General features: G+C 58.8%; 6 protein-coding genes and 1 long non-coding RNA gene across 8 annotated transcripts in view; 3 read left to right on the plus strand and 4 right to left on the minus strand.

The window, feature by feature from the left end:
• The first annotated feature begins 612 nt into the window (after positions 1 to 612).
• Positions 613 to 7,411, plus strand: TMEM91 (transmembrane protein 91). Its single transcript, XM_067556667.1, has 4 exons — positions 613 to 781; positions 3,888 to 4,325; positions 4,764 to 4,895; positions 5,584 to 7,411. The coding sequence occupies exons 2-4, from the start codon at positions 3,945 to 3,947 to the stop codon at positions 5,740 to 5,742; spliced, it is 672 nt and encodes a 223-aa protein (XP_067412768.1). The 5' UTR covers positions 613 to 781; positions 3,888 to 3,944; the 3' UTR covers positions 5,743 to 7,411.
• Positions 7,412 to 10,530: 3,119 nt separating this feature from the next.
• EXOSC5 (exosome component 5) lies at positions 10,531 to 29,246 on the minus strand. Its single transcript, XM_067556668.1, has 6 exons — positions 29,037 to 29,246; positions 28,169 to 28,282; positions 21,862 to 21,983; positions 17,688 to 17,828; positions 16,973 to 17,062; positions 10,531 to 11,165 (listed from the first exon to the last, which is right to left on the minus strand). Exons 1-6 carry the CDS (start codon positions 29,128 to 29,130, stop codon positions 11,073 to 11,075), a joined length of 654 nt encoding a protein of 217 aa, XP_067412769.1. The 5' UTR covers positions 29,131 to 29,246; the 3' UTR covers positions 10,531 to 11,072.
• A 291-nt stretch (positions 29,247 to 29,537) lies between these two features.
• Positions 29,538 to 37,896, plus strand: BCKDHA (branched chain keto acid dehydrogenase E1 subunit alpha). Its single transcript, XM_067556669.1, has 9 exons — positions 29,538 to 29,673; positions 31,765 to 31,941; positions 32,609 to 32,695; positions 33,694 to 33,802; positions 34,309 to 34,470; positions 35,158 to 35,364; positions 36,210 to 36,351; positions 36,491 to 36,662; positions 36,937 to 37,896. Exons 1-9 carry the CDS (start codon positions 29,581 to 29,583, stop codon positions 37,105 to 37,107), a joined length of 1,320 nt encoding a protein of 439 aa, XP_067412770.1. The 5' UTR covers positions 29,538 to 29,580; the 3' UTR covers positions 37,108 to 37,896.
• A 309-nt stretch (positions 37,897 to 38,205) lies between these two features.
• On the minus strand, positions 38,206 to 43,568 carry B3GNT8 (UDP-GlcNAc:betaGal beta-1,3-N-acetylglucosaminyltransferase 8). Of its 2 annotated transcripts, none has more exons than XM_067556670.1 (3): positions 43,256 to 43,568; positions 42,295 to 42,362; positions 38,206 to 40,354 (listed from the first exon to the last, which is right to left on the minus strand). In XM_067556670.1, exon 3 carries the CDS (start codon positions 40,331 to 40,333, stop codon positions 39,122 to 39,124), a length of 1,212 nt encoding a protein of 403 aa, XP_067412771.1. In that variant the 5' UTR covers positions 40,334 to 40,354; positions 42,295 to 42,362; positions 43,256 to 43,568; the 3' UTR covers positions 38,206 to 39,121. The 2 variants fall into 2 exon arrangements, with proteins under 2 accessions (XP_067412771.1, XP_067412772.1); XM_067556671.1 differs by lacking the exon at positions 43,256 to 43,568 and adding an exon at positions 42,947 to 42,963.
• Positions 43,569 to 49,215: 5,647 nt separating this feature from the next.
• On the minus strand, positions 49,216 to 59,745 carry DMAC2 (distal membrane arm assembly component 2). The gene is made up of 6 exons (XM_067556673.1): positions 59,705 to 59,745; positions 55,741 to 55,922; positions 53,783 to 53,863; positions 53,491 to 53,630; positions 52,307 to 52,469; positions 49,216 to 49,687 (listed from the first exon to the last, which is right to left on the minus strand). The coding sequence occupies exons 1-6, from the start codon at positions 59,720 to 59,722 to the stop codon at positions 49,471 to 49,473; spliced, it is 801 nt and encodes a 266-aa protein (XP_067412774.1). The 5' UTR covers positions 59,723 to 59,745; the 3' UTR covers positions 49,216 to 49,470.
• A 372-nt stretch (positions 59,746 to 60,117) lies between these two features.
• On the plus strand, positions 60,118 to 62,622 carry LOC137158787 (uncharacterized). The gene is made up of 3 exons (XR_010921476.1): positions 60,118 to 60,824; positions 61,264 to 61,477; positions 61,889 to 62,622. It is a non-coding gene; the product is annotated as an uncharacterized lncRNA (long non-coding RNA).
• A 592-nt stretch (positions 62,623 to 63,214) lies between these two features.
• Positions 63,215 to 66,390, minus strand: part of PRSS16 (serine protease 16) — an 8,284-nt gene continuing 5,108 nt past the window's right edge. The window contains exons 8-12 of the mRNA XM_067556674.1: positions 66,345 to 66,390; positions 65,548 to 65,689; positions 64,614 to 64,793; positions 64,338 to 64,483; positions 63,215 to 63,891 (exon numbers count right to left, since the gene is read on the minus strand). The exon at positions 66,345 to 66,390 is cut by the window's right edge and continues 227 nt beyond it. Of these exons, the coding sequence (XP_067412775.1) occupies positions 63,829 to 63,891; positions 64,338 to 64,483; positions 64,614 to 64,793; positions 65,548 to 65,689; positions 66,345 to 66,390 (577 nt within the window). The 3' untranslated portion in view covers positions 63,215 to 63,828. The remainder of the gene's footprint in view (positions 63,892 to 64,337; positions 64,484 to 64,613; positions 64,794 to 65,547; positions 65,690 to 66,344) is intronic.

The raw sequence follows: 66,390 nt of genomic DNA on the forward strand, positions 1-66,390 counted from the left end.
ATGAGCCGGCTGGGTCTCAGCTGGGACTGGCGGCGTCCCCAAGGGAAGCCCCTGGCCACTAAGAAGGGATGGGTCCCTTCTGGAAAGGGACAGACCTATGGAGGGGGGAGCCCAGGCCTGGGCTAGCGGGGGGCTGCGGGTCGGGAGTGAGGGGCGGGGCAGGGCTGGGCTAGCGGGGGGCTGCGGGTCGGGAGTGAGGGGCACGGGCAGAGCTGGGGGACGGGGCAGGGCTGGGCTAGCGGGGGGGCTGCGGGTCGGGAGTGAGGGGCACGGGCAGAGCTGGGGGGCGGGGCAGGGCTGGGCTAGCGGGGGGGCTGCGGGTCGGGAGTGAGGGGCACGGTCAGAGCTGCGGGGGTGGGGCGCGGCGGGGCTCCCTGCTTGGCACAGCGGCTCCTTGGCGCGGCCCCCCAGGCGCTGACACCCCCAGGCGTCCCGGCTCCGAGCCCCGCCCCCACTCATCCCTGCACGGGGGCGGGTCTCTCCCGTGTCCCCGCCGCTCCCGTAAGGCTGCTAACAAAGCAGCTCGCCCAAAAAAACCCCCCCCCCCCCCCCGCGGAGCCGGCGGGCGGGGGGCGGAGCCCGGCTGTGCCTGTCGCTGCATCGCGGCGCGGCTCGGCTTGGCGCGAGGAGACGGGGCTGGGGGGCTTTTCCCTGCTCCGGCCGGAGGGGGGCGGGCGCAGCTGGGGCTGGACCCCCCCCCGGAACGAGGGGGCCGGATTCGCCCTGGCCGGGCGATGGAGCCGGGCTGGAGCTGGAGGGAGGCGCTGAGCCCGGCTCGCCGGTAAGTGCCCTCGGCCGGGCAGTGGGGTGCGGAGATCGGGGGTCCCGGGGCCGGGCCGGGGTGTCCCGGGAACCGGGAGGTGTCACTGGGGCCGGGCCCTGGCTGGGGTCAGTCACTTTAAATCCCTCCTTTACACCCGCTGCGGACCTGGCCCAGAACTGGGGGGGGGGGCGCTGACCCCAGCACAGACCCCCCCGCCCCACTCCGAAGGGGTCTGGGGCCCAGGCACTGAGGAACCCCCACCTGTGCCTGGGGGGAAGGTGCCTGGGGGGGAGTTTCCTTCCCAGCTGCTTGTTGTGGGGCGAGGGGTCCACTGGGCAAAGCTGGACAGGAGGGGGAGGGGGAGTCAGTGGGGCTGGGGGGACAAAGAAGCCAAATCTCCTTCTGCTCCTCTCCAGGGGGAGCTGTTGGAACCCCCCCCCCATTTTCTACTTCACCCCCTGTCATCAGAACCACTAACTGGGGGACCAGGCTCTGGGGGACGAATGGCAGCCTGGAAACTGGGCCAGCCTAGTAACTTGCTGTGGGATCTGTGCAGCCCTCCAAAAAAGTTTGGGATCCCCCCCAGGGCCGACTCGTGGCTGGGATCCCGGAGCTTTGGATGAGGAGATGGACCCAGGCATCAGAGCCCTGCGGGAGTGTATGCGAGGGAAGCCAGCTGGCACCTCACCTTCCCAAACCCCTTAGCAGGGGGCCAAACCCCAGCTAATGCCTATCGGCCGTAGCCCCATTGCAGTCAGTGGAGCCAGCCCCCCCAACCGGTGCCCATCAGCAGTAGCCCCATTGCAGTCAGTGGGGCCAGCCCCCCAGATGGTGGAGCTCGGCCCATCTCTCCCAGGGCGGGTTGCAGCCCCAGGGCCAAGCGCTGGATTGTGACATGCACTCGACGTGACCCCTTCCCCCCACGGACCAGCCCTGGCCTCTGCCAGCAGACGGAGCCCGGGTCTGGCCGGATCGTGTAGCCCAGATGCTGGGACGGGACCTGGAGCCCGTCATGTTCTGATGTGGACCGGCCAGCACCGGCGCCTGGCAGGGGAGAGGAGGGTGCGGGGTGCTGGGCGCGTTCTCTGCTGGAGGGGAGTGTGGGGCACAGAATGGGGGCTGGGAGTTGATGCCCGGTCTCAGCCCAGCTCTGCAGGGTTATGGGATCTCGGGGGGCCCTCGCCGATCTAAGGGGAGGGGATGTTCTGGAGCTGAACTGGCGCAGGGAACGGGAGAGAAACCTTCCCTCGCCACCCCCCCGGCTTCCCACGCACCCGAAAGTGGCACTGAGTCACGCAGCTCCACCGCGCCGCCCGGCTGCACCCCTGTCAGCGCGGCGTCTGCGGCCCAGCGCCGAGTCCTCACCAAAGCCCTGGAGGATGGGAGGAGCTAATGGACTCCGGCAACAGGATTTGGTAGATGTGGACTAGCAAGGAGTGGGCTCTAGTGGTTAGAGCAGGAGGGCTGGGAGCCAGGACTCCTGGGTTCTATCCCTGGCTGTGGGAAAGGAGTGGGATCTGGTGGGTTAGAGAAGAGAGGCAGGACTCCTGGGTTCTCTCCCTGGCTGTAGAAGGGAAGTGGGGTCTAGTGGGTCAGAGCTGGATGGAGGCTGGACATCAGGACTCCTGGATTCCATTCCCAGCTCTGCCACTGACTTACACGGCTGCCTTGGGCCCCTCCCTTTCCTCTCTCTGTGACTCAGTTTCCCCCTCACTCAGCAGCAGCGACAGCAGCTGGCCTCCCAGCAGGGGTAGACTTGAGGCCAAATGAACACAAGCGCCCTGTGCTGCTCCGCTGGGTGCGCAATACCTTCCTCCCCGTCCGCCATTGCCTGCATCCCCGAGGGGTTCGACGTGTCCTTTCCTTCACCTCCAACCGCCCCCAGAGCAGCCTCACCCCCCTCAACACACTCTGCCCACCTCCCATCCCCCGGTCGCTTTTAGGCTAGTCGTTCTCTTCCCGCCGCCCCCACAGCCTGGCTGATCGCTGAGGCCCTGATTTCCAGACCACTCTCCTTTCTCCCAGCAGCCGCTGATCAAAAATTCACCCTTCAGCTGAAGCAACAACATTGGCACTAAATTGACAGCCGCGTGGGGAGGAAAAGCCAGAGCAGGGAAGTGGGAACAGAGCCGTGGGCGAGGAATGGGCCTAGGAGCAGCTCATTGGGCAAAGGGGGGGGGGGGGAGAATGGGGCAACGGCGTACTTTTGGGGTGTGGAAGGCCCGGAGGATAGCAATTGCTCTCCCTAGGAACTCATCTAATTGAGACTCACTGGAGGACAGGGGGGCGCATCTCAGCAGGGTTGAATCACGCCGGGTCTGTTTGCAGGGAGCGTTAGGGGGCTGCTGTGAAATCTGTATCCTGGGACAGGGCGTCGGCTGCTGTAGATCAGCGCCGCTCCATTGACGGGACCGGTTCTGTGCTGGTTCACGCCAACTGGGGACCTGTCCCATGTATTGTAATAGTAACAACAACTTCATTTTTCCCCCGGGAGACCAGAAAGGAGCTCCAGCATTCTTCTGACAACAGCCAGCTGGGCTGCAGACTTTGCCATGCTCCTGAAAGGCACCGGGAGAGGAAGTGACATGCTGTTGCAACCAATGGTCTAATCTGCACCTGGGCTCCCAGAGTCTAGCCAGAGCTGCTCAGAGCCACCAGCTGGAGGAGCCCTCTCTGATCTGCCTGTTTGTTTGATGTCAGGCTAGGAAGCAATTAGCTAATGGAAGCCCCAGAGGCTCTTTGATATGGCCAGATGGGAGTTTCCCAGCCAGATTTTTTGTTTATCACCATCAAAGAATAGTAATGAGCCAAATGTCTCTTCCTCTCCTGGAACTTTATCCCGGCGCGCGGGGCCTGTGGGAGTGGGTCCTAGTGGTTAGTCTGGGGGTTGGGAGCTGGGACTCCTTGGTCCCATTCCCTGCTCTGCGAGGCATTCCCCTTTTGGTGCCTCAGCTTCCCCTCTGTATTGCAGGGACAATTCTCCTCCCTTCCCCAAGTGCTGGGCACGGAGGAGAACAGCCTAGCACTGCTGCCAGTGAAGGGAGCGCCTCCTTTGGCTCCAGCCTGGCGTCTCCTCATTTTGCGCCTCTAGGGATTTACCATATTTATCCCTTTCTCCCCTGAGGTGACCCGAAGACGCCACCACACCCCCACCCCCGGGGCTGGGGTCTCACCTGGCCGCATGGAGAACATCCACGAACTGCAGCACCCGCTGCTGGCCAAGCCCTGCCGGGGCGGCCCAGCTGGGGAAGCGCGACAGAGTCACCCTGGCTTCTTCGCTCGGCCTGGCTGGAGGCGTCTGCCCCCGCCATTCCCCGAGCTGGACCAGCAGCTGCTGGACGCAGGGACCCTGCAGAAGACAGCGGAGCCGCTGGGCAGCCCCGAGCCAGTCCCCCGCCCTGAGCCCCCATGGAAGGCCGGGGAAACCCCCTGCTGGAGGAAGCAGGGATACAGCGAGACGGCCTTCGGGGAGCCAGCCGCACTGCCCAAGAAGCTCTGCCTGGAGAAGGACATTCACACTGTCTGCTGCGAAGTGGGGGACAGAGAGCTGCCTGAGTTCGAGGTGAGGGGGGGCTGGGAACCCAGGCATCCGGCCAGCAGCTGGAGGCCACTAGCTGCCTGCAATTACTTCATCAGCTCCAGGGGCTGGCTCGCTAGCCAGATCTATAAATCACTGGTCCCTGATCAGCCTCAGAGGACACTAGGTACTGGGGCCACCCTGCCTTCGGGGTTCCCCGCTGTCTCCCTTCACCGGGTCTGGGGGGCCCCCGCAGCACTGGGAACCAGGCTCCAGGGGGCCCTGTCGGGGATTGAGGGGCATCAGCAGAGCTCGGCTCCACATATACAGCTCTGTGGCTGGGAGCCAGGACTCCTGGGTTCTGTCCTCGGCTCTGGCAGGGGAGTGGGGTCTAGTGGTTAGAGCGGAGGGGCTAGGAGCCAGGACTCCAGGGATCAGCACTGACTGCAAGGGGAGATCCAGATTAACCCCTCCCCCATACAGGACAACTCATCAAGCGACAGCGACAGCGACTTGGCCCCGATGCTGCCGCGGGATCACCTGGGCCTGGCTGTGTTCTCCATGCTGTGCTGCTTCTGGCCCCTGGGCATCGCTGCCTTCCACCTGTCCCAGAAGGTGAGTGGGGACATGGGAGGACCCCATCCGGGAGATGAGTTTTCTGGGCCTCAGCCTAGTGGCTGACGGACAGGTGATCCTCCCCTCTGCAGTATAATCTGGAAGATTTACATCAATCTGCATATATTAGGGGTGATATTTGCATAACTTTCCCTTCCTCCAAAAACTGGTCCATCCCTCAGGTGGCCTCACACCTGGCACTGGGGGCAGGGGGGTTGAGGTCACAGTCTCTGCCCCTGGTCCCCCAGCCCCAGAGCTCTGGGGGCTGGGACACTCTCCTTGGCCCCTCAGGGGTAGCTGCCTGCAGGGGTGGGTCCAGTATCCGGTGCGGGAGTGAGGGTGGGATGTGGGGTGCTGGCTGGGGCGTGGAGCAGAGTGGCATCTAGGGCCCATGGGGTGAGGGGAGATCTGGCCTGGAAATGGGATGGGGGGTGTCTCAGGACTCGGGCACAGGGATGGATCAGGGAATCTGGCCAGGGGTAGTGGGTGTTGGGAGGGACTAGGTAGCTGGTTGGGTAGGAGGCAGATGGGAGGGGAGTCCCTGCATCCATCTGTTGGGGGGCCGGGTGGGTCTCAGGGTATTCGGCCAGATGGGGGTTTGGGGTACCCATGAGGGCAGGGATGGAGTCTCAGGGTGGGGGAAGTATTGGGATCCCCCCCCACTAACCCAGCCTCCCTTTCCCCGCAGACCAACAAGGCCTCGGCCCAGGGCGATTTCCCTGGGGCCCGGGTAGCCTCGCGTCGAACCTTCACGCTGGCCGTGCTCTCCATCGTGCTGGGCATCTGCACCTACATCGGCGCCGTGGTGGCGCTCGTCGCCTACCTGTCCGACAAGGCCCCCCCATAGCGCCCCCAGGAACGGGGACAGACGCTGTCTCCTTGCTGCTGGGAGACTAGGTTGGGGGGGCCTCTGCCCCATGGACAGACAGGGGCCCACGGGACCGGATCCTGCTCCCCGCCACAGGGGTGACTCAAATGCCAGCCACACAGGAGGCACCACCCCATGCCCCCTCCTGCCCTGAGGTATGGGAGGGCTGCGGGGCTTAATGTGTCACCAGCACCCACCCCATGGCCCAGGGGGACCCCCTGCCCCAGTGAGATGGGCAGGGAAAACTGGATCCCCGGACACACCTGACCCCACAGCTGCAGGGATCAAGGGCCAGTGGAGAGATTGGACTGGCTGCTCCCCTTCCCCCAAGACACGTGCCTGGATGCCTGGGTTCTCCAGGAGCAGGGTTGGGGAGCCTGATTCCTGATGACCCACTGGACCTTCCCCCCACCTTCTTCCTTTTCTTCCCCCTCACCTGATCTGTCCAAGGGCAGCGCCCCTCCCAATAAAGTCCCTGTGCACTGTCTGCATCTGCTGGGGGTGAGGGGTCTACCCAGAGAGGAGGGGAAGGGTTAATATCTCAGCTGGGGGCAGCCTGATTTCAAATCCTGCTTCCACCCCCCCCCCCCCCACCTAAAGAGGTTTAAAGTAAGTGGGTTTTCATGGAGCCAGGACTCCTGGGTGCTATCCCCAGCTCTGGGAGGGGAGTTGGGTCTTGTGGTTAGATCAGGGGGCCTGGGAGCCAGGACTCCTGGGTTCTCTACCCCAACTCCCTGTCTGACCTCAGCAAGTCCCTTCCCCCCCCCACCCCCAGTGCCTCAGTTTCTCCCTACAAACTGATGACATCCACACAGCAGTGATGATTCATCCTCATCCTGGAGGCGGCTGTTTCCAGCACCCTGAGTCCATGAGTTACTGAGCGCCCCTGGTGCTGGGCCCCCGCCCAGCTACGCTAGCTTTTTTATTGAAAGCCCTCAATGTTCCCTGCCTTGATCCCAGGGCAGGTGGGAAGATTCCCCAGGAGAGCGCGTGGCTGCCTCGCCCGCTCTGCTCGCAGGTTGCAGGCAGGGAAATTGATGTAGCGAAGACAGCTAACATCTCCCCTACTGAGCGACTCACTCCCACCTGGAGAGGCAGCGAAGTCTGGGCTCACCCATGGAAAATTGGTGCAGGCGGGTGCTTGAAAGAGGCAAGGCCAGGTCGGTTTACACAGGCTCTGCACGCACGTTACACCGAGGCGGCGCTGGAGCAAATGAGGTCAGCTCCCCACTGGCTGTGAATCAGCTTCGCTCCACTTGGAGTCAATGGGGCCAGGGCCCCAGTGGCTATAATGCAGCGACTGAAATCGAATTACAGCAGCTGAGGAATTCTCGGCATTTACACTAGTGGCAGCGGAAGGAGAATTAGGCTCTAAATTGGTTCACGCTGGTGCGACTCCCTTGAAATCAGTCCTCCAAGCGGCCCTTCTGGTTCCAGGTTTTCTAAACCCTCCCCGCAACAGCAAGCACGGGGTTAAAAAAAACCTGGCTGCTGGGTTGGGAGCCAGCTCCTTCCTCCACCACCTACGACATCCCCGCTTGGGCTAGAACAGGGGGCCTAGTTTCTGGGTCACTGACCCCCCTCGGTTCCTTCACCAACTCCTTGTATGGCTTTGCTATTAAATAATCCCCGCTGCCCCCACGGTGGTTGTATCTCAGAGTGGGGTGAGGGGGTCCCTGTATAAACAGCCCCCCCCGCTCCACCCCAGAGGTGGCTGCATCTCAGCCCCCAGGGAGGAGTCCCTGTATCGACAAGGCTACAGCAACTGGAAGAGCGTTCCCATGAGCAGCACCCCTGAAAACGGCAGGGGGGGCCGCAAGAAGAGAACTGCTGCGGAGAGATTTTTTTCAAAGCCAGGCAGGAGATTCAGCCCCATTCTCCCCTCCTACCCCCCATTAGAAATTAACCACAGTCAGGCAGCTAAATCCACTGCCACATTTGAAAATGTCAAGCTGCAGCCGCTGGCTGGGCCGTTTAGACGCAGAGGCCCGCGTGGGGGTGGCTGCATGCTTTGCTTTTCTCTTCAGCAGAGCTGCCCTCTGGAACGAGCGTGCAGGATGTACAGGGAGAGGCGGGGGCTCCTGCCCCCTTCCCCTGGGTGGGCCGCTGTGGCATCGTGGGATTTACCCCTCACGGCTCTGAAAAACGTGGCGGAGTTGCAGGGGGTGAGCTGGGGACACCATTCCTGGGCTGGTGGGACAGAGGCAGGGCGGGATCAGGACCCACAAAGGTCGGGGTGGTTGCTCCTGTGCTGGCGGGAGGGGGTGGGGGGGTTGCTGTGAGGCGACAGTGTTTAAAAAAAAAAAAAATCACCTTCATCTTCACCACTGCCAAAGGTAGGTCACTGGATAGTCACTGCCAGGCGCTGGAGACTGAGGGATTGCCCATGAGGATCCAACTTCATTTTCCACTCTAGGACCTGAGGAATGTGTGTGGGGGGTGTTATCAGCAGGGCCCCCCAGCCTGCAGTGGGGGGCAGGGCTCAGGGTGAGTGATAGGAGGAGGGGGGGGGGGCGCAAGGAGCCGGCTCAAAGCAGAAAAACAACAAAGCTCAAAGCGCTGACGGGCAAATAAAAAATCATTTCATCCAAGCGACGACTCGCTAATTAAAGCATCAACTCGCTAATTAAAGCATCAGCCGGCCTCTGCGAGGGAGGCTACTGCCACTTACAGGAGCTGCAGCGGGGGAAAGGCAAATCGCCCCTCCCCTACAGAATCCAGAGCGGGAGGGCGAGGGGGTCGTGGCAGCAACTCCACCCAGGCTGTAATCACACTTTACATTTCCCCAGCTACACAGGCTGCGGCTGCCTCTGGGGCGAAGCAGGGCAAGGGTGCAACACAGGAATTGCAGCCAGCCGAGGGATGAGAGGCTCCCTGGGGTGCTTCATGTCCCTCCGCAGAGAAGGCCGGGGGAGTCAGAGCCGGGGGGTGTCACAGCCAAGGGTGGGACCCCAAAGCTCAGGCTGAGGAAGGCTCACAGCAAACCGGACACACCCTCCTTGGGCCTTTGGTCCTGCTCCAAGAGCAGGCGGACACACATGCTCATTAATAGCCTCGTCCCCATCTCCCCCTGGCTAGCATTTTCCAACGGAAAGAGTCTCAGGGGGCCAATGGGGGGGAATCAGGAGGCCTAGGTCCTGTCACCAGCTCAAGGAGGGGAGGGGGTGGACAAAGGGCAGAGAAGAGTCCCGCGAATGATTGAAGGCGCAGGAACGCCGACTCGCCGCGAGAGACGCAAGGCGCTCCCTCTTCCCAGCCTCTAGGGCCCCGTCTGGGAACGAAAGCCTGAGAACCACGGGCCCTGTTCAGCTGAAGCTGGACAGATGGTGACTGGCAAGAAGGTGGACCTGTTTAAGGGGAGGGGAACGAACCCTGGGGACAGCACGCCAAGGGCTGAAATCTCCCTCGCGGGCAATTTATAAAGCAAGCTGGGCTGGTTTTTCTCATTCAAAACAGGAAATCAACTCAGGGCCGACCCAGGGCAGAGACGATCGCCAAGGTCCCGGCTGGCCCTGCTCCGGGGGGGTAGAAATCAGAGCAGAGACGAGGGAGTCAGGATTCTGGGTTCTACTGAGGCCTCACTGCGAGACCTGTCTGGCTGTCTGTGCCTCAGTTTCCCCCACCCTTGCTGGCATTTAAGTACCTGAGTGGGGAGCGGGACGAGCGCTCGCCCACCCCATTCTCCTGGGTGCCAGAAGAGCCTGGCACAGGGTGAAGGGTGGAAGATGGTTGGCTGGCAAGGCATTGAGCCTGGGGAGGTAGCATTACAGGCTGCAGCAGTGCACGGGCTGGGTCCCCACACCCACCCTCCCCGTTCCAGCAGGCTAGGGGCAGGTGGGGAGGGCAACTGGCCCTGGAGAGGGGAAAAGCCACGAAGCAAGAAAGCAGCCAGGAACCAGGGGGGGGTGGGGGGCGGAGGGGCGGGCGGGAGGAATGAACAGGTCAGCCACATTCATCTCGGCTCACTAGTGCCGCCAGTGCTGGGGTTCACAGCGGCATGCGGCCACGGGCGGTGAGCTGCTTTCACGCAGCTCGGTTCAGGGCCCAGCTCTGGGCGAGAGGGTAAATAAAAAGGGGGAACAAGCCCATGCCAGGACAGAGCGAAACCAGCACAATGCATCACCAAGGTTTCCCGCCTGGGGAACAGTTCCCCTGCCTTTAAAATGGCACCAGGAGTGGAAGAATCCCCCTTCCCCCATTAGCTCACAGTTTAACCCTCGCCTCCCCTCGCAAAACAAGCCTCCCACCACACCCGAGAAGCTAGTCTCTTCTCCCAGGCTTCGGCTATGCTGGGAGCTAAGGCACAGCTGCTGCACCCACAGGGTTAACCCCAGGGTGACACGGCGGTGGGAATGACTCAGGCAGGGCCTGGTCAACATATGTCAGGCCATTCTGCCGGCAGCTGGGAGGGGAGACCGCTTAGGGGAGGGAAAAGAGGGTGGAATGGGTTTGGCTACCCCGGCTCAGCCCCCACCCTCTCCAGCACCCGCATAGGGCCTCAGTTTCCCCTGTTGAGTCAGACAGGAGCCAGCCAGGGCTCCATGGACCGAGAAGCGCTGGGGAAGTGCTTGGAGCACCTCGTGGCTAAATTGCACTGCCTAGCCTCTGCTCCGCTGAGGCTGCTGCAGAGCAAAATTAAAAGCAAACAGGCCCTCCCCCAGGGTTTAACACAAGCAGGCGAGGAGATCCCTGCGGAACAGCGGGGGGGGAATCGGTCCAGCCAAGGGACGCATCGGGCGCTCAGATCCCACACACGGCACAGACAGCTGGCAGGGCAGACGGGGAAACGCCCCCTTTTTAATGGGCACCGAAGCACAGAGCCTGTCGCTGCAGACAGGCGCCCCAGAGTTCAGCCGGGCGGATGCTGGGTTTGGGTGGGTCCGGCCCAGGGGCAGAAGTGGCTCTTGTAGGGGTCCTGGCTGCAGGAGCTAGGGCCCAGTCTGCCGAGGGAAAGCGGCGACAACAGAGGCGTCCCCCAGGCCATTATCCCCTGCTGCAAAGCGGCTGCGGCGTGAACGGCCACAGGAAAACCCTGAGCCCCAGAGCTGCATAGAAAGCTCTCTCACTGCTCCTCAATCCCACCCCGCAGCTCTGTGCTACCCGGAGTCTCAGGCCCGGGGTCAGAGGAGGGCCAGGCCAGCTCAGCGCCGCTGGTCTCCTTGGCCCCAGGCTGCATGGGACACGGGGGGCAAGCCGGGAACGGTTGCATCAACAGGGGGGAGCTGGGAACAGTTGCGCCGCCAGGGGGTCCCCACTCCCCCAGCTGCGGGGATCCAGGACCCAGCTGGGGGCCGTGGGTGGCCCCCACCTCACGTCTTGGAGTATTTTCTGCGGACGGAGTCGCGGTAGAACTGGAAGATGGCGCCGGCAGCTCGCTGGGCAGCGGCGATGCACCGCTGCAGCTGGGGAGGAAGAGGGAGATAGGCAGTTAGAGCCGGGGGTGGGGGGAGCCCCGAGACAGGCCCCCGCGGCAGGCACAAGGCCGGCTCTGGCCCCACCTCCCCCCCACAGGCCAGGGCTGCAGGGGAGAAGGCTCCCCACTCTGCCAGGTGCATGATGGGATTGCTGCTCCCACCAACCTGCCCCCAGGGGAGGGGTCGCACTCCCTGTGCACAGGCGGTGGGAAGGGCAGGGGGTGCAGGAGCTCAGTGAGGGGGAGGGCCCCACACAGCGGGGTGGCACGGCCTCTGCTAATGTGCCCCAGTGGAGGGGGGGGGGGGGATGCTGCTCAGCCCCTAGTGACAGGCTGAGCCCCCCACAACTCATTTCACATGGGGGGGCCAATCCCCTCCACCCTCCCTGTGATTCATGAGAGGAACCCCCTCAATCCCCCCCTCCAGCTCAGGAACTAGGCCAGGACCCCCCCACTCTCCGACCAGCCTCAGAGACCATGGTCCAGCCCAGAAGAGGGGTAAGGGGGGGGACGGGAGCGGAACTTCCATCCCAGCTCCCCACCTGCCATCACCATAGCAACCAGGCAGGGGACACCCCATCAATCACCCAGTCCTATCCCCTGCCAGGACACTAGGGGGTTAAGAGCCAGCTGGTGAACGGGGCCCCCTGCCTGCTCCCTGCCCCCCCCTTCTATAATTAGCCCATTGCTCTGGCCCCCCAGGTTACCCGGCTCCCACTCGCAGGGGGGCTGGATCTCTGCCCGCACCCCCTCAACTCAATGACCTCGCTGCAGCGGGCGCGTGGGTGCTGAGGGGGGGGGCAGGGAACCGACTGACAGGATCTGCAGGGGGGCGGGGGGTGCAGCGGAGAGAGGGGCACACGCCCCGGGGCGCAAGGCACAGCCAGAGCCACAGCCGCCTGCTGTGAAGTGGTGCAAGTCCGCTAGGCCGAGGAGCGCACGCACTAGAGCAACACACGCACAATCACAACAGCGCACAACAAAGCCGCGCACACAATCACAACCACACGCTATATGGCAATGGACACACACACACACACACACACACACACACACACGAGCAATGCATGCATGGAATCGTAACTGTGCACGATAAAGCCACACACGTGGCAATGCGTGCACAGAGGATCACTGCCACACACTGTACGGCAATGCACATGTACGTACACACACACACACACACACACACACACACACACACAGAATCACAACCAAACACACCACAAAGCAGTGCGCGCGCACGCGCACACACACACACACACACACACACACACACACACACAATAAAGCAATGCATGGCCCCATCCCTCTCACACACTATGAAGCATAACACAACTCCTCAGTCCTACAGAACCCGTGCCTCCCCCCCGCTGCTGGAAGAGCAGGGGAGCAATCGGCCCCAGGCCCTGTACGTGGCAACGACTCGCCCACCAGCGAGGAAGACGGGGCCCTCCAAACGGACCAGCGCTGGGCCCACCTAGCTCAGCGTCCTGCCTCTGGGATTCCTACGTGGGGTTTTATGGCATGACAATTGGGAGGCGTGTGGAGAAACCGGGAGAACGGACTGCGCCGGGGGGAAGGGGTGACGAGAAAGGGGAGGAGATGGTTCTGTCTGGTCCCAGTCTTACCGCTCCGGGGGTCTGCACGGATGGCCCCAGCCGCGCGGAGAAGTGAAAGCAGGAGAGCCTGACAGGGAGGGGTGCATCACAGAAATCAGCACCCCGAGGGGGCCAGGGGAGCCTGGCCCGGAGACAATCCCTACGTTCCTTGGTGGGTCCCTGCTGTGGACAGGACCCAGAGCTGACCGTCCCATGGCTGCATCCCCAGGATTCACCCTTGGCCCCGAGCCTGGGGAGGGGCGGGGGGCACAAATGCAGGCTTGGCCCCCGGGCACCAAAGACCCATGGTACGCCACTGCTGCCATGCCACGGGGAGCATAGCTTGCTTGAGGGTGGCTGTGGCTGAGGGGGCAAGGCTCAGGCTCTGCTGATAGCTGGGGGGGGGGGGGGAGAGAAGGAGGGAGGAGAGATCTCAGACAATCTCTCCCCGTCTGATCACCACCTCGCTCCCAGGAGCTGCCGGGCCCGCAAGCAACGGCCTCCCCTGTGCAGGGCATGACAGACACCAAAACACGCTGTGCATCTCCGCAGCGAGCCCCCCGCGCCCTACAGGCCAGCACGGGGGGCAGCACCGAACCACACACTCCCCGCAGTCAGTGGGGCTCAATGGCCAGCGTGGCTCATGGAGCGCTGCGCTGCTGGGCAGGGGGGCTGAGGGGAGAGTGCCCCAGCTGAGCCCCCTGCACCGCTCCCTGCAGCCCAGCGCCGCACCGGAGATCACAAATCTGACGGGATGGCCCCCCACTTCCCGCAGCATCCAGTTTCCACACACTGAGCCGGCCTGAGAGATCAGACAGCAGAGGTTATTCGGCCTGGGCGTGCTGCAGGCAGAGCTCCATCCCCAGCCTCAGCGTCCCACTCCAGAGCTACCAGAGGGACACTGACCAGTTTCACCCCCTGCCTCAGCTTCCCCACCTCCCCCCAGCAGCTGTCTGGCTCTCCAATCCGCTGGACCACTCGCAAGGCATCCCAAGTGATTGGGCTGAGCGGCCCTAAGACCCAACTCATTCCACATCATTCGCTTTTAGCTGGGTGCAGGGTGCTTCTAACACTCCTCTGCCGTCCCAACTCCTGCCGTGGCCTCCGGGCCCCGCCATCAGGGACTGCCGGATAACCGGCTGCAAACCCCCATGCTCAGCCCCGCTGTCGGAGGTTTATCTGAGCAAGCACTTCACTCGCAGAGATGTTACGTGCATTGCAGTAGCATCACGGAGCTCCAGGCATGGAGCACGGACCACGCTGCGCTGGGCGCTGTACAAACAGAACAAGACGTCCTCTCTTTTTCCAAACTAGAGTAACAGTCACATGGCTCCGCTGCACCACAGATCTCAAAGTGCTTCACAAAGGATGAGATTGTCACTCTACGCAGGGCAGTACTGCCCCATCACAGACAGGGAAACTGAGGCACAGAGAGGCCAAGACCAACCCAAGGTCACCCAGCAGTTCTGTAGCAGATCCAAGAGTCGAACCCAGGGAACCTGAGTCCCAGTCCAACCCCTCAACTGAGCTGTCAAAAAACTTTTTTTTTTTTTTTTTTAAAAAGCTCTGAATTTGCCCTTCCAAAATGGCATCCAAGGGTTTTGGGTTTTTTAAATTTAAGCAGATGTTGCATTTCCTGGAGAAGAGACACTAGGCTGGCTAAGCCTCGCCCTACAGATTTACAGCTCCAGACAAAACACACTACAGTATCCCCAGCTTGGCCACAAACTCACCAGGCCCCCCCATTCTCTATGCCTCAGTTTCTCCACTCAAAATGAGGATTCTGTTGCCCCCCCACCCCCACCCCGAGGACAGGCACGGGGTCTAGCTCTGCGTTCACACAGCTGCCCAGGAACCGATTTCAAAGGGGAGCTAACTGCATGGCAAGCCAAAACGGAAACTGACTGAGTGAAACTGACCTACTCCAAGGAGAGCCACGCGCAGAGGATCTTAAAGCAGCGGCAGGGTCAAAACCCTCGTTCTACAGCCCCAGCAGTTCTAACGGCCGGGGGTTAATTAGTAATGGAGCGTCCCCAGCACAGGGAATCCATCCATCACTGTTCAGCACACACATGGCTCCTGCCTGTCGCTTCACCCAGAGTGGAGACTTCCTTTAACCAATACACCCAGCCGGTGCCTGAAAGCAACCTGGCGTGATACTGGTGGATGCACCGCTTACCTGGGGGAGGAGGGCCTGGACTCCTTAGCCCAAGGGAGGCGGTGGGATTTAACGCTGCAGTGCACTAACAAAGGCCACCAGCCCCATGGCACAGTGCTCCCAGACGGCTCTAAACCGGACAAGCCTGTCTGGTATCCCACCGACCTGCCGGGTCCAGATCAGCCCTGCCAACAATTCACTGGCAACCCACCTTCCTGCCAGAACAGAACAGCCAGAATGTCCCAGCGCTTCCACAGCTCCAGGGAGGGAGGGGGTCAGACAGTGGGGTTGGTTCTCAGCTACCCCATCCCTGCATCTGGAGCAGGAATGGGAGGGGTCGTGGAGGTTTTGCTCTCCCCTTACGTCAGAAATGCACAGAGTTCAACCCGCAGCATGAGTGAGAGCAGCCCCAAGGCTGCTCTAAGTCACACTCCACCCCATGGTCTCTGGGGGGCAGAAAACAGCCCCAGCGTAGTGTGCTACAGCCACACCCCTATGCCAGGGTCTGGATGCAGGGGATTTTCCGGAGGGTGGTGTGGGTCAGTTTCCCATCCACTTTAAGATCCCTTTACGCTGCTGGAACAGTCAATGGCCATGGCACAACAGGGTCAGGCCTGGTGCCTGTAAGCACTCGGAGATCCCAGGCCTGGCGCCGAGAGCAGAAGAGAATCCCAGCAGCAGGAGACCTGCCAGCGCGAAGGCAATGCACAGTCTGGGCAGACGGGCCGAGGTGGGCATTAAAGTAACCCTTCCTGGGTCAAGAGGATGAGGCCAAAGAGCGCTACGGAGACCGACCCCTGATCTAATCCACGAGGGGGAAAATCTGTTCCCCACCCGCCGGTTAAATAAACCAGGAGGAGGAAAATGGCTTTTTAAAAACAAAAAAGCCGACGAACCTAATTCAGATTCACCCCGAACAAGGTGAGATTTTTCCCTTCTTGACAGAACCGTTTGTCTAACGAACGGCTCCTGGCTGCCGCTGCTGTTCAACAACACATTAACGCTCGTAATTCTTCTCTCCCGCCGCCCGGGCTCCGCGTTCCAGGCCATTTCCCAGGAACACGCCGGTGGTAATGAGAAAAGACTGAACGCTCCGGGTCTGGAATACTAAGAGCCTCTCCTAATCGGATCGGGGAGAAATGGGGTCGTTCCTCCCACCCCCTGCTGCGCCGGGAGCCATGATGACAGCTGCCAATCCCCATCTCCCACCACCTCTGCTTCTTCCCTCCCTCCCCCCACTTGTGGGTATCCACCTCCCCCTGCCTCAGTGGCACCCGTTTGCCTTCTCGGCGATGATGGGTTGAGACAGCTGGGACGCACCAGGTGGCAGAGGCAGACAGATGATTCCAAGGAATGCGTAGAGGGGCCCCTCCCATGCCCCAGCCGGAGCCAGGGCCAATCAGGAGCGATTTACAAGAGGCAGCGTACCCTTGTGGTTACAGCGCTGGGACCAGGAGACAGGATCCAAACCCCGGCTCCGCCAGACTCCCCACATAGCCCCCAGCCTCAGATCCTACATCCAACACTGGGGGAGACCCACCCTTCCCCCAGGCCTTGGGGGCCAGGATTGTCTCACTCCGTGTCTGTATGTGGTTCCGCCCCACGGATCCCCTCAAAATCCCAGCCCTCTAGCTGTTCCCCGCCCTGCTGAGTTAAGCAATGTCCCAGAGTCACCCCCCAAATCCAGCCCTGCCACCAGCAGATCCATTAACACCAGGCAGCTTCCCACCCAGCAGGAATCAAATGCCAGCTCCAAATGAAAAGCTGCCGCCGAAAGCGCTCTTGGTTTGGTATGCAAGTGACACCCCCAAAATCTCCAAGCCTGATCCAACACCCATCAGTGCCATTAACTCTAGTGGGCCCCTAGGCTGTGCCGCTACATGGGACTCTGCCATCTGAGCAGCCAACACGCACCAGACACCGGACAAATTGGGGCTGATTCGCAGCACGCCCGAGGCCTGGTTTGCCTCCTGTCCTGGAATTCCAGCCCTACAGGGAGACAGCAGATCAGCTGCCCAGCAATCCCTGTGCCCCACTCACCTCTTCCACCGAGCAGGTCCCCTTGGTGGTCGACATCAGCACCCTCCTCTCCACGCTGCTGATGGCGAAGGTCAGCACCGCTCGAACCTCCTGCGAGGGATCGGGGAGAGAGTGAGCGACCGGCCCAAGATGCCCCCTCCCCCCCACACCACTGGGAGGAGCTGGAAGGAGAAAATTGACCTTTCCCAGGTCATTCAGGGCCCCTCCCAGGCCAGGATCCCTCCTGTATGGCCCCAGCCTGCTGCCACAGGTCCATCCCCAATCTCCCACCCACTAGCTGTGGCCTGCGCTTTGCACGGGTAGATCACAATGGTCCCTGCCGGCTCTAAGGGCTGGTCCCTGCAGTCAGGACATCCCGGGCTGACTCGGGGCAGACATGAGCCAATTATGGCCAGTGCTGTCTGGCCGGCACCCCGTGTGCCGCTGCATTTATTAGGTGTATTACGGCAACGGTGAAGACCACACCTGAGATCAAGGCACCCCACAGGTCGCAGCCCCCCCACCGCACTTGGCCAGGAGTGGCACTCGCCCTCCCACTCTCCCCTGCACTGGGCTGGGCGCAACACACGGCCTCTCACCCCCGCGATCAGGACCCCCCATTGTGCTGGGTGCTGCTTCTTGTCCTGCAAGGGCACCACGGCTTTAAATCCCAGACCCCTCAGGGCAAAGCCATTCGGCCGATCCTTCCACCGCCCCGGGCACCCGCACTCCCCACCTTCTCCTGCTTGGCGGTGGGGTCAAGGATGATTGCCCCGGCAGCATCCAAGGCACACGTCACTCCGCAGAAGAGCGACTTCATGGGCAGACCGGCATCCATCAGCCCCATGCAGGCCGCGTTCAGGCAGCACGCCAGCAGCTGGGCGGGGTGTCAAGGACAAAGCCAGCAGCTGCTGAAAGGCCGGGAGCCGGTGCCCGCAAGGCAGCAATCGCTGCCGGGAACCCCCCCCCCTCCACACCCAGGGGCTCGGGCCTCAGAACCACCGCGTCTTGCTGGAAAACGCGACTGCCCTGCACTGGGGAGGCTGCCTTCCCCAGCAGGCGCCCACCTGCCTCCAAGGGGAAAGCAAGACTTAAGGGCCCCACGCCAACTGGCGTGGGGAGTGCCAATCTCCCGCTGGAGTCAGGATCGGGCCCCACTCAAAGCCCCTCGAGGAGGTGGAGAACGTGAGGGACACGGGTGCAGTTGGCTACAGGAAGAGAGAGACACGTCAGAGCAGCCCGGCCCCACCAAAAAAGGCTTTAACCCACCCCATCCCTTCCTTCCAGGGCAGATGTCACATTCCTGCTCAGACTGCGGGCTCATCAGGTCGAGTGAGATCAGGGCCCCGTTGTGACAGGCGCTGCACAGATCCCGACCAAGATCAGGGGGCATGTTTCCGCACAGACACAGGGAGAAACACCCTCTGCCCCAAAGAGCTCAGTCTAAACAGGCACATCTCTCTCTTCACAGGTGAGAAACTGAGGCACAGAAGATGAAGGGATTTGCTCAAGGTCACACCCGGGAGTCGGTGGCAGAGCCAGGAATTGAACCCAGCTCTCCCAGGTCCCAGTCAGGCGGTGCTTCCTCTGGGGTGGCAGCTGCATCGCTGGGGCTGCTTAGCGCCAGACCAGCCAAAAATGTACGTGAAACATCTGTGCCAGCCGGGGAATGGACCGACTGTAACCGGGGCTCATCTCCTCTAAAGATCAGAGATAGCAGGGGAAGGGTGCAGAGGGACCCATCACCCCACAGCAGGGCAGAGACCAGCCCCCAATAGAAGAGGATTCACCCCAACCATAAACGCAGCCTTTCCACAGCGCTTTTCATCTGCAAGTTAATCATCCGGCACCTGCCAAGCCCTTCGCAGACGTGACGTGAGATATCGGCCTTGTTACTGAATGCTGGCTAACACAGAGGGGCACCGTGTGCCATCCTAGCTAACAGCTGTAGCAGTGGCGACCCAGCTGTCAGCAGCTGTGTGCAAGCGGCGCAGCAACTACTTAAGGCTGGAGGAAAACCACCACTCATTTCATCAGAGGAGCTGTGAACCCTTATTTCAGCATGTACAGCACACACATCAGCCAGAAAGTGCACCAGGATCTGTGGGGTCTGGAAGCCAGGACTCCTGGGTTCTACCCCCAGCTCTGACACAGACTTGTGTGACCCTGAGCAAGCCACTTGCCCTCTCTGTGCCTCAGTTTCCACACCAGCCTGATAAGGGAGTGGCTGTGCAGGGCAGGGGGGTGTTGACCCCGGTGAATGCAGGCCCGGGGCCATCAAACTGGCGCCCATCACCAGAGCTAATCGCCGCCTCCAGCTCTAACAGGGCCCCGCGCACCGCAGGAACTCAAAAGGCCTTTTCGAGTGCGATTCAATTAATCTTTAAATAGGACAGCCTAATAATGCACAGCAGGGCTTCAAAGCATGCCACAGCCATTCAGCTTCACACCATCTCCCTCCCTCCCCTCCAGAGACTGCAGGAAAGAAACCCACGAGTCCTGGCTCCCACTCCCTGCCTGCGCCTGCTCTAACGTAAAGCCCACCTCTTGCCGGAGCTGGGAAGAGAACCCAGGACTGGAGTCCTGGCTGCCAACCCTCCCTCCAGGAGGATGTCCTGAGGACTGGAATATTTCACCAGACTCATGGACCCCACCAAGCCCATAACAGACCAATCCTGCCCATGAGTAAGTGACTCCGGGCCTCCCTGGAGGCTGGATCCATCACCCGGGGCCCAGCCCAGCCCACGTGGCAGCTGCAGAGATCATGCTGCAGTAGCATCCGGAGGCACATCATGGATCAGGACCACATGGCATTAGCATCTGTTCATTTATTAGGTGTATTATGGTAGTACCTTGGGGTCCTGGTCCCCCAGTGGCTTTGCTAGGCACTACCATAATGCACCTAATAAGTGAGTAGTCCCAAGCACAAAGGAGTTATGGATCAGGCCCCCATTGTGCGAGGGCCTGTACCTTTATCAGGTGTATTACAGTAGCATTTAGGCACCCATCCTATACCAGCACCCTAAAAGGGACTACCATAATACACCTAATAAAGGTACAGCACCTAGCTCAATGGAGTTCTGGTCCATGTCAGGCTCCTACCCGCTACCATAATACACCTAATACATTCACTATGCCTAGCACAATCTGGGCCTGGTCTATAAATGGGGCACCTATGTCCCACTGTAATACACCTAATATACAATGCCTAGCACAATTGGGTCCTGGACCATAACTGGGATTCCTTTGCACTGGGCACTGTTTATTCGGTATTGGGTGCATTAGGGTTGTACATAGAGGCCCCAGTAATGGAGCAGAACCCCACTATGCTAGCATGCTGTGCATTTATTAGATGTATTTGGGTAGCACATAGTGGGGTTCTGCTCCATGAGTGGGACCCCTGTGTGCCACCCAAGGGGCAGTGGTCAAAGTGCCTCTCCCCAGCCGCTATTGCTGGTGGAAAGGCTCTAGCTGGGTCCCAGGAGGCGGCTGGAGGAGGGGAGGGGGGGAAGCACATCCTTCCTGCCAGAACTAATCCTTCCCTGGGGCTTTGGCTCGGTGAAAAGAGAGCCGTTCCCCGTGAGACCAAATTAAGTCAGTCATCACTTCTGCCTCTATTCAGATTTCATCAGACGCCCCCGCCTGCCGTTAATCCCCGCACCTAGCTCACACGCCCGGAGTGCTAGAGACACTGTCACTTAGCACCCGCTTCACATGCCATAATTAAATTCCTCCAGCACCCTGGGAAGGTGTTGCTGCCTGAGGAGACCCAGCTATGCCTGCTCTACAACTCCGCTTGTCCCATCAGCCCAGGTTTATGCCAGCTTCCTCTGCGCTCACTGAGACACAGGGCTGGGATGGCAGGGGACTGCGGGTCTGGACTGAGGAGCAGCCACAGAGACGTGGGGGAGGGGGGGAAGGCGAGCCCATTCCCCTTTGGAAGTGCCGTGCCAGGTGGGAGAGCAAGCCTTCCCCGCTCCCAGGACAGCCCTTGCCACAGTGCTGGTGCCACCTAGCGGCTACAGCCCGTAGTTCCTGTAGAGCTCCACTGAACCACAGTGCCAGGGGGTAGGGCCCCGCAGGGACCTGACAAGCAGCAGGGGCCGAGACCCCAGGGATACAGCATGCAGAACATGCCACCTTGCTCCCTGTTCTCCCCACTAGCCCCCTGCATAGGTGAGATGCTGAGAAAGGGTGACAAGACACTCGACCCCTCTCCCCCAGCTGGTATTTTGCCTATGATGCCACGTGGGAGGGGAGCACCCCCTGCTGGTGCCACGCCCTTCCATGCAGCAGCCTGGAAGCTCCCCACTACAAGGCCTGACATAGGCTGGCCCTTCTCAGCTTGCAAGGGCTAACGACTCGGCAGTGCCAGGTCGGTAACACCGCTCCACCCTTTCTGATCATACCCATCGCCAGGTGGCTGCAGCTGCTTGAGGCAAGCCAGGAAAGGGTTAAACCACCCTGCAATTAGAGCTGCCTTTGCCAGAAGTCAGGGAGGGACCTGAGGAGAAGGGTTAACAGGGAGAGAGACTCAGGGAGCCTTCTCATTAGTGGCTCCATGAAGCATCCACCACGCCCCGATCCTATCAGGCCAAAATGCCACCCCCGGGAGCGGGTGGTGCCGGGAAGGCATAACTGTAGTGGCGCTTGGCTGGACCCCAGGGATGAGGGAAGGAGAACAGGAACCGTTTGTGCATCTAAGACACCAGCTCCGACCCAGAGGGAGCGCGAGGCGTCCCCTCCATCCAAAAGACAGACAGCAGCCTGGGCACTGCATCACTAGCACCAGGTGGGCCATGGAGGCCAAGCCTCTGCCCCCATCCTCTCAGCAGAGGGCACCACTGTGCCGAAGGAGAGGCAGGGCCTGGCACATGCAGAGAGCGCCCCCTGCTGCCTGCAAAGGATACAGAGCCCGCATCGCTGATCACCTGCAGCACAATGGTGATGGAGGTTCTGGGGTGCAGGGTGCCCAGGATAACCGCCTCACACGTCTTCCTGATCAGCTGCTCCCGGTTCTTCTCAAAGACGCCTGGGGAAGGAGAGACGGGGCTGGGTTGAGCTGAGCCAAGAGTGGGTAGACAAAGAGCAAGTCGGACAAACGCCCCCGCCCCCCGATAAACTCCCTCACCAAGGTTCGCCGTGCAGCCTTCCGCTCCAGTGCTCTCACTGCAGCTCTGCGTTCTCGCCAGAGCTGTCTGCCTGGTTAGACTGAATTACGGACATGCACAGGCACCCCAACCCAGCACTGCACCCCCATTGTGCCAGGCACTGCACAAAAGCACCCCCGCTGAGATCAGGGCCCCTCATCATGCCAGGCGCTGCTCCCAGAACAGCCCCCCCCCCCAAGGTCAGGGAGGCCCCCATTGTACCGGGCGCTGCAGATGGTGGGGGAGTTCCTGCCCCAGCAAACCTTAAGACCTAAATACACAAGACAAACGGAAAGAAAAGTGACTCGCCCAGGTCAAACAAGGAGTCTGTAGCAGAGCAAGGAATTGAACCCAGGCCTTCTGAGTTCTAGTATAGCGCCTTGACCACAAGGCCAGCCCTTTCTACGCACTCACAAAGCTTGCCTCAGTTTCCCCATCTGAAAAGTGGGGAGAATAATCCTTCATCTTGTCTATTTAGAGAGACCTGCCCTGGTGATGTTACATCCAGCCCTACACTCGCCAGGGGTCTCTGGCTGCACAAGCCTGTCTCTCTTTAGCAATAGGCAATGTGCTAAAGCCTAGAAATGTAAATATTTCAGCAGAAGTAAATGCTCTTGTTTCTTAATTTACTTATTTGCTGCAGAAGTGCCCCTGGGAATCTGACAGCTTTAAAAAAAAAAAGGAGCGTGCCGCAACATTTGCGGAAAACATGTGAATCTTTGACGCCAATTCCACTTCCTTCAGCAAGCCGGGCTGCAGATGGCCAGCTGCAGGGGAGCGCCCTGACACGCCATTCTAGGGCAGTGACCGAGGGGCAGAGGAGAGCCCGGCCTGGGGTGAACGGCAGCCATTGTTGTGGCACAATGGGGAAACTTAACACTTCCTTCCAGTCTGGACTAAGGGGGGTTACATGACCTTATGTCAAGCTATTCTATCTGTCTGCTTGACCACAGTTACTCCATTGTAGTTTTCTTTAGTATTCTGCTGAAGATTGCCCACCCCCTCCTCTTTTGCTCTTAAAGTGCTTATTTTGTGCCAGGGTCAGAGAAAGGTTTCCTAGACGAAGCAAGGAGATAGCCCCAACTGGTTTCTACTAGTTATACGGCCTTGAGAGATAGACAAGGCAACTCTGATAGATAAGCTGAAATCTTCTGTTAACATGTTTTTTGTTATGCATACCTTTCCAATTAGAAGAAGTAGAAAAGTGTAAGCCAATAGCAATGGTAGTAATAATTTTGAATGTACCTATAAGCATTAAGAATTTATGCATATGTAATTCCTTTGTCTATGTTTGTATAAATATGCAAAAGAGCATGCCTTCGGGGTCCCACACTGACCACTTGCTGGGAAGTGTCTGACCTCTGCAGAAATAAAGTTTGGAGACTGCCCAACTACCTGCGTGGATCTCTTTTCGGTGCAGGGTAAACGAACCTCAATTGGAATCTTTTTCCAACAATTTGGCATCCGCGGCAGGACTGCCTTGCAAGCCAACCGAGTTCTGCACCAGCTAATGCCCCAGCCGGCACTAGGGTGAGTTCACCCCGAGGGCTTTTGGACTGGGGTTAGAACTCGAAGGAAGGCTGTAAAGCAGTTGAGACCCCTTGCAGTCTCACAGTCTCCAAGAGATTCAGGTACCTGTATGTTTTGTGTGTTGTCTTTTCTTTCCATTCTTTGTTGGTTGTTTTGTGTTGTGTCTGCCAGGTTTTCTTAGGAGATTCCAAAACGGGCACCCTAGCACTGTCTTTCACGGTGGCCATGCGCTGAGCCTAAGGGTTCATAACGCAGAAGTCCTGGGTGGCACAAGCTTCTTCCGTGCACGGAATCTCCTCAGCTTTTCTATCTGATTTGTCTAGGACCAATTATCAGGTCCCTCCCTGGTCTCTTTGAACACTGGGCACACAGGCTGACCTATCTGCAGGCAGTCCAGCTGGTCCGAGGCAAGTCCTCTAAGGCCAGAAACGCTGTGTGGCGGATTTTTCCATTTCCCGCACAGAGACCATAACCTTATTTCATTCTGTGACTTTGCTTCTGATTTTACAAATCCCTCCGGAGGTGTGTATGGTTTTTTTTTTCTTTTTTTCCCCAGAGATATAAGCGCATCCCCAATTGTTCTGTGCACAGGTCGTCCACAGGGTATGAACGGGAGAAATAAGTGCTAGTTTAAGTACTAGGATAAGGGCTCGGATCAGGTTCACTGACCTGTCCTTAAGAGGACAAAAGCTGAGGCTGTGTTGACACAGAGTGTGTGTGTGTGTGTGTGTAGTGATAGTGTGGTGGACGGAAGATGGGGCTCGGAGGAAGTAAAATCCCCGAGGACAGTCCCTTAGGGACGGTGTTAGCAGCATGGACTGCGGGTAAACTACCGGTACAAAAGGGAATGAAGAAAACTCAAGTCAAAGAACTAAATACAGAATGGCAGAAATATTACTACAAGGATACCCAAATTTGGCCCACCTATGGTACCTTTGATTATTGCAAGCTACAACAACTAAGGCTTAAGCTAGAAGAAAGAGCCCCAAGGCAGATGGACTATTGGTATTGCTGGGCGCATCTCTCTAATGGAGCTTGCCCTGTAACAACAACGCCTGCAATTAAGGAGGAAACTCCACCCCCTTATAATCCAAGCTCCTTGATATTGAAAAGCCAGCAAGAGGAACCACCTGAGCCTTTGTATCCCCTTCTACCCCCTATTGCCTCCCCACCAGCTATTGTCCAACCACCCCCTGCTTCACCAATTAATGGATCTGCTGCAGGAGGGACAGCCACCCCCTCCCCTTTCATCCCCCAACCGCTTGGGAGCAGAAACCAAGGAGAGAAAAGCAGCAGTGAAAAAGAGAGGAAGCACGATCTAGATAAGGACCGCTTCGACAGCGGCAGTGCCAGTGAAAATGAAGCAAAGGGGAGAGGGAAGGCTAGGAGGAGAAGAGTAAACAGTACAGGGAGTCTTGACTTCCTTTATGATCTAAGCCCCAGCCGCACGGGCCTTAAATTCTACCCCGATAACCGAACTGGGAAACCTGTAGAGCACACATTGCGCCTGCAATATATACCCGACGGGGGGACACAGCGTTCAGTGAGGGTACACACACCTTTTGCACCTGGGGATCTGATTATTTGGCAAAAAACCACCCCCTCCTTTCGACAAGACCCTGCTACAGTCATCAGACAATTCCGGATTATTGTCCGAACGCATAATCCGTCTTGGGCAGACATAGAACAATTAATGGAAGCCTTATTTACCGCTGACGAGCAGGTAACTATTGTGGATGAAACTATTAAGCTTGAAGGGGGGGACAATACAAACAATGCCATTTGGCCAAAGATAGACCCTGCGTGGGACTATAACAACACCACCGACTGGAATTTATTTATCCGTGCCCGTGAAACCTTGTTTAAAGCTATGGAAAAAGCGGGGCAGAAACCTATAAATTGGGAAAAATTTCATGAAATTGTTCAAGCCCCTGATGAAAATCCAGATGCCTTTTATGTGCGGCTTTGTGAAGGGGCAACTCGATATGCCCAGCTTAAACCGGACGATGAAAGGGATTGCAAGGCTATTGCTGCAGCATTTGTAAATCAGTCAGCTAGCGATATACGGAACTATTTTCACAAATCTTGTCCAGGATGGAACGGAAAGACTATATCCGAAATTAGGGGGATTGCCACATATGTGTTCGAAGGACGAAAGGTAAAGGAACAGTCGAGAGAAGGGAAAAGAAGACAGGATGAGCTAAAGCTGTTACCATGCAGAATGCAATGTTGACCCAGCGAGGGAGAGGAGGACATTTCCGCAGAGGCAGAGCAAGGGGAAGAGCAGGGGGGCAAGCTGCAAATTCATGGGAAACGCCAGTATGCTTTTGGTGCAGGCTGCCAGGACATTTTAAGCGAGATTGCCCAACTCGCCTAGTTCGGAAGCTAATGCCTACACTGCCATGCCAGCTCCATACAGCACACAATACCAGCAAGGGGTACCCCCCCTCCCCCTCCCCCCTCATAATCATGGGTGCCAAGAGTTTCAGGGCATGTGTTGCTTTAACTTATCAGACCACAGCACATTAATTGAAAAACGCTTAGCTGATCTCCACCGCTTAGCAGAACGCATCAAGCAATCTGATGGTAAACTTGATTTGTGGGGTTGGCTGACTGCTTGGCTGCCGGATATGCAATGGCTTAGGTCCTTGTTTTTTTTATGTTGTTTTTTTTTTGTTGCAATTTGTATTTTTGGATGTTGTTGCTTCCAATGCTTAGGTAATCTGCCCTCTGTTTGCTCTGCATTTAGCCGGCTTGTAAAACCCAGGGTTCCTGCCATGCAAATGTTGACTCAAGTTGAAATTGTTGGACTTAAGCAAAAAGTAGATCAGGCTTATCATAAATGAGCCAAACTGGTAATACAGTTATGGCTCAAAGGGGGGATTGAAGGAAAATAATTGTCTGCTTGACCACAGTTACTCCATTTTAGTTTTCTTTAGTGTTCTGCTTTCTGCTGAAGATTGCCCACCCCCTCCTCTTTTGCTCTTAAAGTGCTTATTTTGTGCCAGGGTCAGAGAAAGGTTTCCTAGAAGAAGCAAGGAGATAGCCCCAACTGGTTTCTGCTAGTTATACGGCCTTGAGAGATAGACCAGGCAACTCTGATAGATAAGCTGAAATCTTCTGTTAACATGTTTTTTGTTATGCATACCTTTATAATTAGAAGAAGTAGAAAAGTGTAAGCCAATTGCAATGGTAGTAATAATTTTGAATGTACCTATAAGCATTAAGAATTTATGCATATGTAATTCCTTTGTCTATGTTTGTATAAATATGCAAAAGAGCATGCCTTCGGGGGTCCCACACTGACCACTTGCTGGGAAGTGTCTGACCTCTGCAGAAATAAAGTTTGGAGACTGCCCAACTACCTGCGTGGATCTCTTTTCGGTGCAGGGTAAACGAACCTCAATTGGAATCTTTTTCCAACATATCCACCCACAACCCCCCACCCAGCCACACACACTCCTTCCTGCACATATCCCCCCATTCATTCCCTCCACTGCACACGCCTCCCTCCCACACCCCTGGATCTTATCTGGCCCCCATTCCCACAGTAGCTGAGCACCTCACAATCGTATCCTCACCCTCCCCCCACCCCAGGGCATTGCTGTTATCCCCATTGCACAGATGACGCACTGAGACGCAGTGACTTGACAAGGTCACACAGGAAGTCAGTGGCGGAGCAGGGACTCGACCCATGGGCTGTCCAATCCTCTGGATGCCACAGAGACAGTACAACCCAAGCTGCAGCACTGCAACCCGAATCGCACTGGGTGCACGGCCCGTTTAGCCAGAGGGCAACAGGTTTCAGAGTGACACAGCCGCCACCTTGTGAATCCACACCTGGGTCAAGCACCATGCCCCACACAGTGATTTCTCATCGCAGGGTCTCAATGGAGCACAGGGGCTGCTCATGCCAGTTTGTTATCACAGGGCTGCTCAGCTGCATGGCGTGCTGGGTGATAGCAGCTCAAGGAAACCGGAGCCAGACGTGGGGGGTGGATAGTGCAAATCGCTCACAAAGCCAGACTTAGGCATGCTGGATAGTGGGAGAATTGCTCTGCGAGACCTGAGATCTGTACATCTCTGGGTTATGGCAGGGCTACACAGATTGTTATGGTAGGGTCACTGGCCAGTCCCATGCTGACTAATAATGATGATCTCTTGTTATTGTAGGGCTCATTTTAAACATACGAGCAGGGTTTCTTTTGGAGGACATAGCAATTTGTTTTATTTTTCAATAGCAGCCTCAAAGTTTTTGTTCGAGGCATAATCCCGGTCCCCATCTCACCAGTCCAGTTGGGGGGATGGTCGTATTTAGTCGTTATTTTCAATAGAATTTGATCAATATACATCTGCAGCCAAAGAGTAACTTGAAACACACACTTCAGGGAGTTTAGGGCCAGAAGGGGCCACAACAACCTAGTCTGAGATCCCACATGACGCAGGCCAGTGAAACCCTCCATACCTCAGCCAGCACACCAACTTACTGACAGCTCCCACTGGACCAGGGGGTCATCACAACACCACAGTCGCTTACCCGGGAGTCCCACTTTGGGTTTGAGCAGCACTTCCACCGTCGCCTTGTCATACATCTCCTTGCTGACTTTCACCTCTGCTGGGCCATACAAGCCAGCAAGGACCGAGGTGTCTCCTGAGGGTAGATAAGAGATCAAGGTAAGACACAGCACGTCCCCACACTTCTACCCTGGGATCAAAGCCCTAATGGGGTGGGGTGGGGACAGGAATTGAAAGCACACAGAGGGGGAGGGGAGGAGGAGAGGGAGCGACTAGCCCAGGCCCCCACAAAGGCAGTCCCCTAACACAGAAGATGGAGCAGACTAGAGAATGCTCCCCACAGGAGCTCTATCTAGGATGTGGGAGGCATCTCTGACAGCCAGGCAACTGGGGAGCCCCAAATTATGGGACTGCAGGGGGGAAGGCTTCCACAGGAGACCCCCAAACAGGGGAATCAGGGAGCCCGCATGGCCGGACCAGGAAGGGGAGATTCAGCAGCTCCCTATGGGGGGTGATAAACCCACTACCCAAAGGGGGAGCTCCCACAGAAAATCCTCTGGGGAGGAAAACAAGGGGGTCCCTGGACCAGGCGGGGCGGGGGGGTAATAAATAGGTCTGGGAAGAGCCCTGGGGAGGGGGTAGGCTGGGGTCCCAGGGCAGGGAGGAATAAGAGACCGAGGGGGTCAGGGGAGCGAGGTGCTGAGGGACGAGGGGCCCCAGTGCAGCGCTGCGGGTCGGTATCAGGGTGTTCCGGGGCAGGGGGCGGAGGCCTGGGCGGGGGGCAGGGCCGAGGGGGGTCTCGAGGGCAGGGCGCCCCGGGAGCGGGGGCTAAGCACGGCTGGGGGGCAGTGTCGGGTCGCCGCGGGGGCGGGGCCCGGGCCCGGCCTCACCCTGCAGGAAGGTAGCGGAGCCGTCGGGCCGGCCGAGCAGGCCCAGCTCGCAGGAGAAGGGCCGCAGGACGCAGCCACCCGGCTCGGAGCCCATCCCGCCACCTCGGCCCGTCTCCAGCAGCAAAGCGACACACACCCACGTGCCGCCCGTACTTCCGCTGCCGGGGCGCCGGGAAACCACCAAGCCCCGCCCCCCAAGACGTAGCCCCGCCCCCAGGCCGTAGCCACGCCCCATCAATGCAGCCCCCCCCCGGCCCAGTAGAGCGGAGTGGGGTTGGGGGGAACGGGAGGCAGCTCGGGTCACGCGGTGGGGGGGGGAAATCGGGGCGCACGCGCGCGGAGCGTGTCACTCAGTTACAACGTGAGGGGTGGCTCTCGCGAGGGACTGGCTGGCTCCAGGGGGAACGTTACCATGGTGACACGCAGACGGACGATGTGGGTGGGGCGTGTGCATCGCTGTTGCCATGGTGATGGGGGCCGGGCTCAGGGCCCCCCCCCCCGCCGGGCAGCAGCCGAGGCCCGGCGCCCCGCCTTCCGTAGCAAGATGGCGGCGGCGGCGGCAGGTTGGGGGTTGCGGCGGGGCCTGGGCCGCCTGCTGCTGCGGGGCCCGCGGGGCGCCCGGGGCCTCGGCAGCGCCGTGAGTGCGGGCGCGGGGAGTGAGATCGCGAGCGGGGGGTCCTCCTCGGTGCCCCGCGCTCGAGTCTCCCTGGGGCGCTGGGCTTCGCGCGGGGGTCCGGGCCCCGATCCTGCCCCCCCGGGCTCTGCAGACAGCTCCGAGGGCGGGATCGGGGCCCTACCCCGGCGCGGGTTGGGGGGTGCGTGGCGGTGAAGCCCTTGCTACAGGCACTGGATGCAGCGCCCGGGGGTCAGGACGCCTGGGTTCCCTGGCCCAGCCTGGGCAGGGAGCGTGGGCTAGTGCTTGGAGCCGAGGAGTCAAAACCCGGACTCCTGGGGTCTGCTCCCCACCCTGCCCCCCATTCGCGCTGCGCCAGGCAACGTGCCTCCTGTGCCTCAGTTTCCCCATTTAACAAAACTGTAACTGAGGCCCAGACTGACCTGCTGCTCGGAGCGGTGGGTTATGCGTGGTGGGATTCATTTAGTAAAGTACAAGGTGCCCCGGCTGGGGGGCTGATCACACAGGCTGGGGGATGTGGGGAAATCACCCCACACGATAAGCCCAAGAAGAGGCCCAAAGCGTTATTATTAGCGGCTGGCTCTGGCCCTTCAGGGTGGTGCGACACGCTGAAGACTGACCCAGGGATCGGCCCGTAGTCCGAATTAAACCGCTTTGAAATAAAGTCAGTGACTACAAAACAGAGGCTGCTTCCAGGGCGCTGGGGAGTTCATTGCTTTGGGATAGACAACGGGGTAGATGTTATTTAAGATTTGCATTATGACTGCAGCTCAGATATTTGTGCAGGGGGGGGCAGCGAGGGGGCTGCACCTTTGTGAGAGGACAGGTAAGGTACATTTGATATTTAGGGTCATGCTTGGTTGTGGGGTTTGAAAACACCCAACTGACTCCTCCCTTAGCAGAAAGCAGAAAAAATTTCCCCCGGGGATGGGGCACAAGGGGCGGGTTCCATTTTACTGGTGGTTTGCTCGGCCCTGAGAGGTCCCTTCTGGGAGGCGTGGGGGAGGTGGGCCCTGTGCCCATGTCAAACACCACCTTTAAGTTGACAGTGGCGTGTTGATCCCAGGATATCAGAGAGACAAGGTGGGTGAGGGAATATCTTTTATTGGACCAACCTCTGTTGGTGAAAGAGACACGTTTTGGGGCTACTCGCAGCCCAGCCCTGAAGCAGAGTTCTGTGTGGCTCTGAAGCTCAGCTCTCTCACCACCAGAAGTTGGTCCAGTAAAGCTCTTCCCTCCCTCACCTTGCACCTTTACGTGTATTTACTTCGGGCCATTTTTCTCACTAATGTCTTTCTGGTCACAGTCTCACAGAGACGGATGTTGACAGCTGCAGCCATGCGCCGTCTTTAAATATCATTCCCTGCATCTCGTGGCCTTGAACTGACATAAACAAGGGCATGGTATTTGTTTAGTCAAACCCGCCCCAGCCCAGGATCGAAGCGCAAAACAAATGTAATCAGCTATTAAAACAGGGCTCTTGGTCCTAGCTAAGAGAATGAAAATCCCCAGGCCTTCTAGAATAACCTTGCCGTGCTCCCTGCCTGCCACGCACCAACCTAGGAGAGTAATGTGTGACCGAGAGCCAAAATGAAGCCATATTGATTCATGGAGGAAACTTAAAAAGCTGTAGGATTCTTAGATTCTAAGGCCAGAAGGGACCCCCATCATCCTCTCCTCAGCTTCTTTAGGCCTTGACTAGCTGGGAAAGTGGCATCAGCGTCATTAATATTGATTTTAATTAAACCGATGATCTGAGTCCACCCAACTGTGCATGCACTGGTTTCAGATTGTCCAAGGTTATAAACCCAGGGGCAGGGACTGTCTTTTTGTTCTTCATTTGTGCAGCACCTAGCGCCCGGGGTGCTGGCCCTTGACTGAGGCTCCCAGGTGCTAGTGTAATACAAAGAATAAATAATAATGTAAGCTACTTTGCTTGCAGAGCACTGAGCCCACACAGCATGGCACCACGGCAATACAAGTGCGGGTATCCCAGCATGTTCCCATTGTGCCTAGTGCTGCATGGACACATGGGGGGAGAGATGTCTGAGAGTGGTGCCCCCATCTCACCTGTGTCCTGTCCCTCCCCGCCAGCACACACTCCGGCAGCAGCAGTTCACCTCCCTGGAGGAGAAGCCACAGTTTCCTGGAGCCTCGGCCGACTTTGTGGAGAAGCTGGATTTTATCCAGCCCAACGTAATCTCGGGGATCCCCATCTACCGGGTCATGGACCGGCAAGGGCAGATCATCAACCCCGATGAAGATCCCCAGGTGAGAATGAGATGCTGGCGGGATCGGGGGAGCTCAGGTCCCATCTCATTCACCCCACCCGTGCAGGATTGTACCCTGTGCCCTGTTCCCCAGGGCTTTGCCCAGCACAGCTGGACACATGCCGAGGCAGGATGCAAGGAGTCTGCCCCCTAGGGCTCTGTCCAGTGCAGTGTTAAAACACTACTCTCCTCCCCCTATTCCCCTGCATTTTCCCCCTTCTCACTCCGCCCCTTCCCCCTCCCTACCTCTCTGCATGGGGCTGGACACAGGAACATCCGCTGGCTGTTGCTGTGACCCCTCACTCTACCTGGCTGTCATAGCCATGGTACCTGAGCACCTGACACAGAAGCAGGGATCCAAACCATCGCTGCTTTTCCCTGGCTAGGCTCCTTCGGTTCTTCTAGTCCCAGTGAATCACCACCCTCCTCCCCCACCCCGAAATCAGCGCTCTCCAAGCTCCCATCACTGAGTCAGGATCACCAGTCACGAGGTGCCCAGAATTGGCTGCAGCGGGGCCTGTTACTGGCTGCTCTGGCAGATGCAGCCCAGAATCCCATCGCCACTGAGACCCCTCCCACATTGTGCGAGCGGTACGTGCTGCCAGCCGTGCCGTAACCCCCCCGCGGCCCCGTGCTCACCCACGGCTCCTCACCCTCTCCCGCTGCAGCTTTCCCAGGAGCAAGTGCTGAAGTTCTACAAGACCATGACGCTGCTCAACACGATGGACCGGATCCTGTACGAGTCTCAGAGGCAGGTGCGTCCGCTCGGGGGCCGTGCGGCGGATGTCGGGGGTTGCTTTATAGGAGCCTGGTGGCTCTGATGGGCAGAAGGGCCGTGATGCCGTGCGATTCGCTCCCGCTGCTTCGTAGAATGATGGAAACGTTGGGCTGGAAGGGACCCCAGGAGCTCATCGAGTCCAACCCCCTGCATCAAGGTCCACTGCTTCTTGTCCTACCTGCAGGGAACATGGAGAGCAATCGATGGCCTCCTCTGTGGAACAGCCCGTCACAGATTGGATGACTGTTCTCAGATCCCCCCCTCAGTCGTCTTTTCTCCAGACTAACTGTGCCCAGTTGTTTTAATCTTTCCTCCTATGTCAGGATTTTCTAAATCTTTCTTCATTTTCGTTGCTCTCCTCTGGATTCTCTCCAATTTTTCCCCATCTTTCCTAAAGCCCAATGCCCAGAACTGAACGCAGTATCTGGCTGAGGCCTCCCCAGTACTGAGCCGAGGGGGACAGTGACCCCCGTGTCTCACCTACAGCACTCCTGTTAACGCGCCCCAGAATGCCATTCGCCTTTTTCGCAGCTGCATCACGTTGTTGACTCACTCAGTTTATGATCCTCTCTAACCCCCATCTCCTTAGCAGCAGCGCGGTCGCCTGGCCAGGGGTTCCCCGTTGGGCAGTGGATTTTTCCTTCCTAACTGAAGCACTTTGCACTTGTCTTTATCTTCGTTTCCCTTTGTGGGATTTTTAGAGTATTTTAGGGTGATTAGCTCATGGGAACATTAATGTTATCAGAGCATAGCACTGGGAGCCAGGACTCCTGGCTTCTATCCTCAGCTCTGGGAGGGGAATTGGGTCTAGTGGTTAGAGCAGGGGAAGCTGGGAGTCAGGATTCCTGAGCTCTGTCTCCGTCTCTGCTGCTGACTCTGTGAGTGTCTTCAAGGTATGTTCCTGTTCCATGCCTCTGTCTTCATGACTGTGGGGGAAACTCTGTCCCTTGCACGCTCCCCATGTTTCTTTTCCAGGGCAGGATCTCCTTCTACATGACCAACTACGGGGAGGAAGGGACGCACGTGGGCAGCGCGGCAGCGCTGGACGACACAGACCTGGTGTTTGGGCAGTACCGAGAAGCAGGTAATGGCTAATCAGCGTGGATTTATCCCCAGTCTTCCCGGCTGCCTTCCCTGCCCCTGTTCGGCCAGGTCCTGCCTGCCCACAGACACCCCACCAGTGGGTCCAACCTGAGGGGATGGGGCTGTTCTGTGCAGTGGTCACTAGAGGGCAGCGTAAAGCCAGCCTCATGGTCATGCCCGCTGGCTGTGACAGTCTCATCAGGCTGGGATGGGCTAAGGGCAGAGGCGTCCTGACCGCAGGGAAGCACCTCAAACCCTCTGGCCCTGGGTCCCAGGGACACTGGGCTGAAGCCAAGCTGGGCGGGGCTGGCCTCAAAGACCTGTCGCTGTTTTCCAGCCCCTCCCATGTTCAAACGTGGCTCTGATCCCTGGGGCAGAGGCACGTGGTTAGAGATCCAACCCGTAGCCCCTCCTGGCAGGGCAGATCTGAGGGGAGGGAGGACCTGAGCCTGAGGCCCTGCCGCGCCAACTGCACCTGTAACCCGGCTGTGGTTCTGTCGGCTCCAGGCGTGCTGCTGTACCGGGGTTACCCCCTGGACCTGTTCATGGCGCAATGTTACGGCAACGCCAGCGATCCCGGCAAAGGGCGCCAGATGCCGGTGCACTACGGCTGCAGAGACCGGCACTTCGTCACCATCTCGTCCCCGCTGGCCACACAGATCCCCCAAGGTGAGGCCTTCGGTGGCATCTGGGGCCCTGAATCCCTCCACCAGTGGCCCGCCGGCTTGGGTGCCCACAAAGGGAGGAGGCAGCCTGGGGGCCCGCGGCCGTTGCTGGGGAGGACGCTGGAGTCATTGTCCCTGCGTTAATGGGCCAGGGTGGGGGGACTGGGGAACCCGCCCGCCTGCCTGCTTCGGACCCGGGAGCTCTGGGGTGGGGCAGCCTGGGGCTCGGCCTGGCCAGTTCGCAGGGCGGCTGCTGCTGTCCAGCGCACGGGAGGGGCGTGCTACGGGGATCCCACAGCTCTGGCACTGCTGCTTTTCCTGACCTCAGCCCCTGCTGGGCCAGCCTCGGGCTCCCCCCCAGCTCTGCCGGTGCCCCTCAATCCTGACCCGCAGCCCTGCTGGGCCAGCCGTGGCAGACACCCAGCCAGCTGTCTGCTAACCTATGTGGTGTGGCTACACGGTTCAGCCTGACCCTGCAGCCCCTCCCCAGCCCCGCTGGGACCCGTTAATCCCAACCCGCAGCCCCTGCTACTCCAGACCTGAGCCCCACCACACGGCCCAACCTAACCTAGAGGCCCAGAGGGCAGGGACGAGGGAGGCTCGTCTCACCAGCGCCCCAGTGGGGGTTCCAGCTCGGCCAAGGTGACAGACCTGCGCTAACCCCTTCCTCCACTGCTCTGTGTCCCCGCAGCCGTGGGCGCCGCCTATGCCATCAAGCGGGACAACGCCAGCCGGGCCGTGATCTGCTACTTTGGGGAGGGCGCAGCCAGCGAGGGTGACGCCCACGCCGGCTTCAACTTCGCCGCCACCCTCGACTGCCCCATCCTCTTCTTCTGCCGCAACAACGGCTACGCCATCTCCACGCCCACCTCGGAGCAGTACCGGGGCGACGGCATCGGTGGGGGGCCGGGCGGAGCCATGGGGGAGAGGGCTGGAGGAGCGGCAGTGTGGGGCTCAGGAGGGGAGGTGGGGGATCTGGGTGCCCCTTGCCAGCCACCCACCAACCTGCTATGAGGGGAGCCCCAGCCTCTGATCCCCAGGGGGTTTAAACTCAGCCCTGCCCCAATCTCCGGGGGCTCCCTGCAGTGCGGATCTGTCGCCCATCCTACCCTGAGACCTGGAACCCGCTGCCAGGCTGCCCACCCCGGGGCGCAGTGCACGTCAGACTCCTAGGGCGCCATCTTGCCCTCTCCAGAGGCCGTTGGGACGCACCCAGTCCTGTCCCCGCCCCATTGCCCAGGACACTGAGAGCTGCGAGGTCCCCTGCTCACTCACCCTTCCCGGGGCGGGTCCCCAGCTCCCAGCAGCAGGAGCTGCTGCAGATGGCCAATGCCCCCCCCCAGCTCCTCGCTTCTCACCTGCCCATCTCTTGTGTCACGTGACTCCCCGCCTCCATTCTGAGCAGAGCGAGCCCCGCGGGCGTGTCCTGTGTGATGCCAACGACCCCCAGGGTTATTCCTTTGCCACCAGCCTCAGAGTGTGGGTGGGGTGGGAATCAGGAGGGGGAGGGCGGAAGGGAAGTGGAGGGGTCAGGGTTGACTGGAGAAGTGGGTAGGTGGGGGGGCTCACTGGGGGGAGCGGGGTGGGGGCTGAGGGAGGGAGCGGGAGGAGGGAGTGGGGCTGACGGAAGGGCGGGGTTGTGGCTGTTTGGAGATGGGGGGGAGGGAGCTATTGGGGGAGGGGCAGGAAGGCGGGGCTGTGGGAGGGGGCTCCAGGCGTGACCGGTGGGTTCTCTGTCCCCAGCGGCCCGTGGCCCCGGCTACGGGATCACGTCCATCCGCGTGGACGGCAACGACGTCTTCGCCGTGTACAACGCCACCCGCGAGGCCCGGCGCCGGGCCATCGCCGAGAACCAGCCCTTCCTCATCGAGGCCATGACCTACAGGTGGGGCTGGAGGTGCAGGGGGCGTGGCCCAGGCAGGGGGTGGGGCTGGGGTTATTGGAGGTGTGGCCCAGGCAGGGTTGTGGGTGTGGCCAGGCCAGGGCCCACAGGGGAGTGGGGCTGACGCATTGCTCCCACCCAGGATTGGGCACCACAGCACGAGTGACGACAGCTCGGCCTATCGCTCGGTGGACGAGGTGAACTACTGGGACAAGCAGGACCACCCCATCTCCCGCCTGCGCCACTACATGCTGGGCCGGGGCTGGTGGGACGAGGAGCAGGAGAAGAGCTGGAGGAAGAAATCCCGCCAGAGGGTGAGTGAGCCCCTGCCCCAGGGCTCAGCCTGTGTGATGGGGGCTGCCCCACCAGCTGAGCCCCCTTGGCCTGGCACCCAGAGCTGGAGAAGAGATGTGGGGGGGGGAGCGACTCCACCCCTGGCTGGGCCACAGCTGGCAAGCTGGAGGTTAAGGGCAGGGAAAGGAGGGAGAGGCTGGGAGCCAGGACACCTGGGTTCTCTGCTGGCTCTGGGCGGGGAGTGGGCTCACGGGGGCAGAGCAGGGCGTGGCTAACGTTGCCTTCCCCTGGCAGGTCATGGAGGCCTTCGAGCAGGCCGAGCGCAAGCTGAAGCCCAGCCCACAGCACCTGTTCTCGGACGTGTACAGCGAGATGCCCCCGCACCTGCAGCAGCAGCAGGAGTCACTGGCCCGGCACCTGCGGCTGTACAGCGAGCACTATCCCCTGGAACACTTCGAGAAGTAACGCCCCTCCCCCCAGCCTGCCTCAGTTTCCCCCAGCCGCGCAGTACTGGGGCAGGATAATTTGCGCGTGAGCAAGTCCAGCGGGAGACGGGGCAGTGGGCACGGCCCCCAGGGGAAAGACAGAGCCACTCCCAGCTGCCCTGCCTTTGGGATCTCCCCTCTGCCGCAGACAGGCTCGGCCTCTCGGTGGCCTGCCAGGCAGGCGTGGAGCCCACGGCCATGCCCTGCCCACTGGCGCTCCCTCAGGCTGTGGTGGCCTTGTCACCTGAGCTTTGCCATCAGCCTTTCGGGCAGAGATGGAGCACCCTGCACCCATGCCTGCCTTCTGCCCCTTCTGTGTCCAGCCTGAGGGGAGTTTCCATCCCCCCCCCGCCATTTCCAGCCCAGCACAAGCAACATGCAGGGGCATGGAGCCGCTTTGCTGCAGGCAGGGGGTGCCCAGAGCTCGGCTGTGTGGGCCCCCCCCCGCTTCACTTGGCACCTGATGCTGGGGGGTCCCCTGGGGGGCTGCGGGACACATGGGGGAGGGGGGTATTTTTGTGCAATCTCATAAATCAGCCACTGATTCCACTGAGCGGGGCTGGAGATCAGGCCGGGTTGAACTTCTGCCCCAGGCAGGCAGGCCACTGGACGTGTCCCCACGTTCACCGGGCTCTGGTCCAGGAGTGGGCACCGCCCCTTCTGCTGTTACACAACGGGGCTGGCATTGGTAAAGCCAGTCCCCTCCCCCCCCCCAGGGCCTGGCTGTACTGGGGGAGGGTGATCAATAAACTTTCTACACACTAATGGATCCCTGCCTCCGCGTCCCTTCCTTCAGTGGCAGCCAGTTCCCCCCGGCCTCACCATGCAGTCCTGGTTTCTTGCTGGGGCCAGGAGCTGTTCTGCGGAGGGAGTTCCCCATGCACCAGCCACGCTCTGCGAGTCTCCTCCCCGGGCAGGGCTTAGCAGGCGGTTGGGGCTGGTCCACGGGGGGCAGGTTGCTGGGGTGACAGGTGCCTCTCCCAGCTGCCCTGCACTTGCCCTGCGCTGGCCCAGAACGGGCTGCATCCCGCCGGCAATGGGGAGGAGAGGCAGCTTTCAGGGGCTGCGCGTCAGCCGCCCGGCCTAGCGCTGTGGCGCCCAACAGCAGGCTGAGGGCACCAGCCGCTAGGACAGAGCCGGCAATGCCAGTTAAAGGGCCAGCGGGGTTGGCAGGTTGCTCCTGCTCCAACCGGTCGGAGGCTGCACTATCTTTGCTCTGACTCTGCCCTCCAAGGTGGACACAGTAACTGCTGGCCACAGCCTCCGGGGGCGGTAGTGGGGGGCTGTGACACACCCAGGGCATGAGGGGAAGGGTTGCCCTGGACCCAAGCACTGGGCTGGGGCCCCTGTGAGATTAGTTCAAACCAGGGGCTAGTAGCCACCTGCCAACCCTGCCCTTGGAGCCAGGAACTCTTCACCCAGCTCTGCCAGTGCCCCTCACTCCTGACCCGCAGCCCCCATCATCTCAGCTCTGCCCCCCAGCTCTGCTCGTGCCCTCACTCCCAGGCTGCAGCCCCTGCTATCCCTGCCCGTGCCCCTCATGCCCAACCTGCAGCTCCAGGCTCTCTCCCACACACAGATCTGCTGCAACCTTCCCCCACAGCCGGTGGCTGGGAAGGGGGAGGCCCGGGCGGGCGACAAAGGGAAGTTGCACAGAGCGGGGCCGCGCCCGTCCTTCCGGGGCCGTGCCACTCGCTCCCCACCCCAGCAAGCAGCGAGGACAGTCCAGCCAAACACTCTTTAATGGCCCTAGATAGGCAGGCTGCCAACTACATGGCGCAGGGCCCTGGGCACACTCAGCTCCCGCTGCTTCCATGGCCCTGCGCCCGGCTGGGAGGGAGGGAGCCGCGATTCTGGTGGCAGAGATTGGGCCGGCCCGGAGAACAGGTCCCGCACTCCTGCTTGGCACATTCTCCTCTGGCCCCACCCCACAGCTCAGGCAGCCTGTGCTGCCCCCATCCCCGCAGCGAGCGCCCGCGCTCAGCCCCACACTGTCAGCATTTCAGCTGGGGGTCGCCCAGCAGCCGCCATAGCCGCATGGTCTGCTGGGGGCTGCGCCGGTGCACCAGGAGCAGCTGGCGGTGCACGCAGGGGTCGTCCCGGTCTTTCTCGGCGATGTCGAAGGTCTGGAACTCGGGGTGGGCCTCGGCCTGCACCCCCAGCCCCTGGAAGCACAGCCCGGTGTAGACGTCGTCGATGGGGTAGAAGGCCACGTGCTGCGCCATCAGGACGAGGGCCTGGGTCAGGCGGCCTGAGAAGATGTAGCCGCCCCCGCCGGCGTAGGGCGGGTACGGCCCCACGTAGAAGGACTCGGGGATATAGTATTTGCTCTTGGCCACGCGGAAGGGGGAGGCGTTGGCCATGATCTGCCCGGTGTAAAGCATCCGGGCCCGGTGGTCGTCCAGCGCGCCCAGGTAGGCCAGCAACCGTGGCGTATTGATGAAGACGTCGTCGTCGCCCTTGAGCACGAAGCGGGCGTCGGGGCAGTGCGCCAGCACCCAGCGGAGGAAGAGGAAGTCCTTGAGGGTCAGGTTGAAGAAGGTGTCCTCGAAGTCCCACACGAGCACGTCGCCGAAGGCCTGGCTCTCGTAGGCGATGAGGTGCTGCAGGTCGGGCTGGTGCTGGCCGTGGGCCGCGCCCAGCAGGAAGAGGGTGCGCACCGGCCGCCCCCCGTGTTCCCCTTCCCGACCCCAGGTCTCCCGCACGGCCTGGCGGGCAGCAAAATTGCCTGGCACCGATTTGATGGCCAGCAACAGGAAGGTGCGGTTTCCGGCGCACTTGTGCGGCTGGTTCACCAGCAGCGGGAAGCTGCGGCACGCGGCGTGCAGCACGAACCGCTGGTGCTGCTCCGGGTACGAGGCGAAGTCCTTGATCTCGGCCGCTGCGGCCTGGCCGTCCCCGCAGCCCCACGTGGCGTTGGCCGGCCCCTCCTCCAGCGCCCGGAAGAGCCCGTGCTGCTGGCGGTTCCAGTAGGCGTCCGCCTCGGGCACGCTGTGGCGCAGCCGCTGCAGAGAGACGTTAATGTGGAGCAGGAGGTCCGCCGGGTCGTCCCCCAGGGGCTCGGTGGGAGGGAGGGGGCTGGTGGGGCCAGCCAGCTCAGGGGGGGGCGGGTGCTCGGGTTGCTCGGCGCTCCAGTCGATGTAGGCCTTCAGGGCCATCAGAGTCATCAGGGCCAAGGCCACCGTCAGCAGTTTGGTGCCCTTCATGGTCCTCCGCCATCACGGAGCCTGCAACACAGAGAGGGGAGGTTGGAGCCACGAGCAGGCCCTGGGGGCTCAGAGGGGTCCTGCCGGGCTGGGGCGTGGTTAAAAGTGGGGAAGGGCCTCAGTTTCCCATCTCAACAACGAGGCCAGTGCTGCTGAGCTCCGCCCCCACGCGCTGGGGGCTTCCCTTTCCGTCCTTTCCTCTTCCTCCCCACCCCATGGGCCCTGCAAGTACCCCCCCGCCACCAATGCGCCTGGCACAGTCAACACCCCAGCAAGGTGCCTTTGAGCCGTGCGCCTGGCCGCGCCCTCCAGCTATCGCTTAGAGGACAGGAGCAGCTGATTTTTTATCCCTCGCCCATCTGTATCCCTCCGGCACGTCCCCTCTGGTTCAGCTGCTTGCTACTCGCCCCCATCCGTCCCTCACCAGTGTCCCCCAGCCCCGAGGACAGGGAGACCCCAGCTGGACACAGCACCCAGGGAATGGCTGCCCCACAGAGGCCTTTCCCTACATTACCTTCTCAGACTCATGTCCCTGGACCTGGGGCCGGCTCCAGTGCTGGCCCAAGCTATGGTCTGACCGGGCAACAGCCCGGGGCGCCTGATTGTATGGGGCGCCAAAATGACTGGCTAGCTTACATAGGCGTAGGGCTCGAGATACTGGCGGAAGTTTTTCCGGCGGCGGGGAAGGACCTGGCGCGCGATGTGAGTTGCCACAGATCATCAGGACGCTGGTACCTTTTACGGCGGCGGGTAGGACATGTGCACACCCTAATCAAATGTGCTCCACAATTATGTCGCCCAGGGCGCAAGAATGGTTCGGGCCGGCCCTGGCCTGCTCCTCTCCTGCCCTGGGGTCCCTCCCGCCCAGCTCGGGGCCCCTCTGGGAGTTCGGGGTTACGGTGCCTGCACTGAGCCCCAGCCAAAGCCGTCGCTTCCCCAGGGCTCCACTCCCCCATCCTGCCTGGGCTCGCTCCTGCCTTCTCAGCCGCCCCCAGCCTGAGTCGGGGACCACAGCAGGGCTTCTCAGGGGGAGCTAGCAAGTGCCCGGAGGTGTGTCTGGCTCCACGGCTGGGGGCCGCTGATTGGGGCTGGAAACTTGCCCTGCCAATGTTTGGGGAGGCGGGCGGGTCCCAGGCCTGGACTCCAGCCGCAACCTGAGCGGCTACACGGCACTTGTCAGCCCCGGGAGCTGAGCCAGCTGCCTCCGGTCAGCCCCAGCCACGCCGCAGGCCTCAGATTGCCGTGTAAACACCGTACCCTGTGTGACCAGAGGGCTGCTGGCCCAGCACCCCCGGGCCCAGCACCTGACTTGCCCCGGCGTTTGACTGCTGCTCCAGCAGGAGAAGGTTTGCACCACATTGGCCGCCCCGTTGCCTTCCCTAGAGATTTCCTGCTGGCCTGGTAACAAGGCAATGCATTTGTGCTAGGCCACCGGCCTTTGCCGTCTAAGCCGGCTCGTTTACCCAGCTATAATTAATGATTTGCCTCACAGGGGCACCCGGGGATGTTAATTCAGCATCACTCCTGGGCCGGACAGAACCACACCCTGGACCAACCTTCCCGAACAGAGCTTAACACGGGGGGCAGCCAGGAGGGGGACCCAGTCCTTGTGGACTGGTTGGGAGGACTGACGCTGACCAGCACCTGCTGGAGATTGGGGAGAAGTGATCTCGGCTCTGTTTCCTCTGGAGTGCTTTCACCTGAAGGATAAAACACGCTCGCTTCGAAAGAACGTGGGGCAGTGACTCTGCGGGGAGAAGCGCCAGGGGCCTGGCTTTTGCTGGGAATAACGGCCAAGGCAAGGAGCAGGACAACCTGGAAACACCCCATGTCCAGGAGAGACGGAGAGGGACGCGGGTCTCCGCCCGAGAAGGGCACAGCTAGAGGGCCAGAAGCCTGCGGGTGGGGCGCCCCTGGGGCAATGGCCCCTGCACCGGGACAATCCCTTCACTCTATGGTACCTTGCGGGGACTCAACGCGGGACATCCTCTGCGCCTGGGCCGGCCATGCCCCTCGCCGGGTCTTCTCTCTGCCAGGAAACAATCAAGGAACGAGGGAGGGTCAAAGAAACAGCCGGCTGCAAAAGTCTCCCCAGAGACCCTCACCCGCCCTGGCTGCTCCCCTGGGGAGATGGGAGTGAAGGTGTCCCAGTGGGGGAGGGGCTGGGAGTCCCAGGGGAAAGTCACAAGGGTTTGGGCTCAGCTTGTTCCCCTGGGAGCAGCGGCTGGTGGGAGCTGCGGTGCCACGGAGAATCGGGAGGGGGCTGCAAGACAGGAGGGAGGGGCACCGGCAGAGCGGGCGGGGGAGGGGCCTAGGCTGGGTTAGCAGGAGGGAGGGGCACCGGCAGAGCTGGGGGGCTGCGGGGGCACACTGGGGGCATTGGGGGAGCAGTCCCAGCCCCCGCCCCAGAGCAGGGCTAACCAAACCCAGACTTCAGCTCGGCGGGGGGGGGGGGGTCAAAGGAAAATTTGGGGCGCAGGCCGGGGGGCGGAGGGGACTAGCTCCTCCCCCAGCAGCCGCTCCCAGCCCGTCTCGGTCCCCCGGGCAATTCTCCGCCCAGCCGGGAACAGGACAAGACACGTCCCTGCCCTGCGCCGTGGGAGCTCCACATACCCACACGCGGGGGGAGGGGTTTATTTCTGCCCCCCCCAGTGCTCCCCGGACCCCACAGAGAGGAGCGAAGGCCTGGCCTCAGTTTCCCTCCGCGTCTCTCTCCTGCCCCGCCCCCACCCCCGCGGCCCGAGCCCCGGGATCACCTGCCCTCGCAGCCGGGGAGACTCGTCCGCGCTCCCAGCTGCTCAAACCTCCCCCCGCCCCCCACAGGTGCCCGGAGCCTCCGCCCCGCGCCCCCACCCACCCACCCACCCACGGGCAGGATCCCCCCGCCCGGCCCGGCCCGGCCCGGCCCGGCCCCGCTCCCACCTCGGGGCGATTCGGCTCCGCTCTCCGCTGCTCCGCGTCACAGCCTGAAACCCACAAACCGGCCCAGTCCCGAGCGAAGCGCCAGCACCGAAGTAACCGGCCGCTGCATGCGCCGGGCGGGGAAGAGGAAGCCAAGGGCCGGGCGGCGCCGCCCCTGCCCGGGGGCACAGGAGAGGGTGGGGCAGTGGAGAATGTTTCATCGCCCATCAAATATTCATGGAGCCGCGCCCGGGTTCTGCAGGAAATGCTGCGTCCCCTGCCCGCCCCGGGGCTGGGTTTGCTAGTCCAAGGCCCAGCTGCGGCGGGTTTTAGCCGGCTGCCGTCTGGCGCCTCCCAGCTCACAGCAAGAGCGAAGTTCCTGCCCGTCTTCACTGGGCCTCGGGCCTCTCTCTTTTTTTTTTTTTTTTTTTTTTTGGGGGGGGGGGGGATCAAAATTCAGCGTGGGGGTCTTCCCGTGCACCCGGGCTGCCAGAGAGGAGCAACAGCACCGAGCCAGCCCTAGTGTTTGGACCCGCCCAGGGCGTGGCCCAGGTGGACGAGCCTCAGTGCCCCCCCCCCCCGGGGCCCATGGGGGAAACTGAGGCACAGAGCGAGGGGATGACTTGCCGGGCCCTCACGCCGAGGAGTGAGAGAGCTGGACTTGGCCCAGGGGACGCGTTGGGGCCAGGACGCGAGGCTGTGGGGGTCGGAAGTGAGGAAACCTGCCCCTACTTGTGCAATTCTGGTGCCGGAAGCCAGGGCAGAACTGAACCCTTGCAGTTGGTGCTGGGGGGGCTCAACTGGCTGACGAGCCCCCCAGACCAGAAAGCGGCACCTTCCCCCCACCTGTGCTGGCTCAGCCTAGCCCACAGGAGCAAGCCATGGCCACACACTATGGGCGCCAACAAAGGCAGCATGTGGGACCACTTCACGCCCAAGGATCAGGGGCAGAGGGGAGGGGGGCCTAGCTGAATGGCTCCTCACGCTCCTGAGGGACAGATGACAACACGCCCCAGCTGTATAGCCTCATTTCTCACACCGCTGCTGACAGTCGAAGGAAGAGAGGCAGAGCCAGTAGCCGTGAAAAAGGGGAAGAGAAAGAAAGACAACAACATCACGTACAGGGGCCCTTTTGAACCAGCTCATGTTTTCCAAGGGTTTCTCCCCCCGGCCTATAACACTGATTTCCCTTTTCACTAGGAAGCCAGAGTCCAGGTAGCTTTTTCCATTGACCCAGCCTTCGGGGCTGAAGGAGGCGTGGTGGGGAGGGAAGGGGGGGTGGGGAAGAGATCCAGTTTACAACACAGAGAAGCTTGCACAAAATGAGCTGTGTAGCAAGAGAGGTTGAGAAACCCCCAGACATCACGAGATTCCCACCTCCAGAGCACCCAACACAAGAGAGACCGGCACTAAAGACAGCTCCCTGCACGTCCATCCTGCCCCACGCCTCCCCTCCCCTGGGGTCCCTCGATGGTGTCAGGGGGAGACACCCTATGATCACAAAGCCCCCGGGCCCGGTCAACAAACCAGCCACCAAGCCAGACGCTTCTTTTGTTTGAGTGACTGAAACAACTCGGGAGCCGCAGGGGCTGATCTCGGCAGCCTCCAGCCCTGCCCCAGCCGCACCTGGCTCCTGCGACTACCCAGGGTCATTGTTACACTCAAGGCCATGCCTGCCTTTCTCTGCTATGCAAACGAGGCCAACAGATGCCGGTGACGTCAAGGGCCAGCCCCACAGCTCTGCTGATGCAACTTACCAGGCAGCGCCATGCCCCTCGAGTCGACCCCCGTACTGCAGCCTTGGGCTCCCTGCTCAGCTTGCCCTGATCTGGATCATGGGGTGGGATCCACCAAGGTGCCTACGGCCCAGGATTGGCTCTGCTGCGCTGCCCCAAACATCCGCTGAGCCCTGGGGCCTTCTAGATCTGGACAGGTGCGGGGCTGCCCCCAGGGCGATTCGGGCACCAGGAAATGAGGCCTTTATCCTTTGTAGGGGGGACCGATCCGGTACACAGTCTCTGAGCACACCTGCCGGACCGGCTCCCCTCTGTCCTGGCAGATGAGTGACTCCGGGTCCAGCCCTCCTGCTCCAAATAATGGCACAGCTTGGACAGGAGAGATTGTCTGCGCTGCACCGGGTAGACACTACCTACAGTGAGTAAATTCCCAGTGGAGACCAGCCCTAAAAGACTCATAAGGAGCAATGTCCAAGAGCAACGGAGATGACTTGATTACGGAACAAGTGCCTTCGCAGGCAGAAAATCCTGCCCTTCAATGGAGCAGAGAAAGGCAGGCAGGCAAGCACGGCCACACCTAGAATCTTGCACGCAGCTGGTCGCCCCCTCTCAAAAAAGACACATTCGAATTGGAAACGGAGCGGGGAAGGGCAACACAAATGAGCAGGGGGCTGGACCAGCTTCCAGATGAGGAGCGATTGAAAAAAAATGGGGAAAAACCCACTCCCCTGAGCGACGTCATTAGACTGACCCAACCCCCACTGCAGACAGCGATTGGTCAAGGGAGAATTCCTCTGCCACGGCTGGGGCAGCTGGGCTAACTCCAGAGCTGGGAGAGCCCCTCCTGGGGCTGAAGCGTGGCAGGGAGATGAGAAATGGCTATAAAATCATAACTAGGGTGGAGACAGTGGCTAGGGCCATGTTATTTGCCCCTTCACACAACACAAGAAGCAGGGATCAGCCGATGAAATTAACAGGCAGGAGGTTTAAAAGCAAACATGAGGACATATTTCTTCCCACAACACACAGTCAACCTGTGGAACTCCTTGCCAGAGGATGTTGTGATAGCCAAAAGTATAACTGGGTTCAAAGAAGAATGAGAGAAGCTCATGGAGGGCAGGTCCATCGATGGCTATTAGCCAAAATGGTCAGGGACACAGCCCCATGCTCTGGGTGTCCCTAAACCTCTGGCTGCCAGAAGCTGGGCCTGGACAACGGGATGGATCACTCGATAATTGCCCTGTTCTGTTCATTTCTTCTGGAGCAGTTGGCACTGGCCACTGTCGGAGACAGGATCCTGGGCTAGATGGACCCAGGGCCATCCTTAGGGGGTGCGGGGCCCGGGACAAGGTCAGCTGCAGCCTGCATGGTGGCAGCCGCCCGCCTCCCAGCCGGTCCTGACACAAAGTGCGGAGCCGTGGCCCCAATTCACTGTAGCCTAGGGACGGCTCCGGATGGACCATTGGTCAGTCCCAGCCTGGCCGTTCTTACATGCTCTATCTCTTGAGGTTGTCGAATCCAGTCTGGGAGCCCTGGGGCGGAGGGGGAGGGGGAAGACACTTTAGCCAAACCCACATTCCTGGGCTCGCTAGAGGGGCAACTGGGTGAAATCCACCGACCTGCGTGACCCAGGCGGTCCATCTAATGGGCCCTTCTGGCCCCCCACTCGATGAATTGTGGGCTTTGTCCCCACCGCTGCAAAGGGGGGGGTTGGCTCACTTGTCCCATTCCGGGGGAGACACGTGGACTGGACATTTTCCCCAAAGGCTTTGTGGCCAAACCCCCCTGCCCGGTCTTCGCTGGGGTTCGGCCGTGAAATAGCCAACGTGCATCCGTTACCCTACAGCAAAAACCAGGGCTCCCTGACTGGGGGGGGGGAGGGAGGGCGACCGAGCTTTCGTCTCCCCCCTGGACACCTGAAATGCAGCTCCTGAAACACCACAAATGCCGCCATGCAGGCAGCCCACGCGCCCAGTGCTGCAGGGCGCTGAGAGGCCTCTGGCTGCCACGCCCGGAGAGCAGCATTTGTTCCCTGCCTGAGTCACGGCCAGGCAGCTGCTCGGAGGTGACAATGGTGGTTTGAGCTGCAAACCTGCCATTAAAAATAAAACAGCCGCTCACTGTTTCCATTCGACAGGAGACAGCAGAGCAGGTCTATTTTCTGCTTTAGCAGCTGACACAGGGGTGCTGGGCAGCCAGGACTCCTGGGTTCAGTCCCCGGCTCTGGGAAGGAAGAGGGGACTAGGGGTTAGAGCGGGGAGAGGGGCTGGGAGCCAGGACTCCTGGGTTCTGTCTCTGGGAGGGGCATGGGGTCTGGTGGTTAGAGCTAAGGGGGCTGGGAGCCAGGACTCCTGGGTCCTGTACCCTGCCTTAGAACTGACTCACTATATAACCATGAACAAATCACGGCCTGTTGGGTCAAAGGCTCCCCACCTATCAAATGGGGATCTCTCACCTGTCTAACTAGGGGGGTTGTTATTCAGTCACAGTCGTGAGGCTCAGAAGCTTGGGTGCCGAGCGCCCTCGAGCACCAAAGAAAGTGCCGCCCGGTATCACCACGCTGCGCGAAGCACCTTTGCCAAGAGAAGGAATTTGCTCGTCCGTTTGCCCCGGGAGCGAACCATGGGAGGTGCTGCCAGCTGTTCCACGCCACTCAACCACCAAACGATGAGAGAAAAAAGCACCCAAGGGCTTAAAAAAAATAATAAATCCTACCACACGTTCTGCTCCTGCGCCAGGATCAGCACGCGGACTCAGCGCGCCGGCCCCAGGGAAGGATCGAGGCCTCTCTTTCCATTTGGCTTCAGCTGAAGCTAAAAATCTTTTTTTTTTTTTTTTTTTTTTTAAAGGCTCTACTTAACGTTGCCAGCCTGCCCTCCTCCCACCACAATCACTTAAAACATAACCCCTGGCACACACGCCACCGGGCAGCTGACGCCCGAGGCAGGAGCTAACAGGGAATGGACGCTTCCATGCACGCTAATGGCCTCCCTCGGAAGGGGAAGTATCCGCTTGGACGGATCGTTCATCACCCACATCAAACCACCTCTCTAGAAAACAGCTTGCTGCAGCTGGACTTTAGTTGGCACCCGGCCCAGCTGCCTGGCCGGGCAAGACAAGAGACACTGCTACGCAGGCAACAGCCACCGTGGAGGGGGATGAAACGCAAACACAGCAGGGACACCAGGGATCTGCTGGTTTCTGATCGTGGCACCTGCCGTTGTACAGCTACCCTGACCCCTGGTTAGGGAGACACGGGAGGGGAAAGGGGGGGGGGGGGGCATATCTCTTATGGGACCAGCTTCTGCCGGTGAGAGAGACACACTTTGAAGCTAACACAGAGCTGTTCTTCAGGTCCCCTCGACAGCTCATCTCTCTCGCTGGCAGAAGTTGGTCCAATAAAAGATACAACCTCCCCCACCACATCTCTGGAATATCCTGGGAGCCACACGGCTACGCGGCCACCACTGCAACTAACCCCGGCCGCATTGCAGCCGGCAGAGAGATTCGAGGCAGCCCAGAAGGCTGCACCTGCGGCTCTAGACCTGCAGGTGGGCAAGGAGACGAGAAGAGGTGGGCACCATAGGCTCTGGTTCGAAACATTAAGGCAGTTCCAGACCTCTGCCCTCCCCACCTCCCAAGCACGCCCTCAAAGCTGACCTGAAAAGGGGGGGCGGGGGGAGGATTGTTTTGTGGGATGAAGATGCTCTGAAAGAGTTTGGGGGCCAAGGGGGTTGGGTTTTTTGTGGGGCGGGGTTGTTTGTTTTAAATTTCTTTTCTGCTTTTTTCTAACCTTTGACGCATGGGGAACACGCTGCACCCTTGTGCGCCGAGAACTTTCTCAGCCCAAAGCAAAAATCTTTCCTTCTCCCACGCTCATCAGAGCCATTCCCGGCTCCCTGCTGCCGCCGCCCACAACCAACAAACAACAGCCACAGCTTTTCACCATCCGAGCTGGAAGGGCCCCCGTCCCCCAGCTGCTTCGCTTTCAGTCTCTCGGGAATCTCGTCATCCCCCAAGTTCTCCCATCGCTCGGGCAGATCTGACGCCTGAGCGCAGGCGCGGCAACCTAACCTGGGCAAGACCATCCTGCTCCGAAGAGGATTTCAGGAGCCCACCTGAGTCCTGTCTACACCGGCCTTAATCACCCCCTTCGTCTGCATCAAGAGAACAATGCCCTCTCCGCCCCTTTGCTTTATCCCCTGGTGCTGACTGCAGCCCGCAAACAAGGACATGAGAGCAGCGCAGGGGGATGCCTTTAATCAGCACGGCACAGCTCGGCCGACCACAAGGCCCCATTCGAGTCTGGCAGGGGGACGCCGGGCCCTACATGAGACCAAAGGGCATGGATCACGTGGGACGGCCTGGCCACAGCCGAGCAGGCTGGTCACTTCCGCAGCAACTCCAGGGCCCTTTGCTGTCCGTGATTGGAGGGCGGCCAGGGGAGCGTGGCTTGCAGCGATCAGTGCCGGGAAAAGCCACGGGCAGAGCTGCCCGTCGTCAAGCAGAGATTTCACCAGCTTTCCTGTCCCCGCTGGGGACGCCAGGCTCCGTCGTCCCATCCCTGCTCGGCTGGACCCCTGCATCCAGGACTGGCATGTCCCCATAGTCCAGCCCCACGATCTCGCACTGTGGCAGCATCTCTTCCACCAGAATCCGGATCAGCCCTTTGTTGGATACCGAGGGCAGGTATGACACATCGAGGCGCCGCAGGCATCTACGGGGGGTGGGTGACGGGGGAGAAAGAGGGAAGGTGGAAAGGGTTAATAAGGCCAGTTCCCTGCAGAAACACCGAGCCATTGAGGGCATTGTTGCTAGGGTAGCACTGCTCATAAACCCCGATCTTCTCTGTGCAACGAGGCTGCAGACTAAAAATCTCTGTGTAGGCCCCAGCAAGCCCCTGCAGTGTGATAATGTAATCTAGGTCTGAATCAAAGCGGGCCTGAACCATGGATACGATGTGAAGCTTAAGGGTTAATGTTTACACTAAGAAAAAGAACAAAACTAGGACATCCTGCCTAGACACTTCGTGATTTAACGTTTATGACACATTCGGCCCTGCTCTTTGTTACATCCCTAAGTGAATGTCGAAACTTAACTGAGATAATTCGCAAGTAAAGAGAACCGCCCAATGCATATCAGGAATGTGGTTTGATGTGTAAATCAGGGGGCAATGAGAGGACAAATAAGATTTAAGATGAGTGTATATGTATTTTCTTTTTTGTAAAATTGCTGTAGGTATAAACATTTTGTTAAGTTAGTGAATAAGGTAAAAATAAAAATGGTATTAATGAAAGGAAATAAGAATGTAATGATTTTAGCAAGTATGAATGAGGAATGAATGTGGTTTGAATGTTGAGATAAGAACTATTGAGACAATATTTTCAGCCTCGAAGGCAGGAGGGAGAGAAGATGAGATGTCTTTGTTTTAAGAACTTTTATGACCCACATGGCCAAAGATCAAGATAAGGAACCCTGGAAAGCAGGGGGGAGTTTACAACCCCAGAACAGGAACAAGATAAGGTGTAAAACAGGAATGAAAGAACCATGGGAAAGTTGTCACCCCTGCAGCATCAAACGTAATTGATGATTACATCAAACAAGACCATCTGACATAGCAAATCCATAGACCCGAATGGGAATGGAAAGTATAAAAGTGGAAAGAAGAAACCTGGACTTTGGGCTCGTTCTGCAAACCCCAAGGAGCATCGTGTCGTGACCGACAGAGCCTGGCTCCAATCTCGTGCCTGAATTACCTGGCCAGTAATTCAACACGAGCAACAAGGAACTGGTAACTATATCTCTCCATCTCTCCTGCAGAACTCTGTGTGTGTGTGTGTGTGTGTGTGTGTGTGTGTGTGTGTGTGTGAGAGAGAGAGAGAGAGATTTAGGCAATTGTTTGCTTTTTGAAATGTTTCTCTTTTCTGTATTCATAATAAACGCAGCATATTGCCTTATCCCCTGAATAAGATCCTGCTGTTTATTTTATAAGTATAACACCTGGACCATTGGTAAATGAGTCATCCAGAAAGGTCCAGACTAAAAGGTCGTGTCCCCCCAAACTGAGGCCAGAGGCAGATCCTTCTCCCACCCACATTTCAGCATCTCCCACCCATTCCCAACACCCCACATCTTCTCTCCAAGCCCCAACCTGCCTTCTTCCAGCAGGCCCTGGTCCTTTGGCCTCAGGGGAAGGAGCTGGGTCTAGTGGTTAGAGCAGGGAGAAATGTAGCCAGGATGCTGGGGTTTCAGTCCCCAGTCTGGTAGTGCAGACTCGGGCAACTTGTTCCTTCCTGCTCGGACGAGGGGGTGGGGAAAAGGAACCAATGTGTGGAAAGCGCTTAGATCTCCTGAAGAGGGCTGAAGGGGGCAGGGGACGTCCACACAAGCCCAGTGCTCACAAGCACACATGCAGCAGCAGGTCGAGGTGAAGACCGAGGGAAACACAGAGTCAAACCAGGCTCCAGTAACGTGTGTTAAAGCTGCCTTGTCCTCACAAGAATCGTACCTCATGCTGGCGCCCACGCGGCCAGGACACACCTTTCTCCAACGCCAATCGAGCACCAGGACGCCTTTGGGGTAAATGCCAGTGAGGAAAACACGAGGCCCTGGCAGCCACGTGGTACTGACAAGGAGGGAGGAGAGGGGCCAGCATCTGCTCACGCCACATGACTCATCCTCTATAACGGAGATCGCACCCTCCTGGCTGCCATCTCTTCCGCCAGGGCCTGTTTGCCGGCCTTCCTGGAGGTGCTCGTGGCCAACAGCCAAAAGCCAGGCCCTTTTTTTTTTTTAAACTAGAGCACAACAATTGTTTTAGTGCGACTCAGGGCAGATCCTTTCGCTGGCTCAGCAGCGCTCTGTCTGAGGGCCAGGGTACACCATAGTACGGAATAACGACCCGAGCCCTTGACTCATCCCTAGCGCCTTTACTGGAGCAGCTCAACGCACTTCATGGTCAATTAGCTGGGCCTCACAGCTCGCCTCTGAGGCGGATGTTAACATGGCTTCACTCGGGGGGAGGGGAGGGGGGAGAGAAACTGAGGCACAGAAAGTGAAAGCGAGGGATAGCACCCAGGAGTCCTGACTCCCAGTCCTGCTGCTCTATCCACTAAACACCACTCCTGTCAGAGTCCAGAAAAGATTCTAACCACTAGACATCACTCTCGTCCGGGAGACAGAAAGTAAACCCACCTGACTCCCGTTCCCCTTGCTCTAACCCCGAGACCCCCACTCCGTCCTACAGGCAGCATCAGACACCAGGAGCCCTGACTCCCACCCTGTGCTCTGACCACTGAACACCACTTCCTGCGTAGCACCAAACATTTCCACTCACTCTAGTTGGTGGAGGCAAGCCAGGCCCCGCTCGGTGACCTGGGGGCAGCCAGCGAGCGAGAGCTCCTCCAGGCTGTCCTTAAACACGTGCAGCCGGCTTAGGCTCCAGTCGTCAATGTTGGGACAGCAGCTCAGGTTCAAAGACTTCAGCCCCTTCAGAAGCACTGGAGGCACAGAATGGACAATGAAGGGAAAGGAGGTTGGAGACGAGGCACCCACCTGTGACATCCAAACCCCAGCTCTCCTTCCCTCGGCCACCCCAATCATTCTCCGCAGGGAGTGGGGGCTTCCGTGCATACCCCTTGGAACTTGAATTTCATCTCCTCCTGTAGGAGGCGGAGGTTCACCAACTTACCTCTTGGCCAGCGCCCGTCTATAGGAGGGCGTCAGGCTGTTTCCACACTCAAGAACCATTTTAAAGACATGAGCCAAAGCGTTCAACGCGGTCGGCCGGAAGCGACACACCTGCCTCGACGCATCGTGCTCTGCGACACCCCGGGGAGCTGCAGGGGCTCTGCTCTTCTGGAAACCTGGCCCCTTTGTTTGTCGTCTGAACGTGGATGCAGGTGCCTAGCACCTAATATCCCCCACAGTCGGGGATGGGGCACCAGATGGGGAGGGCTCAGTTACTGCAGAGAATCCTTTCCCAGGGGTCTGGCTGGTGGCTCTCGCCCACATGCTGCAGGTCTAACTGATCGCCAGATTTGGGGATAGGAAGGAATTTCCCCCCAGTTCAGATCAGCAGAGATTCCTCCTGCCCCAGTTCAGATCAGCAGAGACCCTGGGATGTTCTGTCAAACTTGCTGCCTTCCTCCTGCAGAGATTACAGGTCTCTGATTTGGTGAGGGTCTGTGGCCAGCAGTGTGACTAAATTATCCCTTCTAGCCTTGGTATCTGAGTCCATTACGCGCCCAGGCTAGGAAATGCTGGCCACGGCTGGTAGGTTTGGGAATAGACACACAAAATGGGATTCTCAAGGGAGCAAAGTATTACTGCTATTGTTACCAGCTCTCTTGAGTCCCAGTCTGGGGCTCTACCCACTAGGCAACGCTGCCGTCTCAATAATAAAAGCAACTATTGTCAGCCCAAGCATTTCTATGCTTTATAGAACCCCCATCTGTGCCAAAAATCCCCAGTACGTCACAGTGGGAAAATGGCCTCTGTGGAAGTAAATAAATTTCTCACCTAGGTTATCCAACCCATTGTAGTTCAATATAGAGCCAGAGAGGTCGATAGCTTCCACAGGCAGGTCTCGGAGCTCTAGGAAATCTTTGCTGTACTTCCCGCGCACGTCCGGACGAAGCCACTTCTCTTGGCCTTGAAACCTGGAAGGAAAAAACCCAGCGTTAGGAAAACTGAGCCTGGTGAATGGCAGCCAGCCAATTATGGCACCACAAAGCCAGAGATCCTGGGAATTCGCCACATTGATTCCCAGGCCGGACCCACGTCCCCAGGGCTTGTCCGAGAGCATAAATACCTCACTCCTCCTCTATTTGACAGGGCAAAGTCAGCAGCTGCAATGTTTTCTCCATAGACCTCCTTGATGTTACCATGGTACCTGGCAAAACGAAGGGGGGGAGGGGAGACATGATCACTAAATTTTTCAACACAAAAATGGTGTATTTCAAGGGTTCCTGCTCAGGGCTATTTAAGCTCTGCCATGGATTGGGTTCTCATTGTGCTAGGCACTGTACAAACAGACCCTGCTCCAAAGCGCTTACAATCTACGTAGGAGAGACAACGGGTGGGAACAGATTGGCAGACACAGGAGCACAAAGAGAATGGCGAATAGCACCCCGGCTGTCCTACAGCGTTGTTGAAGGGTTTTGGTGGCGTTCCTGCAAAGGAGAGGTTTAAGCAGAGGTCTGAAGGAGACCGGCACCTTCTGATGGGAAGCCCAACCCTTCTGATTGCCTGATTGCTCTTCTCGCTCCGTGCAGCAGGAAGATCGTCTTTATATTGGTTGAAACGAGAAATTCTGCACAGAAATGAGCCCAAGGAGCCCATTCGCTGCAATCCGTGCAGGTCCAGAACATGGAAATCAGACAATAAGAGCATAGACTGGTTTGGTTTTTGTGTGTGTTCATGCAGCACCTGGCACAATGGGGCTCCGGCACTACAGTAATAACAAACAACAATATGGACTGGACCCAGCTAACCACTCCTAAGTTAAAAACCACTGGAGAATGAAGTCCCATCCCAGAACAGAAGCAACGGCCAGGTCAGCTTCTCCCCCCCCCCCACACACATACTATACCAGGACTGGAGCAATCCTCTCTGATTTGGTTTCTCTTACTTGGTTTCTCTTCTGAGACTTAATTACTCCTTTGTAAGCCACTAGGAACCGGACTGAGACCCAGAAAACCCACTGAACATACCGTCAGCTGGTAGCAGCTTCTAGTCCTTGGATGCAGGCAAAGCCAGCTGTAAAAGACTCTGTACCTCAGCTGCATGTCCTCGGAGCCAGCCAGTCCGTGGGTCTCAAACCCAGGCCCACAAGGTTCACAGAAGCAGCCACGCTCCACCACTCCCCCTGCCCAGCATCCCAACTCAGCTCAGCTCCTGGCACCTGACTTGTAGTTCCAACTTCCAATTTGTCTCCTGCCTCTGACCTCCTGGTCTCCTGACCCGGTCTGACTTTGGTTCCTGACTCGTGACTGAAGACACTGGCTCTGACTATTAGGTCTGGCTGCCCATGGACCAACCATGACAGCAGCACCTTTGACTTTGGAGAGCTACTGATGAAAAGTGCCCCAGAAGAGCTGGCTAGTCTTATTTAGATAGGACTGGGCAGGAAATGGCTTTCAGGTCTTTGAGACTTTTCAAGATCTCAAACATTTCTCTCATACAGAATTGGGACAAAAGGGCAAAATCTCCCTTTCCTGAACTGACAAACTGAACAACAAAATTAGGTTTGGCTCAATGGAAATGTTGTATTACTTCTGCAATATTTTGCTTCAATTTTGACCTACATTTATTTATTAGTATCAATTCAGTTAAATTTCTAAACAAAAAAAGATGTTTCAAAATGAAACCTCCCATTTCAAAAGATTTTTCCAGCATTTTTATTGTGCCAGGAAATTCATCAAAACTGACCCTTTCCCACAAACAGCTTTAGTTTTGACAAATCAGCATTTTTCAGCCCCCTCCACACACACACACAAAAAAATCAACCAGAAATTCTCACCCAGCTCTGCATTAGATGGGTGGGCCTCCCATGAGCGGTTCTGCATTTGTCTCCGTAGGCACCCAGCTTAAAGCCTTTAACAGTTCTTGGCTCCCATAAGCATCACATTTACAGTCAGCTCATCAGCTGCTCAGAAGTGCCAGAGGTTTTGGTTTTCCAGGAACTCAGCTGCTTGATCAAGTTCTAGCCATCCCTCTCCAAACCCTCCCCTTCTCAGTTCAGAAACATCAGACACAGGCTGTACATACGTGTTCTTCTTTATTATCTTATCATCTTCATGCCTTATGCTCCAGGCGACAAGGTATTCAATGTCATAGAACCGGTCACAGAGGTACTGGAGGATAGCATTCTTTAGAGGACCTGAAGGGGTGGCGCTGCTGTACCGATGGCTGGATCCCAGAAGACGGGGGAAACCCCTGTATTGCTGGAGCTGCAGAAAGTGCACACGTGGGTTTTATTGGTCTTATTGAGTAGAGCAGGAAAATTGGAGTCTGGATTCCTTAGTTTGATTCCTGACTCTGCTACTAACTCATGCAAGGTGTTTGTACAGCGCCTGGCACAATGGGCCCCTGCCTCGGCACTACCGCAACACACATGGTTAATCAGGTGAACTCTAAGGATATGTCTACACTGACAGCGGCAAAGTCGCCGCCGCCAGATTGATCTTTCTGAATTGATTGAGCGGTCAGTGTAGACCCGCTCAATCGACAGGAAGTCGACTGAGTAAAACCACCCCCTCAAGTAGCGTAGCGCTGCGTCGAGGGGAACGCAGTTCCTGTCAGCACAGTGCAGATGGCGCGCAGAAGGGAAGCACAGCAGTCGATTGGAGTTACGCAAGCTACCCTGCGTAGTTTGCATAACTCCCGTCGCGTGCCGTCGAATCTCCAGGTAAGTGTAGACCAGGGCTAAGATATTCAATCATATTTCTAAAGCCCTGGGTTTGGGGGCTCTCAATGAAAACTCAATAATACAAAGAGAATCTTCTGCTAATGCAAGCCACATGATAACCTGCTGAGCCAGGTGTGGCTAAAGGTTAAACGTAGCCTCTCTGCTCCCCAATGATCAGAGGCCCATGTGTGCAGCAAAGCACGTCAGCGCAGCATCCTGACTTGAACTCGAGAGAGACAAACTGCAATGAGCTCCTCCACTGGGTGATTTCACGCTAGCCACATAGTATACTCTGTCTGCTGGCTACATCCTGTGTGATCACACTGCACTGACAGGAAACTGGATTTCACACCTCTGATTGCTGGCTTACATATCACACCGGCAGACAACTCAGCCATTGCCAAATCATCTTGATTTCCCAGCCCATGGGAGCAAATGATCCGCTTCTCATTTACAATGCTTTTTACCTGGGGAGCGGGAGCCAGGACTCCTCAGTTCCAGCCCCTGCTCTGGGAGGGAAGTGTGTCCAGTGATTAAAGCAGGGTGGAGAGGGAACTAGGATTCAGGACTCCTGAGGTTCTTTCCCAGCTCTCCCACTTCACCCTCTCTGTGCCTCAGTTTCCCCTGTGTATAAAGGGGACAATAATGGATCTGGGAGTCCAAGAAACTTCTGTCCTATCCCCAACTGAATCACTGATTGCTGCCAAACCTTGAGCAAATCCCTTCCCCAGTCCGTGCCTCAGTTTCCCTATAAGGAGACTTACCCACCTCACAATGGGGCTTAATTCATTACCTCCATAACCAGAAGCTACATTTACATGGGTTTTTTTTAGCTTCAAATGTCTGTCTACAGGACAGAAGAAATTAAGGCACCGCTAGCTGCAGCAAAAACACCTTCAACTCTCCCACCCTAGATGCTTCATGCAGCCACTGATCAGGCTGATCAGCCACTGATCACGCTGAGGAAGCTGGTGACCATGAAGAGATCTTTGTTCCTGTCTTTGATAAGAAACACCACCGCACAGCCACAGACCGGCTCTGCCCCTCCCGTGTGTATTTCCTGTATACTTCCGTCCTGCGCAGGAGACTCATCACCGAGGGAGGGTTTAATGTGTCTGTTTTTGCAATTTCATTAGCAAAAAGGGGAGGAGGAAAAAAAAGAAAAGAGGCAGATGGGAAATTGGGCCGGTGGGGGTGGGGGGGAATCACTCATACAGAGGTGGTTGGAAAGTTGAACTTGCTTGGAGGGCAGGTGAGGGAAGCAGCTTTGCACAACTCTTTCGCTCTGGGCAATCCAGCTACCCTTTTATCCACTACCTCCCCTTGTTTATCACTGCCCCATCTCTGCCCCTTCTCTGCCTCCCAACACAATCTCCTCCCCGCTCAGACTCTCCCTCCACCCAGTTTCCTAGCCCCCCCTCTTAAGCAGCGGGGGTGAATCCAGTGTCACCAACTCTTATGATTTTAACACACCTCTCACGCTATTTGTCAAAGTCTCAACTCCTGAAGTCATGGGACTATGTGAGAATCTTAGCTTTCATTTAAAAAAAAAAAAAACCCAAAAGCCCTACATTTCTAGCCCTCGTGGCTGTGAAGAAAAAAACTCTGGCCTGAGCGTACTGCAAAAAAATAGAAGGCTAGTAAGAGGAACTCCAAATTAATTTTTTTTTTTAAATCCCACAATTCTTAAGCCAACCTCCCAATTTTTGAGGCTTGCCTCATGATTTTTTAAAATACTTGAGGTTAGCACTACTGAGGATCCTGAGTGGCTCTGAAATACAGAACATCTTTCATTTATCCTTTGCCTTTTTCACCTGTCATGTTAAGATTTTATAGATAACTGCAAAAATTAACCAGGCTGCAAAGATTTTGGCTCAGAATCCACATCTTCATCCTGAGGAAGCTGATGTCACAAGAACAGGGGCTTGATCCTGAGCCACAGAAGTTATGGTGAGGTGTGTCAAGGCGCGCGTCCTTCCCAGCAGGATCAATGCTTGTTTGCTATCTTCACAGCTCAGCCAGACGTTAAGTCTTCACATAAAACTAACTGAACACTAAGGCCACCAAATGGCTGTTGGATCAGAGCTTTAGGGCACGACCGACCGGGCTGAATTCAACCCTTTGACCCAGCAATGAGAAGCATCATGGCCAAATAGTTCTGCAGCTGTCCCAAACAGCTCTACTGACATCTACTGGCTGGCGCTTCCAGTTCCCTTCTCCCCAATCACCCCCACCCCAGCAGGGATTTTTAATTCAAATCCAACTCGTGTTTCAAACCGACCCTTCACTTCCTAGAAAAGGATGCCAGAATGTTTCTCAATCTCCATGAACTCACATCACCCACCAATAAAATGCAGCCCCCTCTGAGGTGGAAAACAGCAGCTGTTTCGAAAGGAAACTCATGGTGAAATTTGGCCCCAATATGTCAGGGCAGGGCAGGTTTCCTAAAAGAATCTTTTTGAAGCGATTCCAAAGGAATTCCAAAGCAATTTTAACCAAACATTGCACATGCAGGAGGCCCTTTTGGTACATACAACACTGCAAATTTACCAGCAAATAATAATGACTCTTGGAGTGAGGCTGACTAGAAACAGATGTGAAATTAAAGCAAACCCAGCAAGCAGCTGGATAAACCAGGCACCTGGCTCACTGTGGTGCCAAGAAGGTCTCCCAAGCTGGCTGCTAGAACCAGCTGCTGTTTCCCCAGGTCCGGTTCTGTAAATCAGACCTGTGGATCCGAAAGCTGCCGACCCACAGGGGCGAAAACTGGACACTCAGGCTGACATCTGAGGTTGCAAGGACCATGGGCCCTTCCCAGAGGCAGCATCTGAGGCCTTCTCTATGCTGCAACCTTGGGTCTTTTGCATGGCCTTTCACTGTCACCACCAACCCCAACACTGGGGACACTCTCTGGTCTGTGGGATGGTCTCACTGGGGCAGCTCACCCCAGTCACAGGAGCCAGGAAGCATCCCCACTTGGGGACAGGCGCCTCCGATCGGCCAGGTTCCCTGCTGCGCGCCTCCCACGGGCAGTGGGGAAAGAGCCCCCGGACGGTCCAGACCCCCGCTCGCTGGGGGGGGGGCCGGGCGCAGAGAAGCAGGCGATGAGAGGTGAGCAGGGGGCACCGTGGAGCACGACAGGTTATGGGGCGGGGTCCCCCCGCCCGTCCATGTCACTAGCTAGAGGGAACCTGCTCCCCCCCTCCGCTGTGACCGGGACGCTCTGCCGGGGGAGTGGGGCGGAGACACGCCCCCCATAAGGCCGCGGGGGCGGGGCGCGCGGACCCACCCTGGGCAGCCGCCTCCCTATCCCGAGTCACCTACCGCCCTGGGCGCCGCCATCTTGGATCGGCCACGTGACTCCCGCCCCGCCTGCGCGCAGAGCAGCCGGGCCTCCCCCCCACCCTGGAGGACGGTCCCAGCCCCGCCCCCTTCTCTCAGCCCCGCCCCCTCCGAACCCTCTTGGGTCCTGTCCCCTTAGTGATCGCGGGGTCTAGTGGTTAGAGGGGTGGGGGTGGGGAGCCAGGACTCCTGGGTTCCGGCCCTGGCTGCGTGGGGAGGGGGGTGTCTAGTGATTGGGGAGGGCTGGGAAGCTCAGATCCATTCGCAGCTCTTATGTCCTGAGCCTGTCGTGTTCCCGCTCTGTGCCTCAGTTTCCCCACACACCTGCCTCTGTGTTACTGTCATGCAGCCAAACTGCGGCCAGCTGGGTCGCTGGTAGGCTGGTGGGTGGCTAAAGGACCCGCTCCCCTGCCCTCCAGCTGGGAAAAAGGGGCCAGGATGCACCAGGCACCAGCCAGCAGCTGGGCCCACCGCCTCAGGGGCTGAAGGGTGCAGGGAGGATGGGGGACAACTTGCAGCATAGCACAGGGGAACCGTGCGGCCGGGGGGGGATCATGACAGGTGTGAAGTGGGTCATTTGCATTCCCCAGGCACTTCCTAGGAAATCCCCTTCCCAGGTACAATTCCCAAAAGTCCTTGGATGTCCCCACTGATGGCCTTGGTCAGGCCTCCAGAGCAGGGAGGGATGCAGGATCCAGCCCTTCCACAGACACAGTTACATTTTTAATACAGCAGTCCCCACAGCTGTTCCCCTCGCAACTTTCCCCTGGGAATTTCAGCTCAGATGACTGAGGGATTCCCGGGTCGTCACAGCGAAGAGCACAGCCGCCCTTTGCACTGGGAGGGAAGGGGCAAGCCGGGCCGATGCATGCCAGAAGGCGTGGGGCAATCGCCGCTTCGCCTGTGAACTTTGAGCCAACAGCTTCACTGGATGTTTTGGAGCCTGGCGCATTTATTAGCCTTTGCCAGTCAGCACCAGAGCCGCTTCCTGCGCCAAAGGCCCAGGCTTCGTGGGACAGAGGGGAAGAGAATCGGTGCATCGGCTTTTACCATGGCTTGGCGGAGCATGAGGAAGGAGCGTTAGAGCCCTGCCACTCGCTGGGTAAGGAGGACCCCTTTAACCAGCCCTTCAGTGCTGGGGAAAGCTGCTCAGTGGCCTGCACTCCCACCCCCGGATGTCTGTCTTTCCATCCCATCGTCCCTCTCCTGCTGGGACTCTTCCATCCTGTCCCACAATCTGTGGTGCAAGAGCCTTCTCCTTTGCAATCCCCTGCCAAACACACTAGACTCCTGGCATCTCCATCTAGTCCCAGCCACGCTGCTCCCGTCAGGCCCTTCGGAGGGTCTCCCACGCCATCTCGCTGCCCCTCCCTGAAGCATCCCAAGGGCTCTGCTTGTGTGAGAGACCCACTAGGAAAGAAGGCCAAATTGCATGGCCCCCGAGGTGTGACAGCCGTAGCACCCATCTGGGGTGGGACCCTTTGGAGACTGAATCTGTTTCAGGGAGATACTAACAGAGGTGTCCCCATTTCCCCGAACAGCCTCATGGACCCTGAAGGCCGAATGCCAATGGAGGAGGAAGAAAGGTCTCTTTTCAAGGGGCTGCCCCCTCTGCCTAAAGGGCTCCAAACCCTCCCCACACATGGCCCTCTGGTGGTGGGGGAGGGCCAAGAGGCACATGGGACAAACAGCCAAAGGGGCAGCACTCAGGCCTCCAGCCTCCAGGACAGGATCACTTGGGTGCGGAAGGAGATGGTGAGTTCGGACTAGTTTTTTTTTTAGAAGGGGTTTGGTGCTGGCCAACGGACCCTAGAGACTGAATCCTCATGGGGTAGCTGGCTGCAGTAGAAGGCCGTTATCTTCTCTGCGTACCTGCCACTAGAGGGGGATGGAGACGCACGCTTTGCCGGCAGGTTTCACCGCGACTGATTGGCTCGACAGCCGTGAGGGGTGGAGACAATTCCAGCTCGTGGAGGGGGAGCAACCTCTAGTGGTCACAGACCCTTTGCTGCCCACAGCCCATCTAGAGCGGGAAGTGAGGGAGAGGCCCGTCATCCAAAGGGCTGCAGAAATGTGTCCAGCTCCAGGCTGGGCCTGAGCCAGGATTCACAGGTGGCCCTCACTGTCCCTCAAAAGGCACCAGCCATAACTCACTTCCCCTCCCAGCTCAGCCTTCAGCAGACCGACCTGGCGCTTCTCCGGCAACTGGGCACCATCGCCCAGGAGATCCAGGACCTGCGGGAGCTGCAGCTGGAGATGGAGGAGTTCTTTGCCGAAGGGGAGCCGCTGGGACCAGATGCTTCCTCCCACCAGCCAAGGGGTGGCTCTGGAGCGGGCGGCATCATGACAGCTGCCTTCCAACTAACCCTCTGAAGATGGGATGCTGCGTGACCCTGTGGTGCGCTGGTCCTTGCTCTACCTGGCCCAGCCACCAGCAGGGCGTGCTAAGCCTCTGATCTTGTCATTCCAGCAGTAGAGGCTCATGCTTTGAGGTCCCAGGTTCAAGCCCCTGGGGTAAAACATTAGCCCAGCACAGCATCCAGATCTTGCATCCCTGCCCTTTTAAACTGGGGGCTGAAGACCTCTATGGGCTGGAGGGAAGCCCTGATAAAAAAAAACCAAGTAGGGGAAAGAGCTGATTGGCTAGATGAACCGTCAATAACCTAGACAGAAGGGTGGGACTTCCCTTCTCTGCAGAGGGTTCTGGGTAGAGAAGCCCTTTATAAAATCTTGTGGCCAAGTCAGGTCTGCCTAGGGAGTGAGAATTAGCAGGAGGGAGGTGGAAGATCCCAGGCCTGTTATAACCTATCTGGGGCACTTTGCACGGGGAAGTGGACAGATGAGATGGAAAAGGAGTCTGGCATGTTCCTTTGTTTGGGGGTCCCCCCCACCCCCCAATTTAAAATAAAAATGTTTTTATCCTTTTCTTTTCTTTTCTTCTTGCCAAAACTCCTCTGAGCTGGGCCCTGTTGATTTGTCTGGACAGTTTTACGGTCGTGCTCTGCCCCACCTGGAATAGGGGGTTTTACCCTGGGAACCAAGTGGATGAGAGAGAATCGAATGTGCTGCTTCTTGCCTGGCGTTTCTGCCATGCCCTTTCTCGTGAGTCACGTGCATGGAAGAGAGATCAATGAGGGTAACAGCGCAGTGTCCTGCCCCGTGGGGACGCATGCTGCCGCTTCCTACAGGGAGAGCACAGCACCTTCCTCCTATGGGAGACATGACTCGGGGGGATCTCTGCCCTCCTGTTTCAGGGGGAGAGCCACCTGCCCCCCCGAGCCCAGCTCTGCAGTTGTGCCACTGGGCGGTAGTGGCAGAGAGGAGCATTAGGGGTGGTAATGGGAGGGGATGTCTCCATGAGAAACTGGGCTCAATTCTTAGTCACACCAGGCCCCTCTGCATCTCTCTTGCAGCATAATGGGGCAGAAAGAGCCCCTGAGAATCCCCACATGTCTGGGGCTCCCCCAGCCAGTGTGGAGTTTGGAGTTCAAGTTAGAGCAGCCCCGAGGCAGGGCCCAGAAAACAGAGAGTGCAAAGGAGTTTTAGAGCATGGGGCTAGAGGCAGCGGAGAAGCAGGCCCATGCCGGCCCCCCTGGTCCTGCCCTGTGCGGTGTCTCTAAGGACTCCACAAAACCTGGTCCTGATGGTGGCGGGTGGAGCCCCGTAGATGCTATGATTTAAACCATCAGACCCAGCAACGGGCTGCTTCTGCTTCACTAACTTCGGTCGCTGCCGCAGAGGCGCTGACGGCTTCCCAGAAACCTCTAAAAACCATCTTTCATTGGACAAAACATTTTTAAAAATCCAAACCCTCGCCACCGCGGGCGAATCTGTCTCCAGAACGTTCACATGCATGGGGCTGGTCCAAGTGCAGCAAACTTCTCAGTGCCCCTCCGCCCCTCCCCTCTCCACCCCCAGCATGGTTAATTGTGTGTGTTGTCATCGCGGGTCCACGGCGCTGGGTGCTGTACAAACACAGAGCAGGATGGTCCCTGCCCCGACAAGCTGACAATGAAAGTAAAGCTCTTCTGGGAAGATCTCACTGCGGCCCTCTGCTGGTCAAGTCTGCGCAGCGGCGGAGGGCGACCAGCTTCCGTCCCGGAGACTCAGCTGGCTGAAGGAGCCTTCCTTGCCAATCTCAACCAGTCTCCAACGTGGTAGTCGATCCACTGCGGAAGTACAGGGTGGGAGGAGGGACAGAGCTGGAGGGACCCCGCAGGAGTACAGGGCTCCCTCCCCAGCGGGCCCCTCGCCCTGCAGAGGGCCATTGGGTGGAATTCAGCTCAAAGCCCAGCCACCACGTAAGCCCTGTGCATCGGGGGGCATTTCCCCCAAAGGCCCTGATCCTCAGTGGTGCTAGGGGTGGGGCCAGCCCCCCAGGAAACCCACCATCACCAATGCAGGGACCGTCCCAGCTGGCGTGCAGCCGGCAGAATGGCTCTGCACCTGCCCTGCTTCCGGCACCTGGCGCAGGGGGCGGAGTGGCCAAAGCGCATTGCGTTGTGGCTATTCCCTGCTCCCCGGGGCCTTCACAGGGTGCACCGTCCTGGGTCGGTGCCGATTTCATCTCGACCTGCCAGCCGTGCCCAGGCTGCGCTTCCCACCAGGCTCTTACCTCCCGGGCCAAGATGAGGGGCCTAGGGTCCGACTTCTTGGAGGGGTTCATGTTGGCGCAGTGCGAGGTCCCGTTGATGAGGATGGCCAGCTCCGAGCGGGACTGGTTGGTCAGGACGCTCAGCGCGTGCCAGGGGTCGATGTCGCCTGGGCGGGGGCGAGAGGAAAGGGGAGAGGCAGGTGACCTGGCGAGCGGTTTGATCTGGTGTGCGGAGAGAGGCCCCAGGCGAGACGGGCCTGTGGGTCCGATCTCACCAGCTCCCACCCGCCTGCGTACCGTTCACAAAGAGGATCCTGCTGGCCTTGGGGTGGTCGGCCCCATAGTACTCGTTGGTGAAGGTCACCGCCTCCGCCACGCGCTCGGGCGCCACGCCAAAGACCTGGGTGCAGAGGTCGAGCTGGGACGACAGCGTCATGAGCCGGGAGAAGGGGCAGGTGCTGTCTTCGCAGGTCTGGTCTGGAGCAGGAGGGACGGGGTGAGACGCACATGTCAGGGCCTCGGTGCCACGGTTCTTTGAGGTCCCACCCCACCGAGACAGACAAAGAAATGGGGTGCTGGGGGAGAGCAGAGGCAAGAGGGTCCCCAGGGCAGGGTGAGCCGGGGCGAATGCAAAGTGGATTCTCTGTCCAGGCTGCAAGACAGGGCCGGACACGGCGGCTGCTCTGTGTCTCGAGCTCCCCAGCCTGGCCCCATCTTGGCCTCATCTGTGCTCCCCATATTCTGCCCCAGCCCCCTGGGGTCACTTACAGCAGCCTCAGAGCTGCTCTAACCCATGCTCCAACCGCAATCCACCCCCGGGGGGCAGAGAATAGCCACAGTGCCATGTGCTCCGACCACGCCCCCGATCCACCCCCTACGCTGGGGGCTGGGAGCAGGGCCCTTAGGCTGTTTCCACCCCCAACTGGGCATGATCCATACATGGGGTGGGGCAGGGGGATTTTTCAAGGGCTGACCCACACCTGAGAGGGGCCTGAGTATGTCTGCGAATCTGGCCTGGGATCTCCCTACAGCCCAGCCGGGGCCGCAGTGGCGGGGGGGCTGCCCTGCAGACTCAGAGAGCAGGGTGTAGGTGTGAGGAAGGTCTGCAGGAGGAAGGGGGAGGGCAGTAAGGGGGGGATGCATAGGGCAGTGAAGGGGTCTGGAGCGGGGGATCGCACGGGGGAGAGCAGCAAGGAAGGGCCCCCCCCGTTCCTCCCCGCGGCTGGCTTACAGTATCCGAACTCGGTGCAGGTCTGGAAGTACCACTGCCGCTCACCCACACCCGTCAGCGACAGGTTGGTGCTGCGCAGCTCGGCCATGAGGCGCTGGTGCGAGTTCTCCATGCAGGGAAACGCCATGGCCTCCAGGAAGTCCTGCCATGGAAGGAAATGAGGGGGAGGGTCACCCTGCGCCGGGGCTGCCCCACTCTCCTGGCCAGGCCGTCTTGTCTCCAGCAGCTCTGGCACAGGGGATGGGGACGCCCTGTTGTTACAACGGATCGACAGGAAGGGGTGCTCTCAGCACACCAGCGAGGGGGAGAAGCTCCAAGGGGCAGGACCCCTCCGCTTATAGCTGAAGAGGGAGGAACTGTGCATCCCGTTTCCTTTAGCCCCTCGGGACAGCGGAAAAGCCACCCATGGTGCATCGTGGGAGATGTAGTCCCGGTGCCTCATTCTCTAGTCTCATTCTCCCATAATGCACATGGCCACTGACCCCTCCCCCCCTCCAACTGCAGTGCATAATGGGAGATATAGTTCCAGTGCCTCATGCCTCCACTCACCTCTATGGGCTATGCTCGACAGCCAGACTTCATCTCCCATGATGCACTGCAGCCATCACCCACCCCAAGACTGCAGTGCATCATGGGAGATGTAGTCCAAGCAGGGAGTCCAGCCCAAAGAGAACAGGCGCATGAAGCCACCCGAACTATGACCCAGCTCAGCATCGACAATCTCTGGCCCCTGCAGGCAGCAAGTGCCCTGGGTCTCAGCCAGGCTGGATGCAACCCCGCCCTGCCCCCGGCCTTACATTATTGACGGCGATGAGCCTCTGGTAAGGGGACCCCAGGTCCCCG

Source organism: Emydura macquarii, unplaced genomic scaffold (genome assembly GCF_026122565.2).
Source record: "Emydura macquarii macquarii isolate MOO-44397 ecotype Brisbane River unplaced genomic scaffold, CSIRO-AGI_Emac_v2 contig_1790, whole genome shotgun sequence".
NCBI lineage: Eukaryota > Metazoa > Chordata > Testudines > Chelidae > Emydura > Emydura macquarii.

Bases quoted from the DNA above. Each gene is read 5' to 3' on its own strand.
- EXOSC5 (XM_067556668.1), bottom strand. From the start codon at position 29,130: ATGGGCTCCGAGCCGGGTGGCTGCGTCCTGCGGCCCTTCTCCTGCGAG. The intron at 17,829-21,861 runs GTATCCTTTGCA...CACCCCGCCCAG, and splicing joins TGATCAGCGATGCGGGCTCT to CTGCTGGCGTGCTGCCTGAA. The intron at 11,166-16,972 runs GTGAGTGGGGCA...CTTCCTCCCCAG, and splicing joins GGACCTGCTCGGTGGAAGAG to CTGCAGCGGTGCATCGCCGC.
- B3GNT8 (XM_067556670.1), bottom strand. From the start codon at position 40,333: ATGAAGGGCACCAAACTGCTGACGGTGGCCTTGGCCCTGATGACTCTG.
- BCKDHA (XM_067556669.1), top strand. From the start codon at position 29,581: ATGGCGGCGGCGGCGGCAGGTTGGGGGTTGCGGCGGGGCCTGGGCCGC. The intron at 31,942-32,608 runs GTGAGAATGAGA...CTCCCGCTGCAG, and splicing joins ACCCCGATGAAGATCCCCAG to CTTTCCCAGGAGCAAGTGCT. The intron at 32,696-33,693 runs GTGCGTCCGCTC...TTTCTTTTCCAG, and splicing joins TGTACGAGTCTCAGAGGCAG to GGCAGGATCTCCTTCTACAT.
- TMEM91 (XM_067556667.1), top strand. From the start codon at position 3,945: ATGGAGAACATCCACGAACTGCAGCACCCGCTGCTGGCCAAGCCCTGC. The intron at 4,326-4,763 runs GTGAGGGGGGGC...TCCCCCATACAG, and splicing joins GAGAGCTGCCTGAGTTCGAG to GACAACTCATCAAGCGACAG. The intron at 4,896-5,583 runs GTGAGTGGGGAC...CTTTCCCCGCAG, and splicing joins CCTTCCACCTGTCCCAGAAG to ACCAACAAGGCCTCGGCCCA.
- DMAC2 (XM_067556673.1), bottom strand. The intron at 53,864-55,740 runs GTATGTACAGCC...TCGTTTTGCCAG, and splicing joins AAGATAATAAAGAAGAACAC to GTACCATGGTAACATCAAGG. The intron at 53,631-53,782 runs GTATTTATGCTC...TTTTCCTTCCAG, and splicing joins TCAAATAGAGGAGGAGTGAG to GTTTCAAGGCCAAGAGAAGT.